We start from the raw sequence: 72,089 nt of genomic DNA on the forward strand, positions 1-72,089 counted from the left end.
ACAAACGATCCTGCAGAAAAGTGATGGTCCCATGTGATGGAGAAATGTCATAGTCATAATGCCAAAAGTTCACCACCCCATACACTCATTAAAAGACACAGAACACAGAGTTCTCTTGTGGTGCAACGGGTTAAGGATCCAGTGTTGTCACTGCAGCAGCTTGTGTTGCTACTGTGGTGCAGGTTTAATCCTGCCCCAGGATTTCCACATGTTGCGGGTGCAGACAAAATATTAAAAATAAATAAAATAAAATAAAACAAACAGCAAAAACAAACCACAGAACAAAAGACCAAAAGTATATCTTGTTGATTACCTATTCGATAGCGCTTTACTGTTTCTTCCTTAATAATATAAGTTTTATTCAGAGAGCACTTAGAAGCCAATGATCCTGGGAGTCCTGACCCCTACCCAGATGCAGAGGATGAACCGTGTTTTAAATTAAATCACAGTAACCCTCATTCTACTCTGCCAGTGACTGGGTTTGTTCAGGGACATCTGACTTTGTCATTGACTAATAGGTGTAAGAGAAACCTTGCTTAACAGCTCCTTGGAAAGTTTTCCCTCCATAATTAAAAGGGAAAGTTGAATGGGGAAATATATTTCTTTACCCCTTTCTTCTTGATTTGTATGTTATGTGAATTTTGTACTTTGAACAGTTGCAGGCATTTCTCAGCTATGAGAGTAAAAACCAAGAGAATTCCAGAGTAACAGAACCAATATCTGACATTACTGAGGCCTTCAGTTAATCTGAGGACTGCCTATTTTAGAGATTCTCTGTATGAGACTATCCTTAGAATGTAGACTTTTTTTTCTTTTTTTAAGTTAAACATCCTTTTAGTTTCACCCAAAAGTATTCACATTGCTACATGGGAACTATGATTTCCCTTTGCCCAGGACCAGTAAGGTATATATCAGGAGCAGAGGCCAGATGTAGACTTATCATATTTGGCTAAAAAAAAATTTGAACAGGATTTGAGAGACTCTCCAACCCCCACATCCAAGTTCAAGTTCAAAGCAAAATATATATCCATTACCCCAATTTGGGGAAGAAATTTTGTTTTTTTAATAAAATGATTCAATAGTTTTATGAGTAGGAAAACATAAGGTACAAAATACATTGTCACTTGCTTCAGAAAACAAGATCACACTTTATTTATTTATTTATTTATTCTTTTTACAGCTGTACCTGAAGCATATGGAAGTTCCCAGACTAGGCAACAGATGGAGCTGCAGCTTAGGCCTACGCCACAGCCACAGCAAGCCAGATCCTTAACCCACTGAGGGAGACCAGGGATTGAACCCGCGTCCTCACAGATACAATATTGGGTCCTTAACCCACTGAGCCTCAACAGAACTCCAAGATGTCACTTGAGAAAGCAATATTCTAACATTAAGAAAACTGCAATCTTTCCAGGCAAGTTAGTGAAGTTATTTATATAATTTTATTTTTTTCATTTTTTAATTGCTTGTCTTTCCCTTTATTTTTTTATTTTTTATTTTTTATTACTCAATGAATTTATTACATTTATACTTGTACAATTATCATCATAATCCAATTTTATAGGATTTCCATCCCACAGCCCCAGCACAACATCCCAACCCTCAAACTGTCTCCTTTGCAAAACATAAGTTTTTCAAAATCTGTGAGTCAGTATCTGTTCTGTAAAAAAGTTCATTGTGTCCTTTTTTCAGATTATGCATGCAAGTGATAGTATTTGATGTTGATGTCTCATTGTCTGAGTGACTTCACTTAGCATGATAATTTCTAGGTCCATCCATGTTGCCGAAAATGCTGGTATTTTTTTCTTTACAATGGCTGAGTAATATCCATTGTGTATATGTACCACATCTTCTGGATCCACTCCTCCGTCAGTGGACATTTAGGTTGTTTCCAGGTCTTGGCTATTGCAAATAGTGCTGCAGTGAACATTGGAGTACATATGTCTTTTCAAGTCATGATTTTCTCTGGATAGATGCCCAGGAGTGAGATTGCTGGATCAAATGATAGTTCTATGTTTAGTTTTCTAAGGAATCTCCATACTGTTTTACACAGTGGTTGCACCAATTTACATTTCCACAAACAGTGTAATAGGGTTCCTTTTTCACCACGCCATCTCCAGCACTTATGGTTTGTAGACTTGTGGATGATGGCCATTCTGGCGGGGGTAAGGTGGTACCTTATAGAGGTTTTGATTTGCATTTCTCTAATAATGATTGATGTTGAACATCTTTGCATGTGTTTTTTGGACATCCATATGTCTCGTCTTCTTTTGAGAATTGTCTGTTTAGATCTTCTGCCCATTTTTCGATGGGGTTGTTTCTTTTTTTGGCATTGAGCAGTGGGAGGTGTTTATAAATTTTGGAGATTAATCCCTTGTCAGTTGATTCACTTGCAAAGATTTTCTCCCATTCTGTGGGTTGTCTTTTCATTTTGTTTAGTGTTTCCTTTGCTGTGCAGAAACTTTTAAGTTTAATTAGGTCCCATTTGTTTATTTTTTTTTTTTTTTTACTGACATTACTCTAAGAATGGATCTGAGAAGATGTTGCTGTTGTTTATCAGAGAGTGTTTGGCCTATGTTTTCCTCTAGGAGTTTTATAGTATCTGGTGTTATATCTAGGCCTTTAATCCATTTTGAGTTTATTTTTCTGTATGGTGTTAGGGAGTGTTCTAATTTCATTCTTTTCCATGTGGCTGTCCAGTTTTCCCAGCACCACTTATTGAAGGGGCTGTCTTTTCTCTGGTGTATAGTCTTGCCTCCTTTGTCATAGATAAGTTGATTGTAGGTGCGTGGGTTTAATTCTGGGCTTTCTATCCTGTTCCACTGATCTATGTCTGTCTTTGTGCAAGTACCATACAGTTTTGATGACTTTTGCTTTGTAGTATGGTCTTAAGTCTGGGAGCCTTATTCCTCCAGCTCCATTTTTCTTTTTCAGGATGTCTTTGGATATTCTGGGTCTTTCGTGCTTCAAAACAAACTTTAAAATAGTTTGTTTGAGTTATGTGAAAAATGTCCTTGGTAAGTTGATAGGGATTGCATTAAATCTGTATATTGCCTTGGGTAGTATAGTCATTTTGATAGTATTCAGTCTTCAAATCCAAGAGCATGGTATGTCTTTCCATCTATTTGTGTCCTCTTTGATTTCTTTCATCAGTCTTACAGTTTTCAGAGTATGTGTATTTTATCTCTTTAGATAGGTTTACTCCTAGGTATTTTATTCTTTTGGATGTGATGGTAAACAGCATTGCTTCCCTAATTTCTCTTTCTGATCTTTCATTGTTAGTATATAGAACTGCCATTGATTTCCGTGTATTAATTTTGTATCCTGCCTCTTTGCCAAATTCACTGATGAGCTCCAATAGTTTTCTGGTAGAGTCTTTAGGATTCTCTAGGTATAGTATCATGTCATCTGCAAAAAGTGATAGTTTTACTTATTCCTTGCCAATTTGGATTCCTTTTATCTCTTTTACTTCTCTGATTGCTGTGGCTAGGACTTCCAAAACTATGTTGAATAGTAGTGGTGAAAACAGACATTGTTGTCTTGTTCCTGATCTCAGCGGGAATTCTTTCAGCTTTTCACCATTGAGAATGATGTTAGTTGTGGGTTTGTCATATATGACCTCTATGATATTGAGGTAGGTTCCCTCTATGCCCACTTTCTGAAGGGTTTTTATCAGAAATGGGTGTTGGATTTTGTCAAAGGCATTTTCTGCGTCTATTGAGAGGATCCTATGGTTTTTATTCTTCAGTTTGTTAATGTGGTGTATCACATTGATTGATTTGCAGATATTGAAGAACACTTGCATCCCTGGGATAAATCCCACTTGATCATGATGTACAATCCTTTTCATGTATTGTTGGGTGAGGTTTGCTAGTATTTTGTTGAGGATTTTTGCATCTATGTTCATCAGTGAAATTTGCCTTTAATATTCTTTTTTTGTGGAATCTTTGTCTGGTTTTGGTACAGGGTGATGGTGGCCTCATAGAATGAGTCTGGGAGTGTCCCTTCCTCTGCAATTTTTTGAATAATTTCAGAAGGATAGGTGTTAGCTCTTTTCTAAATATTAGATAGAATTCGCTTGTGAAGCCATCTAGTCCTGGACTTTTGTTTGTTGGAAGTTTTTTAATCACAGTTTCAATTTCAATACTTGTGATTGGTCCATTCTTCTTGTCTATTTCATCTTGGTTTAGTCTAGGAAGAATGTACTTTTCTAAGAATTTGTCCATTTCTTCTAAATTTTCCTTTTTATTTGCATATAGGTGCATATAGTAGTCTCTTATGATCCTTTGTATTTCTGTGATGTCTGTTGTTACTTCTGCTTTTTCATTTCTTATTTTATTGATTTGAGTCCTCTTTTTTCTTGATAAGTCTGGCTAAGAGTTTATCAATTTTGTTGATCTTTTCAAAGAACCAGCTTTTTGTTTCATTGATCTTTTCTATGGTTTTCTTTGTTTCTATTTCATTGATTTCTGCTCTGATCTTTATGATTTCTTTCCCTCTACTAACTTTAGGTCTTGTCTGTTCTCTCTTGATCTGCTTTAGATGTAAAGGTAGCTTGTTTATTTGAGCTTTTTCTAGTTTCTTGAGATGGGCTTGTATTGCTATAAACTTTCCTCTTAGAATGGCTTTTTCTGCATCCCATAGGTTTTGGAGTGTTGTATCTTTGTTGTCATTTGCATCTAGGTATTTTTAATTTCCTCTTTGATTCCTTCAGTGATCCATTGTTTGTTTAGTAGCATGTTGTTTAGTTTCCACGTGTTTGTGCATTTTTTGCAGTTTTTTTCTTGTTGTTGATTTTCAGTCCTATAGTGTTGTGGTCAGAAAAGATGCTTGATATGATTTCAATTTTCTTAACATTACTGAGGTTGGATTTGTAGCCCAGGATGTGATCAATCTTAGAGAATGTTCCATGTGCACTTGAGAAGAATGTGTATTCTGTTGCTTTTGGATGGAATGTCCTATAAATATCTATGTCCATCTGGTCTAATGCTCCATTCAGGGCCTGTGTTTCCTTACTGATTTTCTGCCTGAATGATCTGTTCATTGCTGTAAGTGGGGTGTTAAAGCCACCCCCCCATTATTGTGTTATTGTCGATTTGTCCTTTTAAGGTTTTTAGCAGTTGCCTTATATATTGTGGTGAACCTGTTTTGGGTGTGTAAATATGTAAAATTGTTATATCTTCTTCTTGGATTGATCCTTTGATCATTATGTTTTGTCCTTCCTTGTCCCTTAAAATATTCTTCATTTTAAAGTCTATTTTGTCTGATATGAATATTGCTACTTCAGCTTTCTTTTGATTCCCATTTGCAGGGAATATTTTCTTCCATCCTCTCAGGTTCCATTTGTATGTGTCCCTAGAAGTGAAGTGGTCTCTTGAAGACAGCATATATATATGGGTCTTGTTTTTGTATCCATTCAGCCAGTCTATGTCTTTTGGTTGAGGCATTTAGTCCATTATGTTCTTATAGCCATTTTATTAGTTGCTTTGATTTTTTTTGTTGTTATTGTTGCTCTTTTTTCTTCCCTTCTTCTTTGTTCTCTCCTCTTGTGGTTTGATGACTATCTTTAGTGTTGTATTTGAGTTGATTTTCCTTATTTGTTTGTGTATTGATTGTAGATTTTTGGTTTTCAGTTATTCTGAAGTTTTGATATAAGAGTTTATATACATTAGAGATTGTTTTAAGTTATTGTTCTCTTAATTGAAAATGCATATCCAGTGTCCTGCATTTGTACCCTCCTCTTCTCACAATTTCTGATTTTGGTGGCATAATTGTGCATGGATGATTTTGTATCTTTACTGTTTATGTTCCTTTACTGGTGAGCCTTGTCAATGTGGTAATTTTGTTTGTGGTTGCAGCCTTTTATTTTATGCCTAGAGAGGTTCCTTTAGTATTTGTTGTAAAGCTGGTTTAGTGTTCCTGCATTCTCTTAGATTTTGCTTATCTGTGAAGCTTTTGATTTCTCCTTCAAATCTGAATGAAAGCCTGGCTGGGTAAAGTAATCTTGGTTGGAGTTTTTTTTTCCTTTTACCACATTAAGTATAGCATACCACTCCCTTCTGGCCTGCAGAGTTTCTGCTGAAAAATCTGCTGAATAACCTTATTGTGGTTCACTTGTATGTTATTTTTTTTTTCTACCTGCTTTCAATATTTCTCTTTGTCTTTAATTTTGGTCAGTTTCATTAATATGTGACTCAGTGTATTCCTCCTTGGGTTTATTTTATGTGGTACTCGTTGTGCTTCTTGGATTTGAGTGAGTGGTTCCTTTCCCATGGTAGGGAAATTTTCGGCTATTATCTCTTGAAATATGTTTTTTGTTCCCTTCTCTTTCTCTTCTCCTTCTGGCACCCCTATAATACGTTTAATGTTGTCCCAGAGTTCTCTGAAACTCTCTTCATTTGTTTTCAATTTTTTTTCCCTTTTCTGTTCTGCAACCGTTTTTTACACTAATCTGTCCTCCACCTTGCTTATTCATTCTTCTGCCTCCTGTATTCTGCTGTTGTCTGCTTCTAATGAATTTTTTATTTCAGTTATTGTATTTTGCATCTCTTCTTCTTTACGTTTTAGGTCTTGTATCTCTTTGCTCAGCGTTTCCTGTAAATTATCCATCTTTGCCTCCAGGTTATTTCCAATGTCTTGCATCATCTTCAGCATCAACAGTCTAAAGTCTTTTTCCTGGAGGCTCAGAATCTCCTTATCACTTAGCTCTTTTTTTCTGGGGTTTTTCTTTATCCCTCCTCTGAATTATAGTTCTCTGTCTGTTCATTTTTATAGATTTTTGGTGTGATGACCTTTTTACAGATAATAGAGCTGTAGCCTCTCTTACTTCTGGCATCTGCCCCCCTTGCGGCTGAAGTTGGAATGGGGGCTTGCTGTATGCTTCCTGATGGGAGGGACTGATGCCTGCCCACTGGTAGGTGGGGCTGATTCCTATCCCTCTGGTGGGTGGGGCTTTGTCTCTGGGTGAGATTAGGGGCAGGTGTGCACGGAGGGTCTTTAGGCAGCCTCTTTACTGATGGGCAGGGGTGGGATCCCACCTGGATTGTTATTTGACCAGGGGCTTCTCAGCACTGATGGATGGGACTAGATTTTCCCAAAATGGCCACCTCCAGAGAAAGGCATGCTGATGAATATTCCCAAGAGCATTGCTTCCAATGTCCTTCCCCCACAATGAGCCACATTCACCCCTGTTTTTCCAGGAAGTCCTCCAAGAACTGCAGTCAGGTCTGACCCAGATTCCTATGGAGACCTTGCTTTGCCCTGGGACCCAGTGCACGTGAAAGTCTGTGCATGCCTTTTAAGAAGGGGTCTCCATTTCTCCCAGTCCTGTGGAGATCCTGCACACAAGCTGCACTGGCTTTCAATGCCAGATGCTCTGGGGGTTCTTTCTCCCAGTGCCAGACTCCCACACGTGGGAGTTTGATGTTGGGCTCAGAACTCTCACTGCTGTAGGTGAGTCTCTGTGAACCAGTTACTTTACAGTCTGTGGGTCTTCTCACTTAGGAGGTATGTGGTTGTTTATATCATGTAATCACCCCTCCTAACTCTTGATGTGGCCTCCTCTTTGTTTCCTGGAGTAGGATATCTTTTTGAAAGTTTCTGGTCCATTTGGTTGACGTTTGCTCAGTATTTGGTTGTAAATTTTGTTGTTTTTAGGAGAGAATTTGCGCTCCAGTCCTTTTATTCTTCCATCTTAATCCCATCCTATTTCTATAATTTTAATGAAGAGCAACTCTGAAAGACTATAGTTTAAAATAATACATTTTATTTCTAAATTGTTTTTGGCTTTTTTAGGGCTACTTCTGTAGCATATGGAGGTTCCCAGGCTAGGGGTCGAATCAGAGCTATAGCTGCTGTCCTACACCACAGCCACTGCAACATGGGATCCATGCCTAGTCTGTGACCTATACTATAGCTAATGGCAATGCCAGATCCTTAACCCACTGAGCAAGGCCAGGGATCAAACCCACATCCTCATGGATACTGGTTGGGGCCTTTACCACTGAGCCACATTGTGAACTCCTCTTTCTGAAAATTTTTAAACTTTTACTTGTTATACTAAAATAATTAAAATTACTAAAATACAATTTTTATAGCTAATTATAATCTGGAAATGCAATAATAAGTAATTGGTAGGCTTATCGGTTTAGGTGCATGGACTTATATGGGAGCAAGCGGAGAGAGGGTAGAGAAGGGGGATATCCTTTGCCATACAAAAGACTGAAAAGGAAATTTGATTAGAACTGAAAATCACTCTGTGTACCATGTGTTTCCACCAAAATGAATAGTCTCTTTCTTTATATAGGATGACATATTAATTTTTGACTTTTTAAATCCAATGATTTCTTCTCTAGATTATAGAAGAAACCTAAAAACATCTATATTAAATCTATCAGTCCAATAAAGGAAAGTTAATAAACTACCAGAAGGATTTGAGGGGAAAAATGAATACAGCTAGATTGATTTTGGAGATTATCAATGCCTTATCTTATCACCAAACCAACTTTGTATCTAAATGGGAATAGTCTTCTTTTGTCCTTTTTGAATATCAGTACTTTGGATGATATGTGTCATCACATATTTTCTTAATGCTGTTAGAGCTTTTATGGGCATGTGGATGTGGGAGGGACAATAAGCATTTGCAGTAAAATCTTCATCTCGGTGACTTTTCTAGTGCCATCTGGATTCCTGCATATTCTCTACATGTCTCTTCAGAAGAAGAATTAGATTTTTTTAAAAAAAAAGATAAAAGGATGTAAACAGGCAAAGGGAAAGGAAACGCTCTCTTGTTCAACTCCCCCGGTCGAGCTGCTTCCTGATTAAAATACTAATCTATGGCACTTGGCCTGTGAAGTCCATGCTGAGGCATGAAAGAGTTTGGCATGATCAAATGAGTCTATCTTTTCTGCCTCCTTCTGTCAGCAGGAACTGAGCAATCCAGCCTGGTGATTGGAAGAGCACATTTTCTTTGTCCTGCACATGCTGTATTTATCCTTCACAAATATCCACACAACTCAGCAGGGATTTGGCTGAGAGAGTAGGATCACTCCTTGCAGAAAAACTGGTAATAAATCTGGGAGGCTTTGTACAAGATCTGAAAGCTGCCTTCAGAATTTGCCGGAGGAGGTGTGTATAGCCAGGAGTAAGGAGATTATGTAAAGTACAGAGGAGAACTAGGTGAGCTTGACAGGGCAAGGACCAGGTCACAATGCCCTCTGAATATTCTCTTAACAAGAGGGAGTTAGAGATTTAGATGGTGGTCTGAGTATATAACCTTTTCCTTCTACTACTGGGGGTTAAATAGGAAGTTTGCAAGCTCTGTTTTCCCTTGAAATATTTAGACATTTAAAGGACATTTTCTCTCTCTTTCTTAGACAGCATGCTTTTAAGGGGCGTTTCAATTTTGTACTTTTACCTTAAGCATGGCTCCATGGTACTTATTTTGAATGTCCTCTAAATTATTCTTTTTTTTTTCTCCCAATAATTTGGAAAATATGCTTTGGAAATGGGTTCTGGAAATGAGATTTCAGTGTGCTCAGAGGAATACCTTCATTTGCATTCACCTGGAACGCTTATTAAAAGGTGTTAGAATCTGGCCATCACCCCTCCCCACCAAGAAGAGAGAATTTGAATCCTCTAGTGTGGGGCTCTGAAATCTGCTCTTTTAACAAAGACTCTCCAGTGGTTCTGATATGCACTAATGCTGGGACCTGCTGTTTTAGAAAGTTAGTAGGAGGATAGATTGGCAAAGAGAAGACAGGGTGACAAGCTGTGAAAATAAACAAACCAGGTGAAATTTTTTTTTTCAACCATTGTTTTGGCATAGTGTGAGCATAGCTAAATATATACCATTTTTGCTTTGGAATGCCACTTTACCCATAATATATATTCATGAGGTTTTTTTTTCTTAACAAACATCAATTTCATAAATAGGAATGAAAAGTTTCTAAATCTAATTTGACTGAGTCTGGAAAACAGAACAAGAAATCTCATAGGGAACATCTTTTTGTCTAACCTTACAAAGAGAATCATTGTTTTCCATTTACTTTCCTCTTTATCAAACACCTCTTCTAATATTGCATTCTTGTAAAGCATAGATCGGGAAACTGAACCAGGCCCTCAGGGAGAGAGGAAAGCTAGGCCTAGATGTTCTCAAATAAAATATATTAATATAATGATTATAAAGGTGCTTTGATGAGGAGAGATACATCAGGGAGTATTTGGTTGGTAGGCCTCAATAACTTTTATTAAGTTATTTGAAGGAATATTTACCAGTAACAAAAATGTTTATTCTTAAATACACATTTCTCTCCATGGATTTTCAAAAACCATACCAGCTTCGTCAGACTTTTTCTCTCTTTTCAGGAAACATATGTTTTTGACTATAGTAAACATGGAAGTGAATATAGTAGTACCTACAAGATAGAGATTTTGGGAAATGAGAAAATATTTCTCTATTTCAATTTTAGGATTAAAAAATGAAATTCCCACTATGGATATGGACCTCACATGTGGTGGTCTTTCTGCTAAAATGAGCTTTCTGCTAAAATTCTGTTATTGATTCACTAAGACAACCAAGATTTCCTTTTGGAGAGTCGCAAGATAGTAGTGTTTCAGGTTGAAAAAATTAGGGGAAACAGATTATTAGATTAATTAGATAATTAGAAATATCACAGCTGTACACTTTGACAGCACATTTAGTATCTTTGTGTTAATGAAGCAGACCATAAATTCTCCAAAAATGAAATTTACAGAAATGTTTATTTATCTGATGTTTATTGTGAAAGTTGATTAAAAAAAAGACTCATTCTAAGAAACTAGGCTCTTGTAGATAGTAATCAAGGGCTTGTTTTTATAGTCTTCATTTCATATTTCTTTATTCATAATCATACAAAAAATGTATTGTATATTTGTACTTTTTATGCATATCTTTAGTTCAGTTGTAAGATATTTATTACTGGTTTTCACAATTGAACCACTAATGAGGTGGTAGAATTGTAGCCTTGTATCTCTACTAAGCAAAATACAAATCAAAAATCTTGTACTCTCAAAGGGAGTTGTTATTTCTTTTTTCATCTTCTTTTTTCTTTATTAGGGCATACAAGATTATTTTCTAAGAGAGCAGATATTATTTTCTGCCATTTAAATATTCTTTCAAATATCTTCCTAGTAAGGAAGAGAATATTTTCTCCTGTTGTCAAAAAGCACAGCTGTGAGTTTTTCTAATTGCTCAATTAATATAATGATATACTTTCCCTATCATTATCAACTAATATGTTTCAGCACCCAAGCTATATTCTTTAATGGAGCTTTCTTGTTTGTTTTTTATAATACTGACTTATGAAATTGTGAAGATGCTTATTATAATTTAGTAATACAGGCTCCATATTTTCTATTATGAATGTATTGGCTTTTGAACCTGGAAAAATGTTGCTTTGTGCAAAATATCTCAACTAAAAGTTACTTTAGTATTTTCACCTTTGTTTGAATTTCATCAACCGCTTTCCTAGAATTACATATGTCTAAATAAAAAAAATCTAAAAGAAATATTATCACTATAGTAATGGACAATAAACAAAAGAACATATGGGCATAGAAAATCTTTCTGCTAATTTAATAAATTATTCCAAATGTTCATACAAAGTATACTTATTGTCCAATGTAAAATGAATTGCATCAGAAAACTAATTGCTATATGTTGTCATGACTAACATTCATAATTTTTTTTTTTTTTTTTTGCTTTCTAGGGCCACACCCATGGCATATGGTGGTTCTCGGGCTAGGGGTCAAATTGGAGCTACAGCTGCCAGCCTACCGCCACAGCAACATCAGATCCAAGCTGTGGCTGCAAACCGCAACTCATGGCAATGCTGGATCCTTAACCCACTGAGTAAGGCCCAAGATCAAACCTGCAACCTCATGGTTCCTAGTTGGATTCATTTCTGCTGTGCCATAAGGGGAACTCCAATTTCTTTTTCTTCTTATGCAGTTTCAGAGGAAACAGCATAGAGGCTTCCCTATCGGATTAACAAAACTTCTTCAGAAATGAAATAGTTTCATAAGCGCCTTTTAATATTTTTATGTATTTTTCCTATTTCTAATGTATTTTTCCTGTTTCTAATGCTATTTTTGAAATAATTGCTTCTCTGCTCTTACTCATGGATTGTTTTTCCACAAGATCATTGCAGTCATCAGTTCTCAACTTAATCACTAATTAAGCTCCTACAATAGGTCAGGGACACTGTTGGACCTTTTGTATGCATTGTCTTCTCTAACTCTTCAGTTGACCCTTCAGCTTTGTTGTTGTCTAACTTGGGACAAGGAACTTGAAAGGACACATAGTTATTAAACAATGGGACTAACATGCTGACCTAATTTTTTTTCCAGAGCCAGTGTAGTTCATCTCTATGCTATATGGCCAAGGATCATATTGGATGGATTACCCACAAGGCTGAGTTTCTAACTGAGCCAACACTGTGCTCTACAATGAGCCACAGCTCTCTGGCTCTTAGTCTTAGGGAACTCAAAGCTTTATTGAAGTACCATTTCTGATAAACCCATTGATTTACCTTTGAAATTCATTCAGAGTTGCTCTTTTGGTTCCCATCATGTCATTACAAATTGTTAAGTTTGATCTTTGTGTTAGTTACAAAGATGGATCTGTTAGAAATTCTGCTCAGAAAATCCCATGCCTTTCCTCTCTCGTCTGCGTTAAAATAGGTAAATAAATAAATAAGTAAATAAGCTTCTATCTACTATATTTGACTTCTACACTTGGGGAGTTTGAGAATCAGAAAAGAAAATACTTAAACTTGTCATGCCATTTTTTAGTGGCACGTTGATCAGTACTGAATATCCGAAAGAACTAATTTAAAAATAAATATGCAATATACTATATCTATTATTAAAAATATTAAAAGAAAAAAACTTTAAAATCTGTTTCTGTGAATTTTTCTCTATTTTTAGAATTGGTAATTAACTGATCTTGAGCTTTTGCTATTGTTTTCCATTTGGTTTAACATTGAAAACTGGGGTGAAAAGTTTGCTGGAACTATTCATTCTTTGTTTAAATCACTTTATAATGTATCCATTTATATACCTCTCTTATTATTTTCATTATTTCTATTTTGATCTCCATAAAGTACCTAGTAAACAATATTCTATTATCAATTTATTCATGAATTACATATATAATTATAATTATATATGTATACACATATATATGCACTTACATTACATACACAATTAAACTAAATACTTGAAACAGAGGAAAATTCACATTAAAACAAAAAAGTTCCACAATTGGAATCCATACTTCATATCAGTGTTTGTGCAAAGTGTCTGGAAAGCAAGAGGAGTATCCAGTTTGATAACATATCAGTTGTAGTTCTAGAAATACTAATCAGACCATAATGTGTTGTATGGCTGTTTTTAATATTGATAATATTATTGACAATAAACCTTCGGTCTCTGATCTCAATTGCCAAAAATACTATTTTGCCATATTATATAATCATTGTTTGAAAAGAGAAATCAAAGCTATCTCAACCAAGAAAAAATAAAACTAAATGTTTTTATCTGATATATAGAAGTTTATTTAAAAAATATGTCTTACTTCTTCAACTTCTGTTGGTGACATGATAGTTAAAAGCCCATCAACCTGAACTTGGAGTTATGTCTTGACCACTGTCAATATTTTTAGGAGTACATTATTCACATGTCATTCAAGACCTAAACATGTTTTTATCATCACTGCCAACAAAGTCATAAATAACAAATGTCATATGTCAAATTCTTGGTTTACATCAGAAGAATATCAATAGACAAAAAAAGAATAAAAATACAATCTAGTTTAGTTGTTTTCAGGGTTTTGGACCTGGCCTCACTATTAGTAGTCTGGGCTCTCTGGAGAAACAAACTTTTCCTTGTGTCTCAGTTCTCTGACTGAAAAATGAAGCCTTTTGGACAAAATAATATTTCAAGATTCTCAAGCTTTAAAATCCTGTCATTTCCCACTTGAAGCTTTAGCTGTTGTGTGTGGAAACTATTTTAAAAATTACCTCCATCCTCCACAATGATGATTTTTTTCTTCTAAACACAGTGCACATAGTCCATACAAAGCTTCCCTTCTTCGCATTATGTTTGGATACAAGAAATATCTCGAAAACCTGCTGTTCTGCATTCTGCATGTTTGTTTTGTAGCTCATGCTCTTGCTCTTATTCAGCAAAGTAAACAAACATTCCAATGGGGTTAAGGATTAATGGCAAGGAATTGCATGACTGTACAGCATGTAACCTTGAGAGAAGAGATCAAGGGAAATGTCAGTCAAACACCTGCCCTTAGTGCAGTTGCTAATTAATTTGTGAACATTGACTTGGGTTGCAGATTTGCTAGTGTACATGGGAATCAAGTCCCATCCTATAAATACTGCCTTGATTTAATGAGGCTTTAATAGGATTAAATGGTTTTAACTTTATGACTCCATGTTTTCGATTATGGTTGTATAGTGCTTTTTTATTTGGAGAGATACGAATTTCACTGAGTTTTAACAGTAGACTCTAAATGAAAGGTAAGGGGAATAAAAAGGGGCGAATATGTCATTAACTCGGTAACTTACTTTTCTGGAGTCTTAAAATAATATTAAAGGTTAAATTGGTCTCAGGCTACCTAGATGTACACAAGATACATTACTCAGATTCTCCATCTAAAGTAATTACCATTTAGTTAAATAGACTGTTTTTATTACTCTGAATCAAAGCTATTTTGTTATATCAGAGTCTCAAATGTATGCAGAGCTTGATGCTAAATTATATTTCACTATCTTTCACAGTTGAAAATGATGTGCTAATGGTAACTGTTTTTATGCTATAAATCTTTTGGTACAGAATATCATTGTGGATTTGTTTTTGGCTGCTACAGGTTTTTATTATTAAAATTTCACTTTGACCTCTCAGAAAAACTGAAAAGTGATTTTGCCATGCTGATGTTTTAGGTTTTGGAATGATACTGTTAAATAATCTAACCAGTAAGTTTTGAGACTCAGTTCAGACTGTTATCGTTATTATTATTATTAATAATAATATTATTATCACTATCACTATTATTTTTTCAATCAAGATTACTAGAAATCTATTATGTAAAATGCATTCATAGACGTAGACTGAGACCTATGGTATCTATATGTAAGAATAAGATGTTTTTAAGTTAATACCCACTGGGACAAATAGTAATTGAACAAATCAAATCATATCACTCCCCAATTATAAAGTGGTTAAAACATTTCCTATTTATCTTAGGATAAACAACAAAAATATTGACAATGGCCTGTGTTCTTGATCCAGCCCATCCTGCCAGACCACACTGTTTTAGACACTATTTTATTTCAATGAAGAAAAGAGACAACATCCTTGCTCTTAAAGGCAGAGCTTTCAGTATAACAGAGAAATCAGATGGGTAAACAAGATAATTATAATTGGTTATATATATATTATCATTAAGGAAATATTGACACAGCTACTTTAGAAGAGAGTCACTAAGTCAGGGATGATCATTTTAGATTTTGTGGCCAGAAAATGCCTCTCCAGGTAACTACTTTCTAACTCCAGGACTGACTATAAGAAGCTAGCCTTGTAGATTCTGAAGGTAGAGTACCCAGGCAGGGAAAGCAGCTAAGACATTAGGATCCAGGATCCCTTGACAGTCTTAAGGGATAGATTGGAAAGGAGTCAGTTAGTGGGAGAGAAGCAGCATAAGGCAGTCATGAGCAGGTCCTGACATATATTTCCAAGGAATTGAGATGGAATTAACCCCTACTCTCCAGATTCCTTGCCCTGTTTTCAGTTCCTGGAGTGGACCATGTACACCTCAGGCCCAAAAGCATAAAGCCTGTTTCTTTTCACTGTGACCATTATATTCCCATATTCTAGCAGAACACCTAGCCCACAGTACATACTTAATAAATCCTTGTTACGTGAATGAGAGAAATGTTTTCACCAATCCATATCTCTATTGCTTAATGCAAATAGAGCAATATTCTCAATCATGCTCCTGCTGACTTACTCCTTGCAATAGGTGTTTTAAATTAGTTTCCAAATATTAGGCCCAAATTAGTTTCCAAATATTAGGCCCAATCTTTTTTTTTTTTTTTTAATTCCTCATGCACACTTTTCACTAAAGGTCTTGAAAAAGCAATATGCTTACTTTGCTAGCCTTTTCTGCAGCTGAGGGTGGTCTGGGGAGCCAGGTCTGATCAGTAAGACCAGAAACCACAATAAGGCTAGAAACCAAGAAAGAGATGTTTTCCTTCTCAATGAAAGGAGAGATGTATAATTTTATTCCTGTCTTTGGATATGGCCGTGAAGATAGCGTGCCTAGAGTTGGGGAAGCCATCTTGCTACCAGGAGAGAAAAACCTAGAAGAATTGCAGAGCTGTCAACCCAATACCCTGATATCTTGAAGCTGCTGAACCAACCTGTGACACTACCTGCTTTGGCCTTCTAGTTAGGTGAACGATAAATAAATCACGGATAATTGAGGTTTCTGTAACTTACTGCCCAATAATTTTTCTCCACCTCATTGCTCTGTACATATTTTTCCAAGGGCATCTCTTATTCTCACAGAGGAATCAGTTCTGACATCAGACAGAAACAATAAAAGAAGTTCCTCTTATAAAAATCGTCATTGGTTTGGCTCAATATTGAACTCTGTATCTATAGATGGCAAGCTTATTACACAGTATTTTTCCCAGATACTGGCCATTTATCCTTTGAATTACATTTTATTCCTGGCTTGTTTTTGCCCAGAGTCTTTTGACTCTCTTACCCATAGCTTTTGCATGCACAGCAAAGAGGTACAACTGCTGTTGTGCACCTTTTCTTACTGCATACTGAATAATTAGGTAGCTAATATATTTGTATGTTCAGTGTAAGACGGTTGCTCTCTTAGATAAGGAAAGGCCTCCATGATTCCAGCTTTTCCCAAAGAGAGTTATGTAATTTTTATACTTTTCTCTAATAGTTTTACAATTTAGCTCCTTTAACTGAATCTGACTATTTATATTTAAATACATACTATAATTCCCTAGAATGTCAGTGTAATGTGAAAAAATTAAAATCTATTTGAGTTGCATGTTTACAGAGTTTAAAAAAACTTCTTAGTGCCCATCAGAATCACTGACTCTTTGTTCTGTCTCAGACATGACAGAGGACTAATATATTTTTCCAGTTAAGGACTTCACTTTACCTTCTCCAATCCCCTACCAATTCAAAGCCCTATACCATTATCATTAATTACCAGGCCATAATAGTTATGTTTATTAATAACAGTAGTAAGGGAACAACTTTATAATTTTTATTGAAATATAGTTGACTTAAAATATTATATTAGCTTTGGGTGTACAACATAGTAATTTGAAGTTTTTATAGACTAGCCTTCATACAAAATTATTTAAAAATATCGACTGTATTCCCTGTGTTCTACGTTACATCCTTGTAACTTATTTATTTTATTCCTAGTCATTTTTGGCTCTTAATTTCCTTTTCTTTTTTTTGCTCCTTCTCTGGTACCACTAGATTGTTATCTTTTCTTTTTTCCTTGCTTTTTAGGGCCACTCCCACAACATGTGGAGGTTCCCAGGCTATGGGTCAAATCGGAGCTGTAGCCACTGGCCTATACCACAGTCAGAGCAACATCAGATATGAGCTGTGTCTGCGACCTACACCACAGCTCACAGAAATGCCAGAGCCTTAACCCACTGAGCGAGGCCATGAATCAGAACCTGCATCCTCATGGATGCTAGTCAGATGTGTTTCCTCAGAGCCATGACGGGAACTCCCATAGATTGTTTTCTTTATCTGTGAATCTGTTTCTGTTTTATTATGTTTGTTCATTTAATTTTTTTTGTCCACATGTAAGTGAAATCATACAATATTTGTCTTTGTCTGATTTATTTCCATAAGCATAATAAATACCCTTCAGGTCTATCCATGTTGCCTCAAATGGCAAAATTTCATATTTTTTGTGGCTGAGTAATATTGTATTGTAGATACATATTGCATCTTATGTTAGCTTTATGATATTTGTCTTTTGAGTTTTATATCTCAAATTTTATCCACTTGGAGGAGGATGTCTGTCATTTCTTTGATTCTCCTGTGAATCATAGAACTTGTGTGCTTGTGTTCTTATTAAAATTCGTGTCACATTGTCTTGCCCTTAATTGTTTCTATTTTCCTCCTTCACAAGGGCATGAACTTCTTGAGGGCAGGGAGTCCATTCCATTTTTCACAGTATCTTCAATTTGTAGACTAGAGTGTGCCTCTGAACAAGAAAATAATAAATATTTGGTAAGTTACTCATGTAATAAAAGAGTAGGTAAGTGAATACTAACTATTACTTCCTATATCTCATACTATGGTAACTGTATTTCTTGTAGCTAGGGATTTTTTGGTCAAGTCTCTGAAAATCACTGACCAACTATAGCTTCTGCAATATTTTATATGATTTTAAATATGATTTAGCAGTTTTGTAACTCAGGTTCCACATGAAAAGTAGCAAATATCCTTTCTTATTAAAATCAAATTGAATTTGTGTGATACAATATTCTTATGCAAACCAGAATGTAACCAAGTAGCTCTGGCCTTCTGTGGCCATCAGTGCTGTTGGTGGATGTTGGATGAACTCTGGGGGATTTTTCTTTTAGAAGAATCTATATTATACCAATATTTTCTTTGCAACATTCATAGAAAAAGATTTTGACTAAACTTTAGGAAATCCTAATTACAATATATGTTATTTCCTTTTCTATCCATTTATACCTTCTCAGTTGTGCTGAGTAGAAAATAAAAATGACTGATCAAAATTAAAAAGTAGGCAGATTATCTCTTATAAAAACATTCCTTAGTAAGCATTTTAAAAGAAAAACCTAGTGGAAGAAGTTACCAGGTTGAGAAGCAGCAAATAGAAATGATAGGGGAAGTTCTAAGACAACATTGGGTCCTCCACTCTGGGCACATCCTTTCTCCTTTTAAAGACAACAAAAGAGGTACAGGCTAGAGCCTATCTTGTGACCCTTTTCAAATACATACTATCAGAGAGGGTAGCCTGTTTTCCCGAGGGAACATGAATTTACAGGCCAAAATAACCAGATAGCTCAGAAGCATGATGAATGTAAACAAGAAGATATTAAAGTGAACAACATCGGAGGCATAATTACTAAAACAGATGACTCAGAATTTACTATAGTATGAATACATAAAGACGATAAGGTTAGATAATAGCAATATGAATCAAGAAAAATAAATCATGAAAGGAACCAATAATAAATGTGAAAAACATAATGATGACAGTAAAGAATATAGTTGATGAGCTATTTAGCTAGAAGGATAAAGCTAAAAAATGAATTATTTTGTTGGAAGATCAGATAGAGGACCTTTTCCAGAAGGCAGCAGTTAAGAATAAAGAGATTCATTCTAAATCAGCAGAAATACTGGCCATATAAAAAAGTTAAACTCTTCAATTAAAGGACTTAGTCTCCGAGTAGATGAAAATAAAGAAATAAAAATGATCTAACAATATATTGTCTATGAAGATATATTTAAAAGAAAAAGGCACAGAAAGGTAGAGAGATATATATTAGGTAAGCACTTGACTATGGAAAACAGGAGTAGCCAATTAACATGACAAAAATGATTTGAGAAAAATAACTCAAAATGTGAGAGAAAGATATAATATTCTGGTGAAAAGATTAAAAGAATAAAATGCTATAATCAGCATAAATTTAGATGCAACCAGCAATATCACCTCGAAATATGTAAAGCTTTAGCTGTCAAAACTGAGGAGAGGTATAGATAAACTTACAATTCTAGGTCAAAATTTTAACACACTACGCACAGAAAGTAATGGACAGATATAAATAGTGGTATTGAAGACTTGAACAATAGAATAAAATATTAGTTTTACAGATTTTTTAAAAGAGAATATAAATTGATAAATATTTAAGATTTGAACTATAACATGAGTGTGTGTGGTATGTATGTGTGTGTGTCTATGTGAGAGAGAGAGAGACAGAGACAGAAAGACCTCTATACCCAAATTCAAAGAATATATTTAAACATACATGCAACATTTATAGAGTATAACATATGTTTGACCAAAAAAAAAATAGCCTAATAAAGAGGATGGATGCCATCCTAGAGCCATTTTGGGGTCTCTGCATTTTAAGACTGCATGACATATTCTTTTTTACCCAAGAAAATTAATATGTAGTTATATTGGGCAAATTAAGTTGCACAGAAAATGAAAGCATAGTTATAGAAGAGAAAGAGTGTTCACCATCCTACAACCCCACATACAAATGTGTAGCTACTTTCTATAGTTGTTTGGTCTTGTCTGATAATTGCATTTTATGGAACTTTTAAAAGATACTATCTTGCTTTAATAAGTTATAATTTATGAAGCATTACCTGCCTGGAACATATAGTGTTAACAGTTATATTTCCAATATTTAAGTAAAAGCTTCATGAAATAGGCAATAGTATGAAAATTTAATGAATGAAGAAACTGGAGCCCAAATATATTAAGCAACCTTTCACCAAATGAACAGAGCTAGAATGTGAACCAGGACAACTTAGTTCTAATTGTTGAGACTTCCCTAGAGACAAGAGTGTTCCTTGAGAATAGGGTTCATAGGAAGCATCCAGTAAATGTATATTGAATTGAACTAAATTATCTTCACTGTAATGAAATTCTGACCACAGAAACAGAGAGTAGATATTGATACCACTTTGAGTACATAATTGATACAAAATAATTTAAAATAGAGCAATATCAATCTCAATGCATGTGTGCATGCAACTTTGTGCAGAACCACTATCTCAGCAATGAGCCCCATGTATCCTCGCAATGCACTGTTTCAGAAGTGCATGTGGTAATTACAGCCATAAGATCTGAGTAAATCAATTCCTTAATGTAGTAATGGCATTGCAAGAGTAGTAATGGTAACATTAATAACAATAACCATAATCCTATGAAAGTTTGGAAACATAAAGTCTCCGAGAGACTATGCAGCTATTTGCTAAATGACTTTTTTAAAGGGGAAATAATTTATTTTTTATTGGCTTTGATCCAACAAAATATTAATATCTTTACATCATTTTTATCTTGCTAATAAAGGAGTTCAGAATTTTTAACATATTCTTGCTAGGCGATGCTCCAAATCTTGCCCTCTAGTTGGTATTACAGTAACAGTAATTGGTGTCTCACGTTAACGTTTATTTAAAGCTGCTGATTTAACATTTAAAAATTCTGGGGTTAATGGATCTGTATTCACAGATCCATTAACCTCAATAAAAACAAATGGAACCTCTTGTGAACTAAAATCAGTTCAGATCACGGATTTGCTTTCTCTAATACTCACAACATTTAGATGGTCCTGATAAAATGTCAGGTCATAAAAATGTCTACCAACATAGTAATATTCAAGGTGATTTTCCGTCTTTTGCCACTGGTATTGTTCTATGCAACAGAAACACAGCTTCTCTATGAGACATATGGTTCATACATAAATTATCTTCCACGTATACACATGCTGAAGCTTGTAGATTCTTACAACAATTTGCCTTCTTGCAAATTTCTATGACTTAATAAAGTCCATTTTGTTTCCTCAGTATTTATATAGATCCCTAAATCTTAGGGACTTCAAAATCTGACCTAGGCTCTCTTCCAAGAAAATATGGTAAAGTAATCAGACAAAAATTTCACAATATAGAAACTCCTGGTCTCTATAAAAATACTGAGAACTGGAGAAAGGAACTACAACAATTTTTACTACTTTCTAGCAATGTGAGTGTGGGAAAGTCATAAAACTCTCTAAGTTCAAATCGCTTTATAGTCATATTCAAGTATAGTAATATTTAAGTATGGGGGTTTTAGTATTTTGAAGTTTAAAAACAAACTTTCTAAATGAATCAAGTGTAATATACAATATAATTCACACTTACTGTAAATGCACAACTCAGTGAAGTTGTACATTTTTTCTTTCTAAATTAATCAAGTGTAATATACAGAAGAATTCACACATACTGTAAATGTACAATTCAAATGAAAAATTACAACATTTTCAACATTCCCCTCATCTTTCTTCTCAGTGAATATACCACATTGTAAGGGAAACCATTATTCTGATTTCTAACATGACTGAATGAAATCATCCAAAATGTAATGTTTTTGGTATGGATTTCTGCAGTCATAGCTATGTCCATGAGATTCGTTCATGCTCCTGAATGTAGCAGCAGTTGGTTATTTATTTATTTATTTATTTGCTGTATAATATTATATCGTATGGATATACCACACTTTATTCATCCATTTTCCTATTTTGACTATTTGGGATGTTTCCAATTTTTGAAGCTTCTGCTATTGTGATTTATGAGAGAAACACGAGGCTTTGCTGAATACTCCTCATAATCTGATAGGTGATTTAGTTATCTATGGCTGTCTAGCAACTGCCTGGAGATGTTCTAGCTTAAAATATTAACATTTTATTATTTATAAGAGCTTTTTGGGTCAGAAATTTGTCATGGCTGGGACAGAAGTTCTTGTACTCCACTGAGTATCGACTGGGGTCATTCATTTAGCTAATTTTAGCTAGTGGTTAAGCTGGGTTGGAAAATCTAAGAAAGTTTCATACACATGTCTGACACATCATTTCTCCTCCAAGGGTGTTTTTCACATAGCTACCTTGAAATTTCTCATGAAATTGTGGACTCAGTGTTATTGCATCTATATAATAAAAAATGGAAGCTGCTGGGATTCTTAAAGTCTAAGCTTGGAACTGAAATAGGGTCACTTCCACTGCATTTTCTTGATCATAAGATCAATCTATTTTAAGGAAAGGAATATTGTATCTACCTCTTGATGGTCAGAGGTAGGATCATACATACAGATAGGGAATATATTGATAATGTACATCTTAAAATATTTTTGGTCACAACAATTCATATTCTTCCTACCTACAAAATAGCTTCACCCTGTCTCTCAAATTCCCACCCATTTGTGACATAATCTCAAAGTTGTCAAGTCAGGTTCACACATGAATGAGGCTTCTTGGTACAGTTTTTGAGGGGCAGATCCTCTGGCACAATTCCTTGAGTACAGAGATTTATGAATTCAAAGACAAGTTATTTGACCTGTCATATACCCAACATAAAATGGTGAGAAAGAGTAAGCATAATCATAATAGTAACTATTGTTCAAATTGGAGGTAGGTAACAGTCAGCATATAGTAGTCACTGAACCATAGCAATTGTTAAATCCAGCTGCTCTCAGTCTACTTGCTCTGGGCAGATGGAATATTCCTTGTAGAGGGCCCCATTCTTCTCCTTGGGATGGTTGTCTGTAGCTATAGCTTTTGGCTGTGAACTTTAGCCTTACATCTTTGTTCTTATTATGACATAAATTGTGTTTATAGCTGAATATCTTACTAAGCCACATTCCCACCTGTACAAGGTTAGGGGTCCAGTGTTGTTCTTCATTGCAAATTGTCTATTTCCCTTTTAGTTCATGCTGTTGGTGTTTTCATCAGTACATTTCTCTCAAAAATGTGGGTTTCCAGGGGTTCCCATCATGGCTCAGAAATAACAAACACTATTAGTATCCATGAGGATATGGGTTTGATCCCTGGCCTTGTTCAGTGGGTTAAGGATCTAGCGTTACTGTGAGTTGTGGTGTCAGCCAGCAGCTGCAGCTCTAATTTGACCCCCAACCTGGGAACTTCCATGTGCTGCAGGTGCAGCCCTAAAAAAAAAAGGCCAAAAAAAAATGTGGGTTTCCTATGAATTTTACTGCCACACCATTAGATATACCACATATCTTTGTGACAATCCCTTCTCTACTTTGGGCTGTGATTGAGGGGGCTGTAGAACAATTACCTCAAGATTCTTAGATAGCTGTTTGCCTGGTCAAGAGGTAGTGTGACTTATAGTATGAGTCTTTCAAAGTGTTTAACGAAGTATCTTTCAAACACAACCTTTACTTGATCTTTATCATAAGACTGGGTCTTTTTTTTTTTTTTTTTTTAGAATCTCTTCTTTCTGAGTAGCCTCAGGTAAAATTCTACTTGAAAACTGAGCATTTACCTTTTTTTTTTGTTGTTGTTTATTTCTCTCTTTTAAAACCATATCAGGAGTTTCCTTGTGGCATAGTGGATTAAGGATCTGACATTGTCATTGCTGCAGCTCAGGTTGCTGCTGTAGCATGGGTTCAATCCCTGGTGCAGGAATTTTCACATGTTGTGGGCACAGACGGAAACAAAACAAAACAAAAAAACTTAGGTAGCTAAAAGAAGTCAGCACATCTACTTACCTACATCCTCAGTGTTGGGCACATTTTCTATCTTATACAATACCTCAAGTGACAGTCTCACCAGATTCTCTACCACATAAAACACAACTTCCTTCTTCTGCAGTCTCCAGTAGGAAATTCCAGTCTCCACTCACTGTCATAGTCCCACTGCTCAGTCCCAAAGTCAGTCTTGTCATATCAGCACCTTATTCACAGGTATTTTCTTGTTTTACCTATGCACAGCTCCATCCCAACAGTTTTTTTATATTAGTCATTTATTCTTTCTGACAATTATAGGGTCAGAAATTTGAACAGGAATCAGTAGGGTAGATTTCATGCTCCATGGAGCGTCATCAGTGGTCACTCATGTGTCAGCATACCGACTGGGCTGGAACATTACTCTCTGTAATGTTCAGTATAGCTTTTACTACAGCGTTGTGGTCTCAGGGTAGTTGGTCTTATGTTAGTTGGATTCTCCCCAGAGCTGTCATATGTGTTTAAGTTTAACTGGCACAATGCCACTTTTGCCACCTTCTCTTCAAGGGAAGTTCTATAACCAGCATAGATACAAGAAGGGGAAGAGAGGTTCTACATTTAAATGGTAGTGTGCACACACATTCAGGGATGGAAGAAATTGATGGTGACCATGTTTGAAGGCTACATAGCACAATATAATTTGATTTTTTTTATAATCAGAGCTCTGCAATTTATGTTTGCTAGCTCTACTAGACTATATTCAACTTCTAAGTACATAATGCCTTATCTTTGGTCTTTCATTTTGCATTTTGCAGTTTCCCTGCCTTGAATCTTCTTCTTCCCCTCATTTTTAACCAGAATATACCCTGGTTCTGCTCTAGGACTTTTTCTAGGAAATGTCTCTTTTTCTCACAAGGCATAGGCAGATGCCCATATTTATGTTCTTATACCAAACCATGTATTTATTTATTTGTTTGTTTATTTATTTATTTATTTGCTTTTTAGGGCCACACCCATGGCATATGGAAGTTTCCAGGCTAGATGTTGAATCACAGCTACTTTTGCCAGCCTCCACCACAGCCACAGCAGTGTGGGATCTGCGTCATGTCTGGAAACTACACCACAGCTCATGAAAACACCTGGTCTCCAACTCATTAAGTGAAGCCAGAGATGAACTTGCATCCTCATGGATATTCGTCAGGTTGTTTCTCCTGAGCCAAGATGGAAACTCCCCCATGTTTATTTTTATCATAGCATTTATCATGATCTAATTAAACTCTAAGCTCCCTGGAACTAGAACTGTCTTTTTTCTCATTGTACTTGTAAGTTTTTTACACTGTGCCAGGTGCAGAGTGCATTCACATTAAGTATTTAGTGAATAATAAGTCCTATATCATCAAACGTGTTTTAATAATTGGACATGTAAGTGAGAAGAATGTGGGAGTTCCTCTTGCAGCTCAGCAGGTTAAGAATCCGACACAGTCTCCATGAGGATGTGGGTACGATCCCTGGCCTCACTCAGTGGGTTAAGCATCCAGTGTTGCTACAATCTGTGGCATAGATAGCAGATGCATTTTGGATCCCACATTGTTGTGACTGTGTTGTAGGCCAGAAGCTACAGCTCTGATTTGACTCCTAGCCCGAGAACTTCCATATGCCACAAGTGTGGCCCTAAAAAAATAAGTCATAAGAATGTACTCATTCTATATATAGTAATGACAGTAGCTGATATTGAGTGCACATTTACCAAACATTAGATCGTACCACATGCTAATTTTATATACCTGATGTTAATTTGTCCACCCAAAGCCAGCAATAATGAGGAGAACCTCATTTTAGATATGAGAAAACTAATTTATAGAGGTGAGACCCTTGCCCAGAGTACCTCAAATATTAAGTGACAGAATCTGATATAAACCTGATTTTACTTGACTCTTAGCCTATCTTCCTCATTACTAAATTTTTCTGCCTACAGAGAAACAGTAGTTCACATTACTGAATTTCTCTGCCTGCAGAGAAACAGTATTTCTGGGATATTCCAAATTAACTCCAAAGGCCTCCTGGAGGCTATATTACACAAATTTGAACCATGGGCATAAATAATATTCACACTGTAGTCAATTTACTCACTTTACAAAGTAGACTCAAGACATAGGTACCATATACCTACAGCTGGATCATCGATTAGTATTAATCTGTTTAGGCTGTTGATTAATACATTTTGTTGTGGGACATTTGTGTAGATTGATACAAGGTCATAGAGGCTGTATTTATCCTAAATGAGATACATAACTTCCTTATTCAAAATTCTCAGAAGGCTTACTTAGAATTAAACCTGAATGCCTAATCATGGCATAGTAATGTCATAGCACTCTTCAAAACATGTCACACTAATTTCTACCACAGAAGTTTTGTACTTGTTGCTAATTCTGCCTGGACTCTCTTCTCCCACACCCTAGCATCACTGACTCATCCCATCCTTGTGATATATGCTCAAATGTCAGTTTCTCAAAGTAGACTTCCCTGCCCTCTCCATTTAAAATCATCTGCTTGTCAGGCTGTATCCCCTTTTGCCAACATCAAAAAATATTTAATCTTGATATCTTATTCAAAATTACAATATATATTTATTTACTTCATATGCCATGTCTGTCTTCTTAACCATAGCATAGTCTTCATGAAGAAAAGTAAATGCTTTACTTTTTCACTCTTCTATATCTAGAAATGGATCAATTCCTCACACTCATTTAGGTAATTGTTCAGTTTTAGCTGAATGCATGAATGAATACCTGGATATTTTCTGAGAAATTCCCCACGATGTGACCCATTGTTCAAATACCCTCCTTTCTTTAGTTAGGTATGCCACATTACACTTCCCTGGTACCTTGAGTATATCTTTATTATTACCCTTGCCTCATGTTCTATCAGTGTTGCTTTACTAGAAGAATGAAATGAGAGTTCTTGTCTTACTCATGTGTCTATGCCCAGTGTCTCATGCATTGCATGATATATTGTAGGTATTCAAAAAATGTTTGCTGGATGAACATAGAATAACCTCTCCCTCCATTAAAGAAGAAGTTATACCACTTAGTTTAATCTACTGTTGACACAATACACTAGTTTAACATCAAATTGGCATTTTAATTATAAAATACACTATAATTACAGAGAAGATTGTATGTTGGGAAGATTGGCTGAAAATGACATTGTATCTTGAATCCATGTAATTTAATGAGCAAGATATGTTACTCTAATTAAATTTCTGAAGAGTTTTTACTATTTTAGTGCCTAGTTTATAATTCAGAGAAAATATAGCCTTCAAATTGGAAAGCCATTTGCAAGGCACAGCTCCCACACAGGGATTTAAAGTAATCCTCAGCTCAGCTGAAATTTCTTAGGTGACCTTAAAAGGTTAGATAAACATTTTCAGTTTAAATGACCCAGTCTGTGAAATGGGGGTGATGCACATGATGGGCCAATGGCCGAATAGTGATTTTTTTTTTAAGAGTACAATGTCCTGAGTAGTATTGTAGTATCTACATACCTAAGGGACTTTGGCTGTCCTTTTCATCATGACTGTACAGGTGACAAATAGATGAAAGGAATCAGAGGTTCATATACCCCCTCCAGACTCCAGGAAAAATAAATCAGCTCTCAAGGAAAAAGGTAGACATATTTAAATGTTGGAACCTTTATCTACCTTTCTTTTAACCCATTGTTGTCTCCTTCGATGAAAAGATGAATGTAAAGACTAATATAAGGCCCCGTCTAGCCCCTTGAGCAGATTTTACAAAACTCATTGTGTAGATTTTTAAAATTTCTTTTCTAATTTTCTCCCCTCAAAGGAATACATGAACTAATTTGCCTTTGCTAGAATGATATGAATTCCATTTTTTTCTACCTCCCAGTAAATCACTGGTCAATTTATTAGCATCTTTTTTCTATACTTATTTTGTTCAAACTGGAAAATAAGAATTTCATATGGAGGCAAAACTTCCCAAGAACAGTCTGTGACTTAGTGCAAAATTAATATATATCGGTAAAAGCAATGGAAAAAAATTAAAGCCTCCAATAAACCTGAAATTTTAATACTTAACACTAAATCAAACTGCTAAAGATTTATAATGACATTTAACGATTGAAATTGTATGTGATAGTGTGTTTTCAGAAAAGATTGGCAGTACCAGTAAGGCCACTGCTCATGGTAAACACCAAGGTGGTTTCCAGAAGCTCGAAACATTTGACTGTATTTAGGCTTTTGGACCTCTTCCAGAAAATCAGATGAGCATCAGAAGCTAACTTAAACAGCTTCAGTTACTATGAAAATAGTTGGAGACTTCAAAACCAAAGGCTATTAACTTATATTATAAGTAGTATAGGCCTATTATCATGATGTATATTTGGTAAGTAAGGCATAACCAAGCTCAGAAAATAGTGAAAAAATATTTAAAGTATTTCTCTATTTAGCAAAATAGACATTGTCAGTTTTCTGGTGCTGTGAGTTTGTTTCAACTCTGCTAAACATCAACTAGATTGGATTCTCCTGTTGGAGACTAGAATGCATCACTGTGTGAATTGAAATGCATTACTCTGTGAATTGGAATGAATTAGGCACACTCTATTGCACTTCTCTCCTGTCATATTTCTGCTGTTCTAAAAATGATTTCTATAGGAGTTTACTATCAGATCCAGGACAACACTTTATAAACAAAATTTAATGGAAGCTTTCATCTGTTAAATTTCATTACAACTCATATTAGCTCTTTTTTACACTATAAACATGCTTTCTCTGTAAGTTACAGTTGTATCGTCCACAACTATCTAGGCAATGCAGTGGTTTAAGTAGGTGAGGGAAGAAGGAAGAGAAGAGTTTTTTGGTATTAAATACTTTTCACCTTCAATGCCTTTAAAATTAAAATCAAGTCAAAGTGTATTTTTTTTTCTTTTTTAAACGCGGTATTCCATTTTGGAGAAAAAATTTAATTTGATCAGGATAATAATAATCCTAGAACACCACAGGACCAATATTAAAGCTTATTATTTTTAATTAGAGTTTAAATATTTGAGTTTGGGGACTGAGGGATGGTCAAAGGATGTGATGGAAACAACTTTTTAAAATCTAATATATTCGAGGAATTAAGAGTACATTTTTGTACCAAAGTGGCACTATTTAGATAGGTGCATGCCTTTAATAATTAACCCTCACCTTTGACAAATTGACAATGCTGCATCACTCGGTAGCATTTAAATTTTTGTATGGGGATGCATTGAGGGAATTCAGGGTATTAAAATCATGATTCGTTTTGTTCTCATTCTGTGAAAATTGAATTCACATGAATGAAAAGCTTGGGTCTGATTTCAGTCTTTTACAATTTAAATGTTCGTATGCATTTTTGCTTCAAACTTTGTGATCTAAGAGAATGACACCCTGCGGGTGAACGCGCGCCCGCGTGTGTGTGTGTGTGTGTGTGTGTGTGTGTGTGTGTCTGTGGGTATATGTGTGCATTAAAGATGAAGGTATTTAATTTGGCAGCACATTCTAGCACCATTTCTAATATTGGCTTTGGTTTTCTTGGTGGTTTAGTCCAGAGTTCCATACTGTTTTTATGCTCATGGATTTTTCATTTTACTCAAATAAGCCATCGATCACTAAGTTCATCTCTTTTCTCAATTACTGCATCATGCCGGATGTCACGTCTTAACAGGAGGAGGCCTCTGTTCTGTTGCTTAAAATCATTGCTTGACAACAACTTATTTAACATGTAATTCAATAAATACACAAAGTGCACAGGAAAATTGACAATGTAGTTGTTTGAAGATAAGAATAATGCAGCATTAATATGCTAGTTTTTTGTTTGAACATGAGTAATAATGTTGTTACATTGATACTTAAGTAGACATAAACAGCACCATTAATCTCATTTTAAAGATGAGGAAACTAAAGGTAATTTGAATACTTTTCACCTACATATGAAAATCATATTAGCATTAAAGAACAATATTATTTGTAGAACTGAGTGGATGTAGCAATGTTTATACTAATAAAGCATTCAATAAGGCAATTAGGAAATATGTTGTTTCTTATCTTCCTTCTTAATATCTCTATTTATTAACAAAATCCTTGTCTATATTCTATTTTTTAGGCTAAGCTGGTGAAGTCAGATATATACTATAATTAAAGTTATATTTTGGAGACTATATATTTCTATATCTCATTTGTGGATAAAGCACTTAAACCATTATCTAAGTTTTTCCATCATAAAAACTCTTGAAATTAATGGGACCTTCCTTCCAATGTTTTTTGAAAATGGCTGGCACTGGTGAAAATAATAAAATCATTTACCTCTGCATTTCTAAGTTCCAATCTAGTTTGGAAACTTACCTGCTCTATTATTACCTCTAACAAATTCTTTCAATTTTCTGGATTCTTATTAATTTAATAATTCAAAAGATAGTTATCATACAACTTTTTCATGAACATCCAATAAGTAAATATAATTTTAAAATAGCTGTTATAATATCTGGAACATAGCCAGTACTCATCAGTGTCTTTTCACTTCCTTCTTTCATTCCTTTCTATGCCATTACTGGGATTCATTCGTTTCATCCTACTCCCTAACTTCTCTTGCTAACTGGTAGTTGTACCTTTGGACTGCACCACAGATGGTGGTGTGGTCTCAGTGATCGCTGGAATGCAAGAGTATTCTTTGACCCTGTTCTCTGTGTTATTGCTCTGCTTCCTAAGACTACCCACTGAACAGTATCTTTCAGGTACAAGAAAACCCTCTAGTTTTCTAAGCAACTTACTTTATTCTCATTGAACAGACTCAATGAGGTTTTATAACAGGAGATCACAAATTCATTCTTGCTCCACCCACTCTTAACTCACACTGTGTGACCTTTTTTGATATGTTCAGCATGTGTTCATTTAACTTCACCTCCACTAGATAGATATCCTTCTTTAACCTTCTGAATTCTCATCTATGTTACTTTTTTGTATGCATCTATATAGAACCCCTTGAAATTTTTGCATAATGAATAATAAAATTGCATATAAATTCATACTGGCACACAATTTTATTTTAAATCATGACCAGTTTTGTGTTTAATAGTGAATGTATGCATAAGATACTAGGAGAATAGGAGTTGGAAAAAAGAGATATGTTTGGAGAGGCTAGAAAACCAAAAGGAGGTGATAATTTGCTGTATCTTGACACATAAGTAATAAAGTAGAAAGATAAAGATGATGTCCACCCGTAAGAAATGTTGAAAGAAAGAAAGAGTAAAGAGTATAAAATGACAGAAGTGACTGAGGAAAGACGCCTAATGTGTGTGGCTATCACAGAAATATCACTGGTAACTGTTTACTTCTGTATGAGTTTTAATAACTTCTGCATATTTGCAGGAGAGCAATTTGAAAATCACCATGGCTTTAATATATCAAGTACATTAAAACTTTAATCTTAGCAGATAAATAAATATGAACACTTAGAGCACAAATGACAATCCATTAAATTTATTTTACTTGATTTACTTTAACACAGCCTACTTAACCGATTTGAAGATTATGCACAAATTACTACAATTATGTCCGAACTATGTTCAAGTAAAAAACTAAAAGATAATGATTGTTTATTTCTCACCATCAGTATCAGTCTCTTTCAGGTGTGCTATCATAATGTGAAAGTAAAGGCTTCTCTTAATTTGCATTTCCAAAATATTTTTTACATTTGCCAACCACATTAGAGTAATAGGAATAAATACCAAAATGTCAATATTATTAAGAGTTGTTCAATAGGCCTGACACATATTGCAGAGGAAATCTGATCCTCCTCTCTTAAGCCATACAAATTAAATGGAGATTTCATCATCTAGAAGTGAAAAGATATTTTAGGTATCCCAAAAGAGAAGATTTTCTCTTATATGAAGGAAAGGGGAGTTGGTCAAAAATTCTGAATACTTCAGTGTAAACAGTTCAGGACAACTTTCTAGTATTTTCCATACTAAGCATGCAAGATTCTCCCTCTTTCTCTCATTCTCTCTTTTTCTCTCATTAATTTCAGAAAGAATCAATTATAATAACTTTTGGTGAGATTCCATATATTTGGACAGATGCTTAATTAAGGAAGTAGAAGACCCCCCCAAATGATAGAAATATTTGATAACACATAGGGGATTCATGAAAGTGTCTTTCATTGAATCAATTTTAATACCATTCCAATGACCATATCTCAAGAAGCCAGCAGAAGTTTTACGTGGATCCTCCAAAGTACGGTGTGCCTTGCTCCCAGATGTAGAAGTAGAAGAAAGTATTTGATTCATATTCTACCTGAGAGATTTCTAGCATGTTAATCATAACACTCTGAAGTCAGTGGGAAAAAGCAGCTGTGCCTCAATGTGGATTTGGATGTAAGTAAATGAACAAATGATTTTGAAAACTGTTTTTTTTTTTTAATTATAAAAGAAAGGGAAACAAATTTGAAAATACAAAACAGCAACTATGCATGATTATGTCCTGGAGATCATGCTGCATATATACCTTTGAATACTGCTTTAGTGAAATCAGTAAATCAAATGTTGTTCAAGTTATGTTCTGCTTATGAGGAGGTTTCAAAAGAGTTGCCCATTCAGCTGGCATGCTTCGTGAATCCCAGGTCCAAATTCATTTTTAACAGTAAGTAAGAAAACAAACATCAGGTCATGTTTGTGCTTGGTAGTATGTTACAGTAAAACTGCTCTGGTCAGTTTCGGATACTTGTTTGTCCTAAGGATGATATTTCTGCTGCTTCTGCAGTCTATAAAATTGGAGCACTGGAGCCTGATGGTTGCAGGGTTTTTCATTAGAGTAAGATAACCTACAATGATCAAATCCTGAGCCTGCTCCTAGAGCAAAGATTGACAAGGTTTTCTGAAATGGTAAAGATAGTAAATATTTTTGGATCTGTGGGCTAAAAAGCAAAACCAAGGCTAGTATGTAGCCAAATTTCCACACATTGGTGGCTGATGACATTCCAAAGTATGACAATTGAGTGTAGTTTTTTTATAATACAAATCTACTAATGAGAAGAATAACATTAGGCTTAATTGTAGTTCAAAGTTAGTTACTTATTTTCTTTTTGCGTATTTTCATAGGAGAAACGTGGCCTCATTCTCCCACAAAGCTTTCTCTTCTTCTCTGAAACACAGTGATCTTCCCCCTGGGATCTCAGCAAAATGTCTTGTGTGCATCACTCTTTTGGTACTTTTACATTATCCTAATAGTGCTGGGAAACTTTGCACGTGGAACTAAATTAAAAGGATGGGCTGAACCCATCTAGAAACTTGGGTTTCCTTGTCCATAAAATGAGTAACAATACCTGTCAGAATTGTATTAAAATTAAATAACGGTATTCAGACAAAGACTGAGTAGCACAAGGTGTTATGAAATACAGGCTCTAAGTATTATGATTTTGGTTTCCTTCAAATATTTCAAACATTTGAAAAACTATGCTTAGATTGATGGGCTGTACGTGATTAGCCATCATTTGCTAATCCCTGATGTCAAGTGGATACTGCGTACTTGTCCATCCTCATCCTTCTCCTCAGCAATGTGTACTCTTCTGCCACCTGCTCAGAGTGCTGGCTGCTGCTAAGCCTCTGTAAGAATTAAGAATTGTCCTTTTTTTTTTTTTAAGTTCATATGGTTTTTATTTTTTCCATTATAGTTGATTTACAGTGTTCTGTCAATTTCTACTGTACAGCATAGTGACACAGTCACACATTTATATATTCTTTTACTCACATTATCCTCCATCATGTTCCATCACAAGTGACTAGATATAGGTCCCTGTGGTATACAGCAGGATCTCATTGCTTATCCATTCCAAATGCAATAGTTTGCATTTGTTAACCCCAAACTCCCAATCCATTCCATTCCTTCTACCTCCCTCTTGGCAAGTTCTCCCTCTCAAGTGTGTTCTCCAAGTCCCTGAGGTTTTTTTGTTTGTTTGTTTGTTTGTTTGTTTTTCCCTGTGGAAAGGTTCATTTGTGCTGTATATTAGATTCCTGATATGTGATATCAGATGGTGTTTGTCTTTCTCTTTCTGACATATCACTTAGTATAAGAATCTCTAGTTCTGTCCACGTTGCTGCAAATGGCATTATTTTGTTCTTTTTTATGCCTGAGTAGTATTCTATTGTGTATATACACCACATCTTCATAATCCATTCATCTGTCAGTGGACATATAGATTGTTTCCATAGCTTGTCTGTTGTGAATAGTGCTGCAGTGAACATATGGGTGCATGTATCTTTTTCAATGAAATGTTTGTCCAGATATATGCCCAAGAGTGGGATTGCTGGGTCATATGGTAGTTCTATATTTAGTTTTCTGAGTACCTTCATACTGTTTTCCACAGTGGCTGTACCAATTTACATTCCCACCAACAGTATAGGAGGGTACCTTTTCTCCACACCTTCTCCAGCATTTGTTATTTGTTGACTTGTTAATGTTGGCCATTCTGACAGATGTGAAGTGGTATCTCATAGTAATTTTGATTTGCATTTCTCTAATAATTAGTGATGTTGAACATTTTTTTTTCATGCTTTTGGGCTAGCTGTATGTCTTCTCTGGAGAAATGGATAGATGTCTATTCAAGTCTTTTCCACACTTTTCAATTGGGTTGTTGGGTTTTTTGCCATTGAGGTGTACAAGTTGTTTGTATATTTTAGAGATTAAGCCCTTGTCACTTGTATCATTTGAAACTATTTTCTCCCAATCCATAGATTGTCTTTTTTTTTTGTAATGGCTTCCTTTGCTGTGCAAAAGCTTGTCAGTTTGATTAGATCCCATTGGTTTATTTTTTGCTTTTATTTCTGTTGGCTTGGGAGATTGATCCAAGAAAACATTTGTATGGTTGATATCAGAGAATATTTTCCCTATGTTCTCTTCTAGGAGTTTTATGGTGTCTTGTCTTATATTTAAGCCTTTTTTTAAAAAAAGGAACTTTCAGTGAAACTATCCAGTTTTAATGAGTAAATGTGAACAATGTTTTAAATGTTTCTTTTACCTATATTTGGAAAGAAACATATAGTGATGATGGTATAATATTTAAAGTTATTTGCTAATCAACATGTTTTAATCAAGGTATTCTTTAAATACCTTATAATTTTGTCAATTAATTCAGTAAAGCTGAAAAAAATTATAAAGTTGTTATTTGTTAAATAAAAAAAAGAATTGTCTTCTGAAGGGAGAAATCTTAGCAAGGTCAGGCTTCGTTGCCATGGGCAGCCTGCATCCAATGACTAATCAAGATGGGGTTCTAAGAGCTTTGTCCTCACAGGCAACACAAATCTGATGGGCCATCCCAGCTCCTGAGTCTCATGAAATACACTGAGATCTGTGTTGCAACCCTAATGCTGTATTCCTCTGCCTAGACCTGCTTCTCTATCTTTCATAGGTGTTCTTTAAAAAAAAAATTATGGCAGTATCTATGGCATATGGAGGTTGAGCCTGAGCTACAGCACCTATACCATAGCTGCAGCAATGGCTGGATCCTTTTAACCCATTGTGTTGAGCCAGGGATTGAACCTGTGCCTCTGCAGTGGCCTCAGTTTCTGCAGTTGGTTCTTAACCCACTGAGCCCCAGTGGAATATTCTCAGAGGTGTTCTTGAGACCACTCAAAAGACTTCGGTTCCCCAACCTCAAACACTACTTTAGATCATTTTTATCTAAATGCGATTTTATGTAGCTGACTTAATGTATGTCACGCTTAAGCTGCTCACATCATTTTGTTACAGACATACCTAATGTCTGTAGCTTCAAAAAGTGGCCCTTATAAAGCACTCCTAGATGGAAAATAACACTGGGACACTGAATTACCCCCATACAATTCTCATGTTCTAGTATGATTCTGTGATTCTTCCAGAAATGACATTGAGTGAAATATGAAATGTGAAAATATTTAAGAACCGAGTTCTACTGATATTCTATGTAACAGGATCTTCCAAATTACATCAAAAATGCCTTCTCTTTATTGGGATTGTTTTATTCTAATTCCCATACACCATCTTCCAATCTTGTTTCCAGTTCAAAGTCTGAGATAAGGCTATATTGAGGGAAATATTTGCAGTCTGCTTATGTAAATATAAGCACAAGCAACAAAGTTGTACATTCTTTAATTTGATGTAACATATTGTTACTGAGCTGGTGAATAAAGTGGAATGTAAGGGTGTGGTGAGAGAGTACAAGTATAAAATATTTAAGCTAGTCAGGTTTATGATCTCATATGAGTATAGTATACAGTGAAATGCTGACACGTAACACTACCTCCAGTCTGCCATGAATCCCCTTAGCTGATGGAAGGCATACATAGAAAATGATTTATCTGAAAATGTAATTTTTAGGGTTAAATGAGATTTCCTCTTTCAACATGGATTTGGTAGCCTTAGGACAAATGAAAAGAAATACTGCTTACCTAATGAAAAGTGAATAGATAAAGTTTTTTACTTTTGTTTTTGGTTTTGTTTCTTAATTTCCAGAAGTATATAGGGGCTGATACAATAACTAGATTCAAAGAGGGGTTAAAGAAATGTGCTGTTAATGGAGCAACATCAGTTTTTGTATTCAGCTAGACATTTTTATTTATTTATTTTTTTTGCCCCATATCATGAAGTTTAACTTCACAGGAGGACTTTCTCAGATTGGCTTATGCACACTGAGATATATGGAGTGACTGGCCAATGGGGATCTGCTCTATAGCACAGGGAGCTCTACCCATTATTTTATAGTGATCTGTATGGAAAAAGAATCGGAAAAAGAATGAATGTGTGTACATGTATAACTGAATTCCTTTGTTGTACAGCAGAAATTATCACAACATTGTAAATCAACTATACTTCAATAAAACTTTTAAAAAAGAAAACAAACAGATGGGCTGTTACAATGAACTACCTAAGCCATTGCTTGGATGTAGTGTGCAGATTCATTCTTCTGGAAGAATGAACATTAGTTTTAGTTTTATATTAGCACGAGAGTCATTTCTTCCTACAGAGCATAATTGCCCAAATTTCCAGGATTTTCTTGGATAACCTGGATATTGATGTAGCCTCCTAACATAGACCAAGACTTCAGTAATAACTGCATCAACCCCAGCCTTGTTTAAGGTACATGATTTTGTTCATTTCACAGCAATCAACAATACCTGGGAACTTGTTAGAAATTCATAGTATCAGGCTTTACCCCACATTTACTAAATCAGAAACTCTGAGGGCTGGGCCTAGTTCTCTAAATTTTTTTTTTTTGTCTTTTTGTCTTTTTGCCATTTCTAGGGCTGCTCCTGCGGCATATGGAGGTTCCCAGGCTAGGGGTCTAATCAAGCTATAGCCGCCGGCCTACGCCAGAGCCACAGCAACATCAGATCTGAGCCATGTCTGCGAACTACACCACAGCTCACGGCAATGCCAGATCCTTAACCCACTGAGCAAGGCCAGGGATCAAACCCGCAAACTCATGGTTCCTAGTCGGATTCGTTAACCACTGAGCCACGACGGGAACTCCTAGTTCTCTAAATTTTAACAAGTCCACCAAGTAAGTCTTATGCCAACTAAAAGTAAGGCACTAATGAAATGAAAGGCAAAATGACATGAAACAAAGTAAAATCCAACCAAATTGCTGTGATAGAAAATATGTTGCTGGTTATGGCAGTAAGTGAATGATCTGATCACATAGCTTAAAAGTTGGGACATCAGAATTTTTTTTAGATTAGGCCACCATAGAAAAGGTAGGCTTATCTATGAAAACTCTCTCCATATTGTCAAAAAGAGGCATGTTTTAGAAACACACATGGTAAAATAAGCCACGCCTAAGTAGAAGTGAGAGTGAAAAAAGCGCAGCACTTGAATTCAAAAAGAGGAAACACTTTTGGCTTCAGGCAGTTTATTTAGTTCTCAAGAATTTTAGAGCCCACATAGACTAGATAATTAAAAACTGAACAATGAGTTGTTGAAGTTACAGTCACTGAAAAAAAAATTAAGAGTAATGGTTTCGACTTTAAAATAAAAAGAAAGGACCACTTTTATAAATTTCAGGGCATAAAGAGACAAATATTGGGGCAGTGTCACCTTAATATAGATATCCTTAATTATTTGCATTAAAAATTCTGAATATTACACAAATACATGTATAGTAATGCTTATTAAAAATCTCATTTCTTCTTCTTTTTTTTTGTTTTTTTGTTTTTTTTGCCTTTTCTAGGGCCGCTCCCGCAGCATATGGAGGTTCCCAGGCTAGGGGTCAGATCAGAGCTGTAGCCATCGGCCTACGCCAGAGCCACAGCAACACGGGATCCGAGCCGCGTCTGTGACCTACTCCACAGCTCATGGCAGTGCCGGATCCTTAACCCACTGAGCAAGGCCAGGGATCAAACCCGCAAACTCATGGTTCCTAGTCGGATTCGTTAACCACTGAGCCACGACGAGAACTCCTCGTTTCTTCTGATACCCATCTCTCTTACTCTAGAAACATCAGATCATCAAATTTATTCTTGAAAACTTTCCCCAAGGCTCAGCACTCAGGGTTTTCTTCTCTTTTTTCTCCTTCTTCTTCCTTTTTTATTGATGTATAGTTGATTTACAATGCCGTACCAATTTCTGCTGTACAGCAAAGTGACTCGGTCATACATATATACATTCTTTTTTTTGGGGGGGGGGGCATACCTATGGCATATGAAAGTTCCTAGGCTAGGGTTGAATTGGAGCTGTAGCCACTGGCCTGTGTCACAGCCACAGCAACACCAGATCCGAGCCATGTCTGCGACCTATACCACAGCTCAAGGTAATTCTGGATCCTTAACTAATGAGTGAGGCCAGGGATTGAATCTGCATCCTCATGGATGCCAGTCAGATTCGCTTGCACTGAGCCATGAGGGGAACTCCTACATTCTTTTTTTAAATAGTATTTTCCATCATGGTCTATCCCAGGAAATTGTATATGGTTCCCTGTGCTATACATGGCAGGACCTTATTCTAAACGTAACGCTCTATGTCAGTTAACCCCAAACTCCCAGTCTATCCCACTCCTTCCCCGCCTCTCTCGGCAACCACAAGTCTGTTCTCTATGTCTGTGAGTCTGTTTCTTTTTTGTCGTTAAGTTCATTTGTGCCATATTTTAGATTCCACACGTAAGTGATTTCCATATGGTATCTGTCCTTCTCTTTCTGACTGACTTTACTTAGTAATTAGATAATCTCTAATTACCTAATTTGCCGCAAATGGCATTATCTTATCTTTTATGCCTGAGTGGTAATCCATTTTGGATATGTACCACATTTTCTTAATCCATTCCTTTTTCAGTGGACATTTAGCTTGTTTCCACATCTTAGCTATTGTGAATAGTGCTGTGATGAACAGAGGGGCACATATAATTTTTTGAATTATAATTTTGTCCAGATATATGCCCGGGAGTGGTATTGTTGGTAGTTCTTTAGTTTTAAGGGTTTTTTTTTTGTTTGTTTGTTTGTTTTTTGCTTTTTTGCTTTTTAGGGATGCACATGTGGCATATTGAGGTTCCCAGGCTTAGGGTCAAATCGGAGCTACAGCTGCTGGCCTACACCACAGCCACAGCAATGCAGGATCTGAGCTGCATCTGCAACCTACACCACAGCTAATGGCAATGCCAGATCCTTAACTCACTGAGCTGAGTGAGGCCAGGGATTGAACCTGCAACCACATGGTTCCTAGTCGGATTTGTTTCCGCTGTGCCAGGATGGGAACTCCTATATTTAGTTTTCTGAGAAAGAGTTTTCTTCTTACTCCTCCATTCTTTTGGCCTACAGATTGAGTTTATTCCAGTCCAGTAGTAAAAAATTCTTACCTTTTAATATAGAGGACAAAAAGTGTGGGCTAGTGATGACAGTATTCTCTTTGGAAAGTCAGGGTAAGAAGAAAAAATGAAAACATTTCTGTGTTAAATTCTTCTATTCCCTTCTCACTGGAATTGTCTGGTTTGGGGATTATGGAAAACATTCATAAAACTAAGGAAATGATAACAGAAGAGATTCTAATCGGGAGTTTCCTGACCCCTACACAAAGATTTCACCAACTCTTAGTTGAATATTGACTGCCGTTTCTTTGTAAAACAAAACCATAACTTATTTCTCTCTTGTTCTAAGAGTAATTATGTTTGTTAGCTGAACAAACACAATGTCAGTGTTATTCCAGAGTGACAATGAGGCATTGCCAACAATACGTTTGTGACATTTTTAACAGATGTGACTTGAATAACCTATTCTGGTGTAGTTCCTGAGCTATCTGTACCTGGTGAATCTCAACTAACAATTGGCGTAAATGGCCATGGGTTCAAAGTATGAATTTAGTGGTATCCTTATAAAATGGTGCCTGCTGAGTACACCAGAATATAAAATTGAAAAGTGAAAAATAAGCCAATTAATAACAATATTTCTTAACATGGCAACCAATAGTGTTGGATTTTTTTCCCACCAAACCAACATTTATTTTAGAAATTGGTAGCCAAGTGTGGAAATATTAACTACTCTTAATCCAGATGGAAAATCAGGACACTTATATATTGCTGATATTTAGTAGTGCTCACTCAGTACCAGGTTCTTCATATTAATATGCTGTGTATGATTATCCTGTTTTGTTTTCTCAGCATTTGTATAAACCAGTATTTCTTTCTTTCATTTATTCATTCAGTAGATACTGATCGAGTGTCACCTATACACCAGACAATCATTTAGGTGAGGAAAAAATAAAATAAAATACACCCAAATCCCTACCCTCATGGTTTTATTTGGGTTACCTTTAAGTGGAAACCATGACTCAGAGAACTTAAATAATATGCCCATGACCCATATGTTGGAAGTGCTCTAAACAAATCCTTCAAGTCTGTTTGATAGCAAAACGTATGTTTTTAACCATAGTATAATATCCAGGACTCTGAAAGTTGATAATGTCTAATTTATCCTATCTCTTTGGTCACAGAATATATATTTCTATTGCTAATCAAAATTAAAGCTGTGTACCCATTTCTTTACTTTCCCACAAATGTATATTCGAGTCAGGAAAACTGACTATAACTGAGTATAATGTAATAGCACTGAGAAGCAGAAATGATATAATTTAAACACTAGTTCATACATATATGAATAAGCAGCTTTAAAGGCTATCTACTAGGGTGCCCTAAGATTTTTTAATGGAAAATAATATACTAAACTAATCAAATCCCATGCTTGATAGCAGTATAATAAGATATTAGCTCTGTGGAAAATTTTTGACATTATATAAATAGTTTATAGTATCTAGTTGTTTTCATATATTCATGAATATATTAACATTAAGGAAAGAGCTTATGAAACTACATAAAATGTATTTTCCCTTCTTGTGAACCACCTATTATCTTAAATGTCTTTTAAGATGAAGAATCAGCTGAAAATGATATTGTGCTTATATTTATGTCTAATTCCAAAGCAAACATTACATATAACAAGCATTCTAGTGATAAATTCTTGGTTGAAAGAGCATTATTTTGGCATTATTCAAGTTGTTTATAATCTTCAATTCAATGAACATGCTGGGTTACACTATTTCATGTAAAGAGAATAATAGATTATAAGCTTAACCATTACCATTTCATATTTTATGGTCTCCCCAGCATATTCTGAGGCTCATTTTTCAGCATGACCTCCAGTGAGCACACATAAGTAAACAGAATCTTAAATTTGCTTAGAAAATAAGAGCAAAAATGTTCTGAATTAAATCTTACTCAGCCAAAGTGGCTGGAAATGGGAATGTGACAAGCTCTCAAGTGAACATGAAGAAACACCATGAAATTACTATTTTCCCTAACCCACGTTGATAAGCTCATAACATATAACTGTATTTAATATGTTTAGTTGCTTACAAGTGACAGTAACTCAACATTGACCAAAGATTGATATAAAGAAAAAAAAAACTCATTGTTAACTGAACTTAAAAAAGGAATAGTGTTTACTCAGTATTAGGGGAGTAGCATGTTTTCTTTGTTTTTAATAGAAGTTTATAAATATTCTAAATCACAAGTATGCATTCTCTATATCTACACAGTTTCACACACACTCAAGTGAAAAGTTGCAAATAAACACCTGATTAGCGATGAAATTGTTATATAGACAAAGCAGAAAAATGCTAGATTGGTGTTTGTCACTGCCTTGCAGATATTTTGGTACAATGTATATAACATTTGGAGAATCAAAATATGGTTATTTTTATTTAAAAGCAACTACAGGGATAAACTTCCACTTCTGGCCATGGGAAAATAATTGATACTATATCAGCCCTCTTGCTTTTAAAAAAAAATAATAAAAGTATAAAGTTGAACAACAAAAAAAGAAGTAACATTATAGATATTAGACATATGACAGCACATGAATGTGATATCTGAGAAAAGATAAAGAATAGAGATGAACCCCACAATTGCCTTGGCTTTATGCCAGGTATCACTTTCCAGCTCATGGAAAGGAAAAGGGGTAGCGTAGTTAAAATTAAGCACAGTGGTCTCTTTTTGCTTTTTTGGGGTCATACCCATGGAATAGTGGTCTTTCTAAGCTGAAGATAGAGGATCAACTACAATTTGCAGAACAGGGTACCAGAGAGAAGTGACCTGTTCAGGAAAGAAGATTCTAAAGTCCACATAGGGATTCCTTTGAGTATTTGGCTGAATACAAAGACACACATGTTCAGCAAGATATTGTGTGTGACTGGGAAAAGAACAACTGAAAGGACAATTATGTAGAAAGGGCACAATTACCAGGGAGCTGGGAGCTGAGCAATTGCCAGAGCTTGCACAAACCTGGGAAACCATCATCTTCTAAGCAACTAATTGGAGAAAGGTCACTGGACACCCTAGACAGTCAGTGGCAACCCCAAAAGATGTATCTTTATAGTAGCACTAATTTATCATTGGAGTAAAAGAGGTGCTATACCCATTCTAAGGAATCTGAAAATGAATCTTAGAAGTATCAAGCTTAGCCTCAAGTAAATTAACAGTCTGCTAGAACAAAATTCCTCCATTAAGGAATACAATAAAAGCCTGGCAATCAACAGGGTAACTTTCAGTCAAAAAATAAGAAAAATGAGATACATAACAGAATAAAAATCAGGCAATAAAAATAGACCCAGAAATGATAGAAGTGATGGGATTAGCAATGAGGAATTAAATAGCTATTACCAATATGTTCAAGGATTTAAAAGAAAGTGTAAATGTAATGGGGATACAAATTAGAAATCTTAATAGAAAAATGGAAACCAAAAAGAAGAAATAGTTCTGATAATTATAAATCTCCTCATTAGGAACGTTTTCATATTCAGATGACTCCTGGACTAATTTCATCAAATATATAAGGGAAAAATAATAGCAATTCTATACAAACTCTGTCATAAATGGAAGAATCTGGAATACATCTTAATTCTATTAATTAATTACCTTTATACATCTTAATTAATTTTATCATTACACTATGTTATAGTATATAAGTTAGCAAAACCAGAAAAGAAAACACCAAATAAAGTAGAGATCAATATCCTTTGTGAACAGAGATGCCAAAGCCTTTAACAAAATTCTAGCAAATAGATTCCAGAAATATGAGGACACACAAATAATAAAAATATATTATGAACTGGCAGTTATTCAAAGAATGAGATGTTAGTTAACATACAAATAACATCAGAATAACATAAAATAAGAAAATATTACAATAGTCTCAATAGATGCAGAAAATCATTTACTAATTTTAATGCCCTTTTTTTATAAATCTTTTGCTTATTTAGAAAGAGACGTTCTCAAGCTGAAAAAAAAGAGGATCTATAAAAAACTTACAACTAGCATCATACATAATGGTATAACATTAAATTCTTTTCACATTAGACAATGAACAAATCAAAGTTTTTTTATATCATTTTTTGTATACAATTTGCTAGTGTCCTTATACAGTGCAATAATGCAAGAAAAATAAATTAAAATGTATAAATAATGGGAGAAAAAGCTTAAACATTTTATTCAAAGTGATCATATATATAAAAAAAAGATCTCATGGTAAAACACAACAATCAAAGAATTAATATGTTCATTTAGCAAGGTTATAGGCTCCAAGGTGATTAACACAAATTTAATACAATAATATATAAAAGCAATGAAAAACTGGAACATGAAAAAATACCATTTACAAACACATGAAAAATAAAATACGTAAAAAATGAATCTCTTGAAATTTGTGCAAGATAACTATATTGAAATCAGTGAATATCTCTGATAGAAATCATTGCATACCTTAAGCAGAAAATTCAACATGTTTATGGGTAGAAACACTCAATATTGGATAGATGCCATTTTTCCCCAAATGATCTATAAAATAAATATAATCTCATTCATAGTACCAAAGGAGCATTTTCTTGTTAGAAGTTTACATAGTAATTCTAAAATTTATATAGAAATTAAAAGACTAAAGCATGACAATGCAATCTTGAAAAAGAAGAACAAAATTGGACAACTTATACTTCTTTGTTTTAAGATATATTATTGATCCATGGTAATGAAGACAGTACTACTGCCATAAAGATAAACAAGTCATATAATAGACTTAGGAGCCTAGAAGTAGATCCACATTTCTATTATCAATTGATTTTAAACTAAGGTACTAAAGTAACCCAGTGAGGAAAGGCAGGAGTTTTTGACAAATGGAACTGAAACAACTGGCTACTTATTTAGGGGTAAGGATATAGGAGTAAACTTTAACCCTTACTTCATTCTATACACTAAAATTAATTCAAGACACATCATAATCCTAAATGTGAAAGTGAAAAAAATATGTTTTATATAGATTTTTTTCTAAAAGAATGTATGGAAAAATATCTTCATCACCTTGGAATATGCACATAAATTTCTTACATAAGACCCAGAAAGTAATAATCATAAACATTTACTAGTATGTAAATCATCAAAATATAAAATGTTTGCTCATCAAAAGAGAACCTAAGAAAACTGATATGCAGAGTTTCCATTGTGGCTCAGTGGATTAAGGACACAGCATACTGTCCCCGAGGATGTAGGTTCCATCCCTGGCCTTACTCAGTGGGTTAAGGATCCAGTGTTGCCACAAGAAGCAGCATAGGTAATAAATGTGGCTCTGATCCTGCATTGCTGTGGCTGTGGTATAGGGTTGCAGCTGCAGGTCTGATTCATCCCTAGCCCAGGAACTTCCATATGCCATATATGTGGCTGTAAAAAGGAAAAAAAAAGAAAAAAAAAAAGGAAAGTGAAAATGAATAGGCAAGTCACAATCTGAGAAGAAATTATTTGTAATACATATACTAGCAAAGGTTTATTTACAAGCAACTTTTATAACTCAAAGAAAAAAAATAGGCACAATCTTTGAACATGTATTTTCAAAGTCCATTTTGGAATTTGCCAATAAATACATGAAAAATGTGCCAATAAACATATGAAAAAAATTGTATTACGTCTTTAGTCATCAGAAAAATGCAAAATTAAAACCAGTGTGATACCACTATATGCACTCTAGAATGGCTAAAATTTTTTAAAAAATACTAACTGTACTAAATCCTGATGAGAATCTGAAGTGACTGAAAATCCCATACATTGCTGAATGTGTATAAAATGATACAACCCCTTTGGAAAATGGTCCCGATTTTTTTTTTTTGAAAAAACTACTTATTAGTTTTCTGTTGCTAGTATAACAAATCATCACAAACTTGATAGCTCACTAATTTATTATCTTACAGTTCTGTCGGTCATGGACCCAGTGTGGGTCTCAAAGGCTAAAATCAGGGTTATGTGCTTTTGCGTCGAGGTGAGATATTGGACACTTTTCTCTATCTTCAGAGCTGCAATGTTACCTTTCTCTGGCCCTATTTCTCTTGCTACATTTCTTTCTCTGACTGCAGCCAGGAATGACTCCCTGATGTTAAGGATTCATGTGATTAGATTGGGCTCAACCAGATAAAACAGGATAATCTCCATCTCCCCTTGCACATGTGCATCTTTATATTCAACCAAACTGCTATTCACTTTTCAAGAGCTGTTTGCCTAAACACTTCTCTTCTCCCATACCCCCTGTCTTTAACACCTGTAAAGTCCCTTTGCCGTGTAAAGTAACATGTTCATAGGTTCACAGGACTAGGGCCTGTGTATACGTGAAGAACCATTGTTGTGGTTTTCTTCAAGTTCACTTCTAAGTATTTACTCAATAGAAAAAAAATGTATAAGATTATACACTTTAAAAAGACATAAAATTATTCCTAGAAGTATAGCCAAATACTATAAACAACCCAAATGTCACTCCAACAAATGTGTTATATTCCTCTATAAAGTAATGCACCTAGTATTAAAAAGGAACAAACTGCTGATATATATATTATTGATGAATCTCAAAAATATGCTGAGTACAAAAAACAGGAAGCAAAATAATGTATTCTGTACCATTCCTTTTATTTGAATTTCAAGTACAAGTGATAGAAATCACAACAGTGGTTTTATATATATATTGCAACTGGATGAATGAGTGAGGATATTAATTAAATAATGTAAGATATAATATATAAAAGAAGGAGTGAGTACTATTTGATGGTGACATTTACTACTTATAATTGTAAAGGCTTGATGTCAAATGCATTGGTATTGTAGGTAGTGACATTAGGTGGCCAAGTTAGGAGTTTAGAAAGTCTTTTAAAGTGGTTTCTTGGAGTTCCCATCTTGGCTCAGTGGAAACGAATCCAATTAGGAACCATGAGGTTGCGTGTTTGATCCCTGGCCTCACTCAATGGGTTAAGGATCTGGCGCTGCCATGAGCTGTGGTGTAGGTCCCAGACGCAGCTAGGATCTGGCATTGCTGTGGCTGTGGCGTAGGCCAGCAGCAACAGCTCCAATTCAACCTCTAGCCTGAGAACATCCATATGTCGCGGGTGCAGCCCTAAAAAGACAAAAGACAAAAAAAAGATAAAAATAAAAAAATAAAGTGTTTTCTTAATCCGGGTCTGCTAATATATATGGGAGTGATAGAAAGATCAGCATTCTATAACTTTTAACGTTTATTTTACTGGTCATGAGGAAAACTTTTCAATAAAAACTCATGTTATAAAACACTTTCACCGTATAAACTTTTGTTTCCAAAATCCCTGGACTCTGTTATGGATCTAAGATTATTTTCTTTAAAAGCAGCGTGTGTGCTTATTTCTATGTGTGTGTGTGACTCATATTTAGAAAAAAAAATAGATCTGTCTATATATTATGAAGCCAATATACTTAAAGTGGAATTTATTATGATATTTTTACATCCCTTTTAAAAGCACTCATTACATTTATTATTAATTATTACTTGGCCAGTGCTCATGTTCCCCACTGGAATGTAAGCTCCCTGGGGTCAGAGTCAGTTCTGGCTTACTCACTACTGTATTCTCTGAATATAGAATAGTGCCTGGTACATAATCAGAATTCAAAAATATTTGATGAATGCAATAGTGCCCAATGATAAGAAAATATCAAATTATTTCTGGCTCAAGTTAAGCAAAACAAACAGTCCCTGTTTAAGATGGAACCATTGTTTATTGTCTATCTTTGACTTTCGAGACATCTAAGAAAATTCTTAAATCCCTTATTTTCTAGTTTGCACTTTTTAATAGGTTCATTGTTTTGTTGAATCTGCCAGGTCAGGTCAAAATTAATTTCACATTTGAATTTTAATGGGTCTAAATGTTTTTCTGATGTGAGGTCAGGTTAATCTAGCACCTTGGCAAGTTTCTGTATTTTAGCTATTGGAAATCTATTAAAGGGTATGTCTTTAGAATAGGGACACTGGATTTCAGAGATATGAGATTTAATAATTCATCAGAAGATAGAAAATGATTTGATCAAGAATTCAGGTCTCTTGTTATTCATTACTTTTTCTGTCCCTGGAAAACTCTGTTGCAATGGCATTTCTCCTCAAACATCATATATTATGAGTAAAGATTTAACTTATTTACTTTTGCTTCAATAAAAGGAAGGATTGCATTTTCATGAATCAATTTTAGTTTGGTCTCCCTTTTAGAAAGAATAACCTCTGGATAGCTTATAAAGACTTTCCATTTTAATTATATAAATAATAGGGTATGTGAGATACTCCAAATAATGCCTGAATAAAAATATTTATATTAAAAATATATAACTTCTCAGCTGAAATATTTGATTAGTTGGTTTGTTGGTTAGTTATGACTACAAATTTTGATTATTCTTTTTTGAGGAAGGGCAATGGATAATATTTCTTTTTCTAAAATAATTTATTTTCACTTTTGTGTTATATGTGCACACACAGTATCCATTGCGGCAGATAGACATGTATGTTTTTATATAGGTACTGAAGAATTTTGCTATTTAAGTATAAAGTGTACCAGAAGAAGCTCTGTTAAAATGAATCTACTTAAAACTAAAACTTTTGTAATTGAGAGTGAAAACAAGATTAATTTGAATTTAATGTGAAAAGGGATTACAAACTGCGAAAATAATTTTATAAAAATTTTATAAATAACTTTTTACAAAATAAGTGATGAAGTGCTGATCTTTAATGTCATACTTTTATAAAATTAAATTATACAAAGATATAACTTTATTTTCTTTTCTTATAATTTTGGTAGTAAGATCATGATGAGACTCATGACAACAGGAATGTTTAAGGGCTTCATCAATTTTTGTAGCAGTTTCTATTAGTTTTATGCCTCAGTTATTTTCTTTTAAAACACACACTGATTTTCCTTCTTCAAGCACAGCTTAAGTTTTTGGTCATTATTTGTGTATCTGTTAACCTTGTAGTTGCAGAGTTTCCTTTTTGTTTTAATAATATCTAACATTTATGGAGTTGCCATTATGTGTAAGGCCCTGTTCTAAATGCTTTACTTGCATTATGTGATTTCATCCTCACATCGCTATTGTTGTCTCATTTTATAGACCAAAAACTACAGCACAGAGAGACTGCAACCTGCCCAAAACCTTGGCGTTAATACGTGGTAGAGCAAAAATTTGAACCTAAGCATTCTCCAGAATTCATAGACTTTAACCAAAGGCATAAACTTTCAAAGTAAGCTTTTCTTACAAACATTAAAATAGTATGCGGTGCACATACACTGATAATACCTTTGTGGCATCACTTATTTCTTTCACTTGTCTTTATATCTTGTAGTAGCATTTTTATTGACTCCTGTGAGAAAGGATGTTTCAGTGGATACTAATTTTCTAAATAGTTTATTAGTGAATATTTTTATTCAAGATAGCTTTGCTTTTCTTCACCCTTACAAATGTAGGAACTGTGATAGTCAACACTCAGAAACAAGATCCCGTCATACCCACATAGGAATATGTGTATCTATAAGGGGTATTCATATTTTGACCCTCAGAGGCACAGAAAGAGAGCACAGTTGAGACTAGTATCTAAATATTCCGACCTCCAGCACTGTTTGTGAATTGGTTAAAAATCCCAGAAATAGAGGGAAACTTACCTTCTCTTTTCTTGTTCTGCTCTTCACTTTATATAAGTTCACATTAAAGATTCCTGAACAAGAGACTAAAGTTAGATTTGGTTTGCTGATGATTTTCAATTTCAATAGAACTTTTTTTGTTGTTTGTTTTCAGAGAAAATTCTTTGTAGGATATAATCTTTTAAGTCTTCATTTTAAAGCAACTTGACTAAAATTTGACCCTTTAAAGTTTATGCCATATGTTTGTTGATCCCTGAGCATTTTAACATTGATTTTTCTAACATTGTTCCTCATTCAGTTATTAAACCTCTGGATCTTCTGGGTTTTTCCTACAAGTCCATAGAGTCTACTTTTCCTGAGCTATTGACAAATATTTTTTTTTTTTGTAAAATGAGAGATATATATTTTAACCAACAGTGTTCAGATTTCTTCAATTTAAATTCCAAACTCTCTCACAGTTATGTTGAATGTCAGGACATAATCATACTTTATAACTTTTAATTTTCCCCCTCTGTCAGTTATCACTTTACCGTGAATTGTGATCTGTGGAAACATCAAGATCAAAAGAAACACTAATCCTGGAGAGTGTGGTAGCTTTGTGTTTTCTATCCTGGGCCAGGTGCATCTATGTTTTGATCTCTGCTGATTTATAGAACTGCTCTAATCCTACCCAAGATTCACATTTTCTATTTCCTTTCCAAAGGCGAGAAGGTTTTATGTCGTTTTCTTTAAACTCCAACTGCTGAGTTTTCAGTTGTCTAGAACAAATTTAATTTCCAGAAAATATGTTAGGAAATACCAAGTAGTGAACTTTTGCAAATTATAAGATTCCCACTACCTAGAGGGTCTATAATATATATATTTTGCAAATTATAAGATTCCCACTACCTAGAAAGTCTATAATATATATATTTTTTCCTGTATAGGCTAAGAATTTTAAAGTCAAAATTTTTTTCTTGCTGTATGTAATATAAGAATAACACTTCTTTTATGAAGTCTCAACACTTTTGGCCATATGGTTCTTTGTTACAAGTAAACATTCACTGGTGAAACTCTTAATTTTAAAGTTTGGAAAGTGTGTAGACAGTATTACAATTGAATGAAACAATGCATCTTGCACCTCTCATCAGGCAGGGCCATGTGTGAGCCCAAAGGAGAGTGATCTGTCTCACATATGTACTTCTACTGCATCTAATGATTTAATACTTTATTACAGTGTCTTCTCCTTTGTTTATTTTTTCTAATTTCCCATTTCCTAGCAATGTCATTAGTTATTTTAGGGTAGGAATTACATCATCCCACTGTTCTCACCTTCCCATTTTCACTTCTTCCTGTGATCATAGTACCTAAGATTCTCACATGAAATCAGCAATATTTATTATTTAATAATTCACATCTAAATCAATATTCTCTTTAAAAGTATCATCCTAGGTAAAAACAGAATGGATATATTTTGCAAATCTACTAGTCACCTTTAGCAAAAATTATAAAAATACTTCTAATATATTAGCTCAAATTCGTCTATCTCCCATTTTTTTGTTGTTCCTAAAGTACTTCCTTCCTGTATGACAATAATGTTTACTTTTATTTTGAGCCACTTCAATGGATAATAATAAATAATGATAAAAGGATGTTTGTTATTTAAGATTTGTGAATGCACCTGGAGGGTTTTAGTAGTATAAATCTGTCTTTTTTAAAGGCATAAACTTTTAGAAGTATGAATGAGGACATTATCGTACTTTATCAGTTGAGTGTACATCAGTGTCTGACTTAGCAATGAAGAGAACCTGGGCTCCAGGACCAGGAACATAGCATAGACACTTAAGGACACATTCGTCCCTACATGCCTCTGCATTTTTAAGAAGAAATATGTTTACTACTGTTCCTTTGATCTTTCTCTGAATTGAAGTTTTCTTATCACACACAGACAGCATTCAAATCCATGAATGTCTGAGTACCATCTATAGTTGATGATATTTTGAGAAAGTCCCCGTGGAATATTTCTCTTTTGAATGCTCTCTGCATCATGCTTACTAAGTTGTAACACACTCAACAAGATTTCCTTGTGAGTCTCCTCAGAAAACCCACTGAGATTCTAAATAGAGTGAACCACTGATTAACTGAAAAACTCAATTAATCATTATTGTTTTCTTTTTCTTCCTGAGCTCCAGTTGAGGGAGAAAGAATTTAATAGCAATAACAATAGCAACAACAAAATAATTATATAGTAAATGAACACAGTTTTTTTCTACAATGTGAGTAGGGTCAGTCAAGATTAATTCTCTGATCTCTAGTGAACCAATTTTTAGCTCTGAGGCCACTCATGAATCACGAGAATATAAATTAGGTTTCCTTCAACGCAATTTCCAACATATATGTGGACTAACACATCTAAGACATACTTCAACCCTTTAGGAGAAGGAAAGAAAAATATTTCATGTCATAATAAATGAGAAACATTATTATTTAAGGCTGATACTATTGTTTCACACTTTTACTTAACCAAAGATTATGATCATTATGTACCTTGTCTTCAGCATTTTTGGGGAAATCTGACCATCTCTCAATGTTTCCCTGGCTCTGACAACTTGTACTTACCAACAAGAGTGGGCCCTATGTGCCTGAAGTCAATGGCACAGCTGACTGGATCAGAATTAGACTCAGAGTCCAAGCTGGATAATCGGCCTCTCTCACAGGCCAGTCAGTATCACATAGCCAGAAGCAGGAACATGTTCTCAGGAGCAGTGCGAATACTATGTATGGAGAAAATCAGAGGAAGGCAATCTGTAGAATGAAACACAATAGTCAAGAAGAGCTATTGTTGCCAAACATTGGCCACCTCTATACACTGATGCCACATGGAAACATGGAGACAGAGTTAGATGGAGGAAACAGAACAAGTAGCTTTAATTGCCAGGCAAATAGAGGACACAGCAGGCTAGGGCCTTGAGGACTGTGCCCACCTTGGAGTGGGTAGTGAGGCCTCTTACAGTGTTTGAGGAGTAGGGTGTGATCAGCTCATGGACTTTTTTGTGATTGGTTGGTTGTGAGGTAATTGAGAGTCAGTGTTATCAGCCTTCTGGTTCCAACCAGTCTGGGGTCTATATGCTTGTAGGTAGCATACAGTTAACTTTTTCCACACAGTGGGGGCTTCAACACCTGGAAAACAGCTCCAAGAACATGGCTCAGAATATTATCTATAGTCCTTGAAGAAGAACTAAAGGTCCTTGACTTTGTTGAATAGCTAAACTATTATCACTATGTCCTGCTTGACTGTTTCCCATTTTATCTGTATTTTATCACTCCTCTTATTAAATTGATTCTTTGACTAAAATTTTTCTATGGACAAAAAGGCAGGCAGAGGATATGAGTGGAGGGGCTGCTCTGGGAAGGCCTCATGGGTTCTGCTCAGTTACACCTATATAGCCCTGTGAGCGAACACCCAAAAAAGTGGCAATGTTGGTGTCTCGAACTTTTCACTTCCCAATTCTAAGCTTTTCTGGCTCCATATTCTGCCCTTGAATTATATCATGGACTCCTTAATCCTTGAACATGGTAAGTTAGGAATGGCAACCAAGATATTTGCAGCCAGAGAAATTTTAATTCATATGCAGTAAGTAGCCATTGTCTCTAATACTTGCTATCCTAGAAACAATTTTTATTAGATATTAATATTGTTTACAACTATCATTGTGAATCACTTCACATATAAACTGCTTGCATTATCAAATTCTCTTGATTTTGGAGTGGATCTTATTCTTATCCTCGCCTTGATAGCTGAAGAAACTGAGGCACAAACAGCTTAAGAATATCGCAAGAGTGGTCATGATGAAATGGGGTTGATCCAAGGAGGTTGGTCTAGGACTCACATTTTAAAACAAGAATTCAGTTTTGAAAATAAAATAATAATGATGGAGTTTATGTCCAATGTATGGTACTGGGGATTTTAAAAAAAGTCTGTAAAAGTCTGTGAGAGTGTAAGTATTTGTGTGTATGTGGGCATGCGGACATATTTGTATGTGTGCTTTTGTGCATGTGTGTGTGTGTCGTTATGTATATGGAAACTCATTCATTTGAACTGTATCAGGCTCTTAGTTACATGTAAAAAATTTATGTAAAATTATTATGAAAAGATTCACATAACTTTTGTCTTGCTATGTTTTCTTGGAATACCGTTATTTGTTACAGCTCTGAGTAAAAAAATGTGACATTGTACAATGGCATAATTGGGCCATTGATGCCTACTATTGATTTGCACGCTCATGCAGACCTCTGAACTGATTCCCCAATTTGGATTGCTGCCTTCTGTAAGCAGTCATCACCTTTGCATAATCTCTCCACTCTGAGCTCTAACCAGGCAAACCTAGTGAGACAGGGTGAATTTAAAAGGCCACCATAAACTGAGCCACGAATTACCAACAGATCCAGTGGTTCAAGAATAATTTCCTCTTCAGCTTGAAATGTAAGTATGGCTCACTGAGAAGCTGTATTACCTCCAATTCCAAGGAAGACCTGTCAAAGCAGAGCTCACAGAGTGTAAAGTTTTTAAAGAGTATTTGTTATAGCTTGCTAGTCTGACTATTAAAGTGAAACACTACACACCGTTAAACCTTCAAACTAGCACTGCAAAAATACTTATCAAAAATACAGCCTCTGGGAGGTTTGTTTACTCTAGAAATATGCTATCTTTGCAGTTACTTTCCTTAATGAGAAGGCAATTCAAGATTTATCTTTTTCATTGGAGGGCAAAAAGCCAAATATAGGGAATTGTCCTTAAAGTGACATGGCCATATCCAATTCCTAGGCAATGTTCAGAAATCTTCCTGAAAATACCTAAGTTCTGAAATGAAGTTCCACAGTTGAAAACCATCTGTTTTGCCTCAAAATTTTACATTCAGAAAGTTGCTGATATAAATAGGATAGTTGATAATGTGATCCTGAAAATAAGGCCCTCCACATAAGAGGTATTGGTATGTATTCCTTTGCATAATCTAAATTTATTAGATTGGGATAATTAAAATTATTAGACACTTAGGGAATTAAAAATGGGTTGAATCAGCAATGTTTTAAAACTTTGTAAAAGTTGTCTTTTAAACTTTAGAATTAGAGCTGTCATCAATTACTAGAAGATTTTGTCTCCTTTTGTAAACCCCTACATGAGTTTCGTTCCTTGGCTTGTGTTTTGATTATGGCATTTACTTGGAGAATATGTGACCTGCCTTGTCAAACAATACAAAGTAGGGTAAAGGTGGAAAAAAAAAAAGTAAATCGTCAGAGGCATTTTCTTGTTTTTCCCACTTAATTTTTCATTTGGGTTGAATGGCGTCTCAGACAGAAGGAGGTCTCCTGGGTTCGTCAGGATCCTCCCCTGGCTTAATCGCAAGCGTGACCTGTGTGGAAGCAAGCACTGAGAGAATTAGTGATTGCTTCAAGAAGAAAAGAAGGATGATCAATTACTCACCACATGCCACAAAACACAAGAAGCATGACCCCACCTTGTCTCACACCTTCTCTCCTTTAGACACACAAACAAAGCTCTTTCTACAACCTACATGCCATTCAGAGAAAATTGCATTCAAGCAACTCTCATTTTCATCAATCCATTTACATCTGACTTTTTAACTGGACAACTCTAATTAAAGAAGTAAGTTAATGAATACCCTCTTGGTTTCCTTCTTGCATTCCTTTTTCTGCATTTTATTAAAAAAGAAAAATCTACCCAGGCAAGGGACCTTGAGAATAAATGTATTACATAGTAACTCACCTAGGAAAAGCCTATAATGTAAGCGCGGTTATTAAAGTTTCTATATAATATCTTGAAGGTAATGTAAAGAGTTTGGTAAATTTCATCCAATTTTCTGTGTTTAAAAGAGGCACTTTCCATTATGAAAAAACCACTCGAAATTATCCTGACACTGAAAAACATTCCAGTCATTTCATCTAGTAGATGTTGTTGAGTAGAAGAATATGGGCAAGGAAGTAATAATTCAGTGGTAATCATGGCTTGGTTTATTCATCATCTCTGTTTATTTATGAAGTTTGTGATCTTGGGGAGATCCCTCAAATTTATTATGTTCAAACTTTCTTCATCTGCACAACACCTTACCTTCTAGCAATACAGACCTTACAAGTAACAAATACATATTCCACATCTATTCTTACAAAGAATAAATGAGGCAATATTTGTAAAAATGTTCAATTGATGTTATTTCCCATCTCCCTCTTCATGGCAGTTGCAAAATCATTCTGCATCTTTACTAGTTATTAAAACTAATAATGAACACCATCAGAGGGCAAAACCAAGATATTACTTTCTCTCAGATTTTCGTGTTCTCTATATTGCATCTACTTCTGAAAGAAGCAATTATGGCTTCCTTCAAAATTTCTGTATTCTGTTGAGTTGTATATTTCTTATGTAGATTTACCATTACTGAGACTCAATTTACCAGGAACTACGCTATAGTATTCTTGGCTTATATGATCTCTCTGTATCTTTGCAATAATCCCAAGAAAAAAATGTGTCAGTTTTCCATTTTACAGTTTTCCATTTTACAGAGGGGTTAAGCATACTCACTCCTAGGCCTGTGAAAGTCCACAATCAATGATCTCAAATAGCATTTAATAGAAGCCACCAAGTAAATCAAATTTATATATATATATATATAAATCACGAAGGTTAACTGGGCCAGAGGTGATATAAATACATGCTCTTAAAAATATATGTTCATAATTTATTCTGTCAACACTCAAGTATGGTTCTAGTATAAGGGAGCAAACATAAGTGCAGATCTGTAACTTCTATTTAAGGAGTTTACAGTCTAGTAGGAGAGACTGAATAATAATATGAACAAGTTTACACAAACCAAGAACATGTTACAAAATACTCTGGAGCATAAAACAAAAGAGAATGAGGCTAAACTAAGGAGAATGAAGCTTCCCCTAGGAGATGACTTGAGCTGAGGTATAAAAGATGGCTCAGAAGCTAAAGGTTGAAACAACTCTGTTGTGGAAGAGGGCATAACATTTTCTAGGAATACAACAGCCAGTGTGTCTGGAGGGCAGAATGCGTACATAACAGGAAGATCAGGCAGAGGCTGTGTGAAACCTGGCGTCCCTTGGATACATGGGATGACAATGACCATCAGTCAGTGCAAAGCCTACAGTATTTCTTTGGTTCAGCTCTAACCATAATAGTGTTGGTGTATAGGGAAGGAGTGTGATACAAACATCAGGGAAGACTGTTCCCAGATGTCAGAACTCTGTCCTGAGGTTCTTTATTGAGTTGGCACATGTCACCCTTAGGTGCCCAGGTCTAAGTGGACTTTTCTTGATTCTGACTTTGCACAGATGTCCCTTGCTACTTCTTATGTTCTCTTATGCTGAAACAGAAACTAAAATGAAGGGGATAAAAAAAGTCTTCAATCGGATGCATTACAACTCCTTATATCACAAAAATGGTGTTTTATGTAGAATTCTAAGAGTTGTTCATAGGGACTGGGATGGAGCGATATATTTTACTAGGGCATTACAGATGGTTGTGCAATATTGTGGAGGGGCCATCTTGTGTGGCAGATCTGTTAAACAGTCAATGGTCACCTTTTTCAGTGTCTCAGACTTGTCCATCTTTAATATCGTAAGTGAATTTAGATATTTCAGTCTCATAAGTGTCCCCAGTGCCACAATCTTATAGAAACTGACTTCTAGTGAAACCATTAACCCCAGTACAGCCCCATCTCCAGATTATATCCTGTGATATGTATTCACTGCTCGGCTTTCCATTCTAAAACATGGGTTGCGAGCTAAGTCCCAAATACTTTAAGATGAACCAAAATTTTATTGAGCATCTACTAACTGTAAATACTACCATACTCATTCATTAGTTCATCATCTATTCATTGTATATCTCCTAAGTGACTACCACAAGATAATAGAAGCCCCAGGGATACAATGGTGAAAAAACAAACTTAGATTCCCACATTTGCAGAAATCATGGTATGTAGCCCAGTATTTTTTTGAGAATCAGTTAAGGCAGTAGATGTGAAAGAACTTTGAAAATGACAAATAATAAACATGCATAAATCATTTTAATCACCCCCTCATGATTAAGCAATTCAGAAAGTTTTCAAGGCAACAATGCTAACATCAATAAAACAAGTAGAAATAAATTTTACAGACAAGGATAGAGCCAGGTGGTTGTATTTCATACTCTAGTCCACCAATGTAGTAAAATTCCAAAGCAGACATTGCAAGTTGCTATGGAAGAGAGATTCCTTGGTGGAGATAAAACTTGAGCTGGCAGGTAGAAGAATTGACAGAGGAATTTCCATCAAGGATTACCTATACCTCTTTATGCTTTTGACTCCAGGAATGTTTCACAAGTAAGAATGTCCAGATAATTCAGTGCATTGTTTTGATATATTTAACATAGAGATTCCATCTTATCATTGCAATTATAACTAAAAGGACTGGATCGAATTACTTCTCTAAAAGCATAGTTTTGAAGCAGACTTAGAGATTTCACTGTTCCTTAAAACTAAATGGAAAAGAAACTGATGGTTTTACAAAAGAGAAAGAAAGGTGATTTATTTCTTCCACTGAAAATGCAGCAGATATCCTGTTGTTTCCTCTGCCTCTGTTGAATTATAGTGTGGTCAGTTGGAATTGATATTCAGGTCAAAATCGTTCTTTGAAACTGGTAATTCCTTGTGGATATAAAATTGTTCTTATATGTTACTTTAAGACATTTTAAAAGGAACTTCATAGGTTTCCAGGAAACTTTTGGCCATTTCAACTATCATGAAACAATAACATAAAACAAAACGATCAGTGAAATCGGTAACAAAATGTTTCACATTTGTTGAAATAAAAAGCAGTGGTATATTCCATTAAAAAATGCTTATGAAACAAAAAACACCTCCAACTGGGATTCTGACTCAATATTTTCTTCTTATCTCCACGTGGGCTCTTTAATACAAGATATTAATTTTAGAGTAAATATGCATGTCCCTTGGAAACCAAAGCTGTTGAAGAAAAATGTAAAAAAAAAAATATGTCAAGGGTATATTTAATAGAGCAGTTTTGATTTAGAACCTTTTTTATATAACCATAGTAGTTACAAACATCTAACTACCTATTAAGTTTATTTTGTTTCCATATTTAACCCCAATTACCTTGTGCAGGGGAATTCTTTAAAAATTTAATTCCCCCTCTAACTTTTTTTTTCCCTGCTTCTGCAAGCCTTTTTCTCCTCATGTAAATTGCAGCAGGTGCACAAAATTGAAGACATCACAATTAAATGTAATCAAATATTTTAGGCACTAATGAACAGCTCCAGGAAAACAAGTCAAAAGAAAAAAAAAAAAAAAAAGCCTTTAAGTGAGTGGATTTTCAAACACCCAAGGCACCATAGGACCAATTAAGAGAGTCAGATACCAGGACACATACTGACATTAATTATCTTTGAGTTCAGGGAAATAAAAAATAAAAGCAACAATTATCATAATAAATCTCCACACAGTGCTTGTAAGTTGTGCTAATCTACAACACACCTGGGTTTCAGATATTTAAGGCGAATACTCAATCAGTTGGTAACGACCTCACAGAGGGGCTCATGGGACATTTTTTCCTTCCTGTGATCTGCCAATCAGACAGAGGGGCTAAAATGATGTCCAACAGCTATGTCTGCTTTATTTCGCATCACTCACATGAGTTGCAGACAGAAGCACTGCATAATTTATTCAATAAAGTAAGTCACAAAGCCAGGCTTCTCTTTAGGGGATGTTTATTTTAAAAGAAGGAAAAGTCAAGAATAGATATTCAAGGTAAAAATTTGAATCGTTGGAGTCTCAGAGTCCCAGGACGTCTCTGTAAATTTATTCTCCCTGAAGCCAGAAAGAATCTTACTAAAGAGAACAAATATTTCAGTCTGGGAATATGGGTTTTCATTTTTAAAAATGCACAGGAGGGGGCAGAGAAAGTTAAGTGCTGTAAGCGAAAAGGAATAGAAAGAGAAAAAAAAGCCTTGTTATTAAAACTGATCTAAATTTGATTGATAATTTGAAATAAGAACATAATATTTTAACAAAAAAGAGTATATTTAAAAGTTAAAATATTGCTAGTATTCAACAATCAGGGAAGAGATAAGAATAAATATCAATTATCAGAAAGAACTATACAAATATTTTTAGGTTGAAGGCCTTCAATGTGGTACTGGTATAAATGTAAACTTACCAACTCATCTTTGTAAATTTTGACATAATAATTTAACACATTAATATACATCAGTATACTCCTGGAAGATTAAAAAAATGTTTTTTTTGTCTTATTGTGTTCTTCCTTCCTGTACCCATGGAGATTACTCTCTTCTTAGGAAAAACATTTAATTTATACATAATTTAAAAATTTTCTACTTCCATTTCAGTATATGGGACCACAATGCTTATTGTGAAAAATAACTAATTTTGTCTCCTTAATCACTTGAGGGCTGTGATTATGTCTGATAATTTTTTAAGTGTAAAAAATTATGACGGGTGGAATATGATGTTTGTGTGTACATATATATGTGTATATATATGCGTGTGTATATATAGAGAGAGTGCAATTTTTCAATAAGTTTATAATGTAGTAGCAAAACAGAGAACGCATATCTGAGTGTACTTAGGATTTTCAAAATCATTTTGTTTCTTAGATTTACAATTTCAGTAGAGCTTCTATTCTGAAATTGGAGACAACAAATTATGCAGTTCTTTAAGTACTGCTTATCAGTTCACTAGACCCAATACACTATGGAAATTCATTTTTAAATTATGAACTTTTAAGATTTTGATTTTTTTTTGAAATGTACATGTCTTCACATTAAACAGCAAATATTTAGTGGCAAAATATGAATTGTTTTATTGTACAGCTGCACATATATGTATAAACTATGGCATGGTCAAATATTTAGTCTACCTTTTCTTTTTTAAAATTAATTCATAGTTTAAGATTGTAGCCTTGGGTTCTAAAAAGATTTTTAGTGTTTCATCAAATTTAGAAAACATAAAGAACTGATGGATTTTATTATGTCAAAATTTAAAATGCATTTATAATAAAATGCATAATAGAAAGGATTTAACAGATAAAAAATTGGAAAAACTACCCTCAGCACTTGTATAGCAGAGTTAATAACCTTGGTAACTAAATTACTTACAAATCATTTAAAGAATATTTTAAATGCTCATTATAAAACATAATTATTTTGAATTCCTATGAAAGATAATATTTCAATTAGAATAAATATATAAAATGGTACTAAAATTTATTAGTCATTTAGGAAATGACATTTTTCAAATATCAACTTTATAAAAATTAAATCAATTGATAATACATAATATATTAGTATCCATCATAATAAATAATAATTGGGTCAGTATGAATTATGTTTATTAAGGGTTTTCATTTACAATATTTTTATTTTTAGAAAATTATAATTAGTGCATACGTGTATCATTTAGAGATTGGGTAAATAAGTTGTACGTCTATAAACAGATTATATTAACATTAAAAATTAAAATTTAAACTTAGTGTGAAAAAATCTGTAGCCTACATTTGAAGGTAGCAGGTATTTATACATTTCACAATATTATTTTATTAACCGTATGATATATTTAACTCAAAGTGTGTCTGTAAAAAATCTATACTATATATATAGTATGTATATGAATACATTCATTATGTATAATAAACTGTAATGGAAAGAGTACCTGTGTCTAGGATCTAGATTTAAAGTTACTAATCTCTGTATATATTTTCTCTTTTTCAAGTGATTTTTAAAAAATCAGAAAACCATTCACATAAATAATCATTGACATTTCTATATTTGCTCAGATTTTTTTTACCATATTCATATCATTAGCGATTGATATTTTTCTGTTTTTCTGTTTCATTAAAAATTTTTCTGTTACAATTAGTATTGTAATTAATAGCTATATGTGCAAGTATTTTTGGTCAATTTGGTATTATTCTTTTCAAAGAGAGATTCTGAGCCAGAATAACTGGCCAAAAAAAAAATATTTAGGGGTTATTTATATTAGTTGAGAAATTACTTTTCCAAAATATAACTGAGTCTATATTAATATTACATTACTGCCAAGAGGGTAACAAAGCCCTCATTTGTTATTACCCTTCTAACTTTAGGAAGAAAAAGACGAAAATTTTTATATTTTCAATGCATTTTATATACCAAAGAACATAGAACAACAAACCAGGAAAACTTTATTCAGATTTGCAACTGATTAAAATATACAATCTATAGACAACTTGGTTTTTCATAAATGTTTTGATTGGAATAAAAAATACCACAGGTCATTTCCAAATTAAAATGTTGTAGTTGAACAGAAACTGTATTCTTTTTCTTTTCCTCTCAATTCTCTCAAACTGGCAGTAGAAGTGTTTTGTTAACAAAAATATTGCTTTTTATAATTGAGCAAACATCGAGATGACAATCTGAAATTTTCACATGCGTCCAAATTTCTGACTTCTGAGAAATCTGAATGTTTGTCCCACTGGCCCCACAGTTCAGGAGGTGAGCATCAGCTGGGCCTGCGTAACAGGCAGGATGGACAGATGCTTTCCAGTTAGCCATGGTCTCTACCACACCCTGTTGCTTTGCTGGACGCTGACTAAAGCAGTTAATTACCATTTCATTTGCATATGAACTCCTATTTTCCTTGGTAGGAAACTATTTCTTTTTTTTTATTTTTTTAAAAATTTTAAAATTAAGGCAAAGTTGATTTACAATTCTTATTCTTTTGGGCCTTTCTCATTTTCAGCCTTGCAAATATTTGTTTACATCCCAGATCTGCTCTTCTTCACCTGCTTTAATTTCAAGAACCAAGCGATAAAATGATAAATACATTAAACTTCTCTTTGCCCTGGTATAACATAGTGTCCTAGTTATAACATAGCTTATATACTATTTATAAATATATACTATATATAAACTATATAACATAGTTTCTGCCTAGACTTATTTCTAACATTTAACTTTAATGTTCTCCTCTTTAAACTCTTATTTAGTCCTGGAACTTCCTGACATATGTATGGCCTTGCCATTTTGGACCTCTGATTTTCCCTATGAATATATTTTTTCTTCAGTAGTTAATATAACAATTTTTGGGAGTTCCTTTCATGGCTCACTGTTTAACAAACCCCACTAGTACCAGTGAGGATGAGGGTTTGATCCCTGGCCTTGCTCATTGAGTTAAGGTTCCGGTGTTGCAGTGAGCTGTGGTGTAAGTCGCAGACATGGCTTGGATCCTGCATTGCTGTGGCATAGACCGGTGGCCACGACTCCGATTGGACCCCTAGCCTGGGAATGTTCATATGCTGTGGGTGCAGCCCTAAAAAGACAAAAAAAAACAGAAATAAATAACAATTTTCATTTCTGTACTGCTAGAATATTTTGTATGTTTATATTTTATATGTTCCATGATTGGTGCCATTTTCATCATCCAGTTTAAGAAATTCATCTAAATTGAAATTTTATTAATAAGGTTTCTCTCCTTATTATGGATACTTAGAGACATATTTGTAACTGAACAAATTTGAAAGTCTGAATAAAATGAAAAAGCATATGGTAAGCCTTAAAAAATGATCATTCAATATATTTAGGAGAATGGTGCTGCATTTTTCTTAAAAAAGGTAAAAAGAATATCAGGACATCTCACATTATTAAAGGCACATGTGTATATTAAACTTTTCCATTTGATTAAGATTTAAAACCATGGAGAAATTATAAATTTTAGGATCCTGGAAAGGATTTTTTTTTAAAACAATTAACCATGCATTTTCTTTTAAGCAAAAAACCATTAAATACTTTTTTATGACTTTCTACTTTCCTTTTTTGTTTTAATTTTACTCTCCAGTGGGCCACATCCCACAATCAGTGCTAGGAGGGGAAGAGGAATAAGGATTAAAAAGAAAGGATTAAGAGGGAGGTGTATGGAGAAGGAGTGGATGTGTTTCCCTTGAATATTTCATTTTCTTAATTGAGAAAAAAATGCTTAAGACCCAAGGACACCAGCCATTAAATCTTTTTTTTTTGTATGTACAAAGCAGGGCAGTGAACATGTTTTCTTATTCTTAAAACTACACTGTTATGTGGAAAGATAATCAAAGAAGAATACAGAAAAAATGTCATTGCTTTCTTTGTCTTTCATTCCTTTTACAAATGTCAGTACCCAGCAAAACATATAAAGCATGATATTCAGTGGTATCTTGTTAGAGATTATTTTTAAAAAACGGGGTCAATTTTTTCAAGTGAGAAAGGATGAACTAAATTTGTAAAGTTCTTAAGGCATACAAAATCATCAGTAAGTAATTTGCTTATAGGAAATAAAGTGTGTACCCTGATTTCTTTCTTTTCTCCTTCTTCTCTCTAGATTCTATATACTCAGAAGCAAAATGTTCTTTTTCATCCTGAAAAATCAAAGCTGGGATTCCAGTAGAATGAGAGGTTTTCCCAAAAGACTTATTATGGCAGTCAAGTGTCAGGCTTATTTTTGCAACAATTGGTCTAATAATTTTAAAACCAAAAGAAAAACTCATATATTTCATATTTTTCTATTCTTATGTCTTTATAGGTTTTGTATATAAATTTGTATATATGGACTTTCCAGTGATTATTTTTTTTAATTTCTGGATTTTGTATTTAGATGTCTTGAAAAAATACTTAAAATGCACATCTTGATGGATACATGTATATACATATCTTGACTTTTCATGAAGAGCACTTTATCTCAACTTTTAAATCCATTTTTGCTACCTTGTTAAACAAATTTAATAATGTACTCAAGCTACTCAAATTCATGTCACTGCTAACACTTTTAAAAAAAAAGATGATCCCTAAGTTATTAGCCTCAGTTCTTAGCTAAAAATAAATTATCCTCTCCATACAATGAGGATGTTAAAAAGAATGATTAGATCCATTCCTCTAATTACTTATTTTAAAAATGACTTCTTCCTTTTTTTAAAACAATTTTTGACAAGGAGTACATCATGAGGTGACTTGTATTAAGATTTTCTTAATATTTTGATTGAAACCTACGTGTTGCATTTATACACAAGTGAAATATTTAAAAGATAGATTTAATTTGTAAGGAAAACAACTACTGACATGTAGAGTTGAGATTACTTGCTCATTTTTTCTTCATTATATTATTTGAATTTTTTAGGAAGCTCCCTTCCAAAATGTCATTCTTTCTACTCTTAATTTAAAAAACATACCACTTATTGTCCTTAACACAGGCAAGAAATTGAGGACATGACTTGTAGTATAGAAATTATTTCAGTTGAGTGGATCTTAGTTATAACTACATAGTTTGTCCAAGTTGCTTTACTCACTCAACAAGTATTTGCCATTCTACTTTTAATACACTAAGGAATCGACAGGCAAAGCCTGCCCTCGGCATCTTATTTTGAATCTGGGGCTGGTGCTGGGCGAACTCACGAAATAAAAACATAAAAAATAACCATTGCATATTGCAATAACCATTATTCAGGAAATAAATATGTTAATGTGATTAAGTATGGAGGCAGAGGATTTATTTAAGGTAGGTGAGGAGGCCTCTCTGAGAAAATAGTGTTTATGCTAAGCTGAAACATGAATGGTGGAGAAGACCCAGATGTGGAAAGGGTCTTCCCTACAGAAAGTGTCAGTGTCCTTATTTGGAAAAAGCTTTGATATGTCAGGATCTGAACAAAGGCCAGTGTGGCTGAAGCCAAATGGCAGACAGTGCGCACAACTTTAGGACAATTTGGAGAAGGGGTCTAGGGCCAGATTTTGCAGAACCTTTTAGACCACGATAAACAGTTTTAATTTTGAATACTGATGAATACATTAAGTACTGACTAATATATCAGCAGGACAAATTACACGGAATGGAAAAATATTATGTGAAAGATTGCAGGAGTAAAGGGATGTTTAAAACAAATGAGTTATTCCAACTTAAATTGTGAAAGAAATCACTCACTAAAATCCCACTGTTTTAGCTAGTTATTGTGAGAGAATTTTATATTTACAAATAGCCTATGAAGTTGCAAATGCAATCTAGATTTCTTTCAAAGCATTTAAGATTGGCCACACACAGTCATAGGACATCAAATAAAAATTCACCTTCAGTAAAAGCAGAGGAAAGATGCCAATCAACTCAGCATGAAAAGAAATATGTTGGGTTTCACCAGCATACTTCAATATAAAAGTTAATTTTACTATCTGGGCACTTTCAAAACGCTGAAAAAGGAAATGTTTAGATAACGTGTAAAACAGCTGGAGCATAATCTATCAATTATATTGTAATATCTTCATAAAGCATAAAATTCTACCATAGATCATTTAAAAGTGATTCAAGACACATAAATCATGAAAACGCTCAGAACGACAAATTTCACATAGCCACAAAGAGTTTGTTCTTTCGCTTATAGAGCTGCCTTTTGAATTCATACTCCTATAATAAAGAGCCTTTATTGTACTGCTTACATTTGTTCTTTCACTAAATAATGAGGAAAATTTATTGTCACACTTTGTCACAATGTACCTTTTATATCTTTACAGGCAGCTACTTTTGATATTTTTGTACTTATTACAGAGTCTTTATAATATCATCAGTCCCTGGAATTTAATTCTTTGTGTTCATCCAGATATTTAAAAAATTATATATACTCTTAGTAACTCTTTATTTAAAATAAATACAATTATTGCTGCCATTTTCTCCAAATATGGCACAATAATTTTAGATTGAAAGGATGTGGGTGTATGTGTGCTGAGTTAAATTTATTATTTATAACAGTCATTTCAAAATAAAAGCATGCACGTATTAAATAGCAATGAGAACATCCAAGTAAATAAATTGCATTTTCTTTGTCATGCGTCTAGAGAAGTAGAACTAAATTATATTAAAAACAAGTTAGTTGAGAGATAATATAGTTGGAAGATTTTTAAATTCCTCTGATATGACAACAGTATTTTTAGGATCTTTCTTTTCAGTTGAGGAAAAGAAGTGAAATCTATCTCTAAATTGTGTGCATATTTACTAATGTTGCTTTTAAACAAATCCACTCAACAATCTTATTTTAGGCCATCTGTCCATTTCTTATCCATATTTATATCCCATTGTATGGTTCAGGTCAATAAAATAAAAACAAACTTGTTTATATAAAAATAAGTTTAAAAATCATACTGCATGATTATTTTTTTTCAAATCCAGATATCAGGAAAAGGTTGCAAAACACTTAATCTGGTTTCTAAATCTGAGCACAGTAAGTAACCACTCATCCAATAATTTTGGCCATTCAAAATTATCCCATTTTTAGTTATAATTGTTTAAAGAAAAACATGAGTTTGTTACATATGTTATAAAAGTATTCTAAAATGCAATTCTGTGTTTTCTGCTAAATATTCCTATTTCATATAATCGAAGAAATACCTGGAAAAGGAAAATTAAAAAAAAATAATCAGACATTTTCAGTTTGTCAGTATTGTTGGGGAAAATTGTTCTGATTGATAATGAGGCTTAAGAAATCTCCTTGGATCATCATAATCACTACCACAGTAATTAAGCAAGCAAATAAATCTGAACTATATTGTCATTTCTATTTCATATGATTTTTTTGGTTTGTTTTTTGGAACCTATCTATCTATCCATATATACATTCATATATATACATATATATATATATATATACATATATATATGAATCTCAGGACAAACAATGCAGTAATGACATTATTTTAGCCTCAATAAAACATTAGTATATTTTCCTTCTGATAAATTAAAATGTGTTAATATCACATTTTCTCTAAGAAAATGTAGAAGTACTTGAAAATTTGGAGCTTAAATAAACATATTAATAATAAATAAACCTATTTTTTTAATTGGGAAAATTATTTGAACAGTCATATGTCCGAAGAAGATATGTGAATGACTAATTAACATAGGAAGATGTTCGACATGATTATTCATTTTGGAAATGCAAATCAAAATGACATGGAGATACCACCTCACACTATGATGGCAAATTTCCAAACGTGGTTAAGCGCTGGCAAGGATGTGGAAAAACTGAAACCATCACACATTGCTGTTAGGAATGCAAAATGATGCATCCACTTTGGAAACCAGTCTGGCAGTTCCTCAAAAACTTAAACATGGAGTTATGCTATGACTTACAATCCATTCCCAGGGACTTCTTCCAAGAGAAAGGAAAAAAGCAAATGTTCTCTAAAACAAATGTCCACTAAAACACTTAAAAATGAATTTCAAAGTGTCATTTATAATAAGCCAAAAGTTAAATAAACACAAATATCTACTGATGGATGAATGAATATCCATACAGTAGAATATGATTTGGTAAGATAAAAAAGGAATGAAAAAATCCAATGCTACAACATGGAAGACCCTCAGAAACAATAATTAAGTGAAATAAACCAGTTGCAAAAGACCATATATTATTCCGTTTATATGAAATGGTCATAGTAGGCAAATGTATAGAGACAAAGTGGATCAGTGATTGCCTAGAATGAGGAGTGGGAAGTAGGGGGTTATGTGGGGGGAAGGAGGTGATGGTGTAGGAAGTAACTAATATTGAATACATGTTTATTTTTAGGATAATGAAAATGTTCTAAAATTAGATTATGGTAAGGGTTACATAACTTTGTAAATATATTTAGAACCATTGAATTGGATGCTTCAAATGGCAAACTTTATGATATGCAATTTATATTTCAATAAAGCTGTTATAATAAAAACAACAAGCATTTATTATCTTACAGTTTTTGTGGGCATGGAATTCAAGAGCAGCTTAGCTGATTTGTTCTGACAGTGTCTTCCGTAATGTTGTAATCAAAATGTCATCTGGGACTGCAGTCACTTAAAGGTTTGTCAGGGCTGGAAGATTCACTTCCAGTTTGGCTCACTTTTATGTCTGCTAGCAGGAGGTTTCAGTTCCTTTCCTTGTATCTCTGCACGGTGCAGCTTGAGTATCCTCAGAACATGGCCGATGGAGCTCCCAACAGCAAGTGATCCAAAAAAAGATGGCAGGAACCACAAAGTCTTTTATGACCTAGCCTCGAATGTCACACATTGTCACCTCTACTGTATCCTAATTGTTACACAGGCCAGCCCTATGTACTATGAGAGAATGCTACACAAGGCTGGATATTTAGTTATCTTCTCTTTTCATGTTTTGTAACCTCAAAATAAAATGCATATTTTATAATAAAACAATATATGAAATAGGGATGCTCCATAGAATTTGAGATATGTATGTCCTACTGTATTACTAATGACTTTTTAAGCATACTTCTCAGCTTAATTTATTCCATCGAAGGAATCTGTTAGAATATTATACTTGTTACACCATTATAAAGGAATATTAGGCTATTATCCCCACCTTTCCAATGAATTTCATGAAGTTTTTTAGGGGGGGAAGGGTGGCAACTGAGATGTGCAGGGAATTATTAACTACTGAGGATTTATTTAATTGGGCAAGATAACAACGTTACTTAAAATAGTCATTTATAAATTTCAATGCTCTAAGAAAACCAATTATTTAGCAGCATTTTATTTACATATTTTCCCCCGTGGTTTGCAAGTTGAAAAGGTGCTGACATTTGTATTTTTTACTGTTTACTTTTTAAGTGGTATTTGAATTTAGTTTAGAGTAACTGCATACACAAAATTCGAAGTAAAGTAACTGTGGTACAATGTATGTTCTTAGGTCTTCTTGCTTTTATACCAGGTGAATAAAATAGATACATTTTACATATGTATTAATCAGAAGGATAGACTATCTCTCTTCTCTGTTTTCACATACTATTTCATACATCATCTCTTCCATGTCTGCTCAAGTTTTTTTCCATCTCTATGTTCCCATGGTATTTGTGTATCACTCTATAATTTTAGATTTTTACCGAATGATCTGGCTTAATATCTAGACTGAAGCTTCCTACGGGCTTCTGGCCTTTCTTTATCTGTGAAACTCTCAACCTATTGTAAAACCTTGCAAATTATAGACATTAAGTAAATGTGGGTTGTTTTCTGAGAGATGGAAAGGATATACAGTGTCATCTTTTCCAACCTCCTACACTAATGCACAAATGCCTTCTATAGCTATCCTGGCAGATGGCATCCAGCTTTTGTTTGAATAAATTCATTGATGAGGAAGATGCTTGGCATCTTACTTAATATAAATAGCTCATGGAAAGTTGTCAGTTTTCTATTTTTGTAATGATGTTAAATCAAAATATGTCTCTCTTTGACTTAAAATTACTCATCTTATTTATATGTTTGATAGAAATACATATATATCTTTAAGATACCTGAGTTGTATCATTTCAAATATTATGACCCAAAATGATATTATTTCTTTGCCTCCTGCTCAAACCCTTCCCAAACCTACCTCCGTGTCTTCTTCAAAGATGCGAGGAGACATATCTCATTTAGTTCAGCTCTTAATTATTATTTATTCACTTGCACATAGAACATTGATTGGTAATGTCATTAATATATGGAAAGGATAGCCGTAAATGAAAAGTAAGGATTGGAATCTATGCAATTCAGTATCATGAAGACCATTTTAAGTCTCATTTAACTATAGTTGATTTATAATATTGTGTTAGTTTCAGTGTACAGGTTCAGATTCTTTTTTAGTTTATTACAAAACATTGAACATAGTCCCTGTGCTATACTTTAAATCACTGTTGCTTTTCTATTTTATATACAGTTGTGTGTATCTGTTAATCCCATACTCTTCATAATCTGTTCCTTACTCTCTTTCCTCTTTGGCAACTTCAGGTTGTTTCCTATATCTATGAGTCTGTTTCTGTTTTGTAAATAAGTAGATTTTTATTATGTTTTTAGATTCCATATATAAGTGATATCACATAATATTTGTCTTTCTCTGTCTGAATTACATTGTATGGTAATCACAAGGTCCACAGGTTTCTACAAATAGCAAGAGATTCATTCTTTTTTATGGCTGAGTAATATTACATTGTATATATGTACCACATCTTCTTTATCTCTTCATCTGTTGATAAACGTTTCAGTTGCTTCCATTTCTTGACTTGTGAATATTGCTGCAGTGAACATTGGGGTTCATGTATCTTTTTAAAGAAGAGTTTTTATCTTTTTTGGACATATGCCCAGGAGTGGGATTATTAAACCATGTGGTAATTCTATTTTTAGTTTTGTTTTAAGGAACCTCTATGATGTTTTCTGTACTGGCTGCACCAATTTACATTCCCATCAACAATGTAAGGGGTTTACTTTTTCTCCACACCCTCTCCAGCTTTTATTGTTTGTAGACTTTTTGATAATGGCCATTCGATCCAATGTGAGGTGATACCTCATTGTGGTTTTGATTTGCATTTTTCTAATAATTAGCACTATGAAGCAACTTTTCATGTGCCTATTGGTCATCTGTATAAGACCTTCTTTTTTATTTAATAAAACCCAAAATGTGTTTGTGGCTTATCTTATCTTTGCAGTTGAAGGAATACAGAGATTCTACATGTCTGTTTTTTTCCATAGCTCCTTTGAACTCCTTAAGAACATAGCTTATTGCTGCCTCCTAAACCTAAAATGTTTCTCTTCTTCCACATATTATATTATTCTGAAAAAAATGGAAGTAATTATAAATAATGCAGAATAAAATAAATTATATTTCATTGGTTTAATAGTAATAATAGTCAGCATTTATAAGCACTTAATATGAGCCAGACACATTGCTACACATGTTGCATATCTTAACTCACTAGATTCTCACAAGAATCAACCTAAGAATCATCAGTATTATCCCCTTATATAGATGCCAGAATTGAAGCTGGCAAAGTTGAGGCCAAGTTACAAATCCAGTCAGTCTAACTCTAGAACTCTTGTTTCTTTTTTTTTTCAATTATAATAATTTTAAACTTTGACCCTGTTACCTATTTTTTAATTTTGTTCCTAGTGAAAATATGATGAACATAAAAAATATAAATAGGATTTCTATGCACCTTTTTTTCCCCTGTTTATTAACAAAAGAGTTCAAAAGAAGAACGTGACTTCAAATGGAAATTTAGATGCCTAGCTAATCTTTAATAGTGTAGTATCAAAACTTTTCCCCAATATACAACACTGGTTATTCATGATCTGTATTTTTAATAAGAAGAAAATGTATTGTCATATATAACAAGAAGTCTTCTCACTTGATTAATCATGGCTCTTCCCTCTGCTTTTAACATTTCTTGTGGTTCTCTTCTTC

Source organism: Phacochoerus africanus, chromosome 1 (assembly GCF_016906955.1).
Source record: "Phacochoerus africanus isolate WHEZ1 chromosome 1, ROS_Pafr_v1, whole genome shotgun sequence".
NCBI lineage: Eukaryota > Metazoa > Chordata > Mammalia > Artiodactyla > Suidae > Phacochoerus > Phacochoerus africanus.